The following is a 72,089-nucleotide window of genomic DNA, read 5'->3' as shown; positions in this document are numbered from 1 at the left end:
TGATGGAAAAATGTCTGCAAGCGTGCAGGAGCCCATTTTTAGAGACAATCATTCCTGTGTTATCATGTTCATTGAACTTTATCAGGTCAGACGACCAACAGATGATAAGAAATATAATCTTACTAATTATTGGAGTTGAAAAGTACTTTGCTAAGCAAAATTCAATGAGGTTAGGCTGGAGATTGAGACGTTAACATAAAAGGTTCAATTGGTGATGCATGAAAGAAAATAATTTTCTTCTAAAAATCTATTGGAGAATTCTGATTGTAAGAAATGAAAAATATTCAAAGAGTGAAACTTTTTAAAAAAAATGAAGGTTTTGTGCAGCTGGGTGTTGCAGCCCCTTTAGAGGAAAATGGAAACTTGGTTTCATGAGGTTAAAAACAAACACTGGGATGATCCAGACACATTTATTCTTTCTTTAATCACCACAATAGTTTGAGTTTGTGCAAAAATCTTTAAAAAGCTGTTTTGAGTTATAAGTTAGGCTTTAATGTGTTAAGCTTGCATTAGATAAGACAATGTACCACTGAACACAGGAGGGATTATTGCTGAAAATGGGTCTCTGAACACCTCTGTAGATATTCTATTAAAAATCATTCATGATTTGTGATCAGTGTTAATATTAAGCATTTATATGATTCTTTTGATAAATTGCTGTGATTCAATCTGAAACCAAATTTGAGTCTATTCAGAAAACAAGACATTTCTAATTCACCTCAGACTTTTGAGCTGTAGTCTACATTGCAATGATAGTGTATGGTTATTGATTAGAGCAGATGATATGAGACTATCAGGAGAGACTGTTAAAAAGTTATGAGCTGTCTTGATGCAGAGAAAGTGGAGTTTGTCATCCTGGAGCTGTTGCCAAGATTGAATGATGCTCTGCCTCTGTGCTCAAGTTCAGACATAGGCTTTAAGCAACCATGAGCCACTGATAAGCGTGATAGATTAATAAGCATGTATAAAGTGGGCTTGTTAAACAGCTCTGATAGGAGAAAGTCAATGAGCACGCAATAAAGTGGACTTGTTAGGGACAGTTTACCATCAGCCTTGATAAAGTTTAACTTCATTTGTATTGAAAGACAGACTTTAAAGAAGATTCTTATTTGAAACTGGTGATAAAATCCAGGTCAGATACAGTTACATACAAGCATACAGTACACACTACTGCTCAAAGGTCAGAGGTCAGTTAGGAAAAGTCCCTGATTTTAATAGAAAATTGGCTTTAATGTAACATCACATGAAGTTTATCAGTAATGTTTCACAGCTTTAATCAAATCATTCATCATCCATAAGTTGTGATGGAAAAATGTCTGCAAGCGTGCAGGAGCCCATTTTTAGAGACAATCATTCCTGTGTTATCATGTTCATTGAAGTTTATCAGGTCAGACGACCAACAGATGATAAGAAATATAATCTTACTAATTATTAGAGTTGAAAAGTACTTTGCTAAGCAAAATTCAATGAGGTTAGGCTGGAGATTGAGACGTTAACATAAAAGGTTCAATTGGTGATGCATGAAAGAAAATAATTTTCATCTAAAAATCTATTGGAGAATTCTGATTGTAAGAAATGAAAAATATTCAAAGAGTGAAACTTTTTTAAAAAAAATGAAGGTTTTGTGCAGCTGGGTGTTGCAGCCCCTTTAGAGGAAAATGGAAACTTGGTTTCATGAGGTTAAAAACAAACACTGGGATGATTCAGACACATTTATTCTTTCTTTAATCACCACAATAGTTTGAGTTTGTGCAAAAATCTTTAAAAAGCTGTTTTGAGTTATAAGTTAGGCTTTAATGTGTTAAGCTTGCATTAGATAAGACAATGTACCACTGAACACAGGAGGGATTATTGCTGAAAATGGGTCTCTGAACACCTCTGTAGATATTCTATTAAAAATCATTCATGATTTGTGATCAGTGTTAATATTAAGCATTTATATGATTCTTTTGATAAATTGCTGTGATTCAATCTGAAACCAAATTTGAGTCTATTCAGAAAACAAGACATTTCTAATTCACCTCAGACTTTTGAGCTGTAGTCTACATTGTAATGATAGTGTATGGTTATTGATTAGAGCAGATGATATGAGACTATCAGGAGAGACTGTTAAAAAGTTATGAGCTGTCTTGATGCAGAGAAAGTGGAGTTTGTCATCCTGGAGCTGTTGCCAAGATTGAATGATGCTCTGCCTCTGTGCTCAAGTTCAGACATAGGCTTTAAGCAACCATGAGCCACTGATAAGCGTGATAGATTAATAAGCATGTATAAAGTGGGCTTGTTAAACAGCTCTGATAGGAGAAAGTCAATGAGCACGCAATAAAGTGGACTTGTTAGGGACAGTTTACCATCAGCCTTGATAAAGTTTAACTTCATTTGTATTGAAAGACAGACTTTAAAGAAGATTCTTATTTGAAACTGGTGATAAAATCCAGGTCAGATACAGTTACATACAAGCATACAGTACACACTACTGCTCAAAGGTCAGAGGTCAGTTAGGAAAAGTCCCTGATTTTAATAGAAAATTGGCTTTAATGTAACATCACATGAAGTTTATCAGTAATGTTTCACAGCTTTAATCAAATCATTCATCATCCATAAGTTGTGATGGAAAAATGTCTGCAAGCGTGCAGGAGCCCATTTTTAGAGACAATCATTCCTGTGTTATCATGTTCATTGAAGTTTATCAGGTCAGACGACCAACAGATGATAAGAAATATAATCTTACTAATTATTAGAGTTGAAAAGTACTTTGCTAAGCAAAATTCAATGAGGTTAGGCTGGAGATTGAGACGTTAACATAAAAGGTTCAGTTGGTGATGCATGAAAGAAAATAATTTTCTTCTAAAAATCTATTGGAGAATTCTGATTGTAAGAAATGAAAAATATTCAAAGAGTGAAACTTTTTTAAAAAAAAATGAAGGTTTTGTGCAGCTGGGTGTTGCAGCCCCTTTAGAGGAAAATGGAAACTTGGTTTCATGAGGTTAAAAACAAACACTGGGATGATCCAGACACATTTATTCTTTCTTTAATCACCACAATAGTTTGAGTTTGTGCAAAAATCTTTAAAAAGCTGTTTTGAGTTATAAGTTAGGCTTTAATGTGTTAAGCTTGCATTAGATAAGACAATGTACCACTGAACACAGGAGGGATTATTGCTGAAAATGGGTCTCTGAACACCTCTGTAGATATTCTATTAAAAATCATTCATGATTTGTGATCAGTGTTAATATTAAGCATTTATATGATTCTTTTGATAAATTGCTGTGATTCAATCTGAAACCAAATTTGAGTCTATTCAGAAAACAAGACATTTCTAATTCACCTCAGACTTTTGAGCTGTAGTCTACATTGTAATGATAGTGTATGGTTATTGATTAGAGCAGATGATATGAGACTATCAGGAGAGACTGTTAAAAAGTTATGAGCTGTCTTGATGCAGAGAAAGTGGAGTTTGTCATCCTGGAGCTGTTGCCAAGATTGAATGATGCTCTGCCTCTGTGCTCAAGTTCAGACATAGGCTTTAAGCAACCATGAGCCACTGATAAGCGTGATAGATTAATAAGCATGTATAAAGTGGACTTGTTAAACAGCTCTGATAGGAGAAAGTCACTGAGCACGCAATAAAGTGGACTTGTTAGGGACAGTTTACCATCAGCCTTGATAAAGTTTAACTTCATTTGTATTGAAAGACAGACTTTAAAGAAGATTCTTATTTGAAACTGGTGATAAAATCCAGGTCAGATACAGTTACATACAAGCATACAGTACACACTACTGCTCAAAGGTCAGAGGTCAGTTAGGAAAAGTCCCTGATTTTAATAGAAAATTGGCTTTAATGTAACATCACATGAAGTTTATCAGTAATGTTTCACAGCTTTAATCAAATCATTCATCATCCATAAGTTGTGATGGAAAAATGTCTGCAAGCGTGCAGGAGCCCATTTTTAGAGACAATCATTCCTGTGTTATCATGTTCATTGAAGTTTATCAGGTCAGACGACCAACAGATGATAAGAAATATAATCTTACTAATTATTAGAGTTGAAAAGTACTTTGCTAAGCAAAATTCAATGAGGTTAGGCTGGAGATTGAGACGTTAACATAAAAGGTTCAGTTGGTGATGCATGAAAGAAAATAATTTTCTTCTAAAAATCTATTGGAGAATTCTGATTGTAAGAAATGAAAAATATTCAAAGAGTGAAACTGATTCACACAGTAGAAATTTGTATTCATCGTTCATATTGTTTTTTTTTTTCTGATTTCAGTTTTTATTCGTGAGTGTAGTTTTTATTTGCATGATTTTATTCTGTTTGCATCACATTGTTTCAGTGTGTTATTTTACATTGTTTTAATCCACTGTGGATTGGCTGGCAATGGGACAAATTAGCTGATAGTGATCACATGTTGAGGCATGGGTGTGTCCAGAGGTGTCCTTTCAGCTGTTTAAAGGTCGTATTAAAAGGAAGCAAGCTGAGCACTGGAAGGAGACAGGCCCTAGATTGGAAGAGGAACGCATGAAGGCCAGGTGGAAAAGAGGGAGCCGCTGCGTGATTGTGGGGGGGTGCGACGCCTCGTCTGGAGACCGGTCAGCGTGATGTGGTGACCCAGTCCCGACAGCAGGAATGGCGCGGCGACAGTAGGAGTCAACGTGTGTGATTGACATCAGGGCAGATGTATACCACTGCCTGCATTTGTCAGTAGTGTCTCACTGTTGTTCACTGGGTGCAGCCATGTTGGGAGAGGGTCGCCATGGCTATAAGCCAGGGCAACTTCCGGGATGATGGTTCTGGCTCCTATTTGTTTTTACTTACAGGTGATGACGTGAGGGGAGCCGCGGACCGCGGTGGTATCGAGCGACGGACTCCAATGCAGAATGCGAACTGGGCTGGGATGTGATGGACCCAGTGGTGGGATTTTTGTGCATGAAGAGAATTGTATTTTTTACCAGTTTTAGAATAATCTTATCCAGTCTCAGTGGGAATTTTAGCATATCGAGAATATTTCATTATATACTTTTTTTCTTAGTATCTGGTTTGTTTTATTCCTGCTGTCCACCTCGTGGAATAAACATGAATGAAACAATACTTTCCTGTCAAAAACAATATTTTAGTCAGGGCTAGCGGAAAGTTTCATATATATCATGAACATCTTTCCTCTTTGTCTTCCTGTAGTTTAGTTTCATTTTCTTACCCCAACCGGTGGAGGCAGATGGCCCCTCCCTGATTCTGGTTCTGCCGAAAATGGAGTTTTTCCTTCCCACTGTTGCCAAGTTCTTGCTCATAGGGGGTCATTTGATTGTTGGGGCTTTCTCTGTACTATTGCACAACCTTTATCTTACCATATATTTCAAGTTTATATGTTGTGAACTGGCTTGATTTAAATCAAATTGAACTGCATTCACTTAAAACCAAATATAACTTGTAATCGAATCTATTCAAATCCTTCAAGTCATCTCACTCAATTTGGACTAGCACTGAAAAATACACTGACATCCTCTGTTTCCCAATTAGCAGATCAGAGGTTGCTGTTTTATTCATGACTCAATACTTGAATGGTTTTATCCTGTTTATAAATAAACATTTAAAAAGGACATTGCTTCATTGTCTGATTCATTCTTTGTCTGTGTCAGTCCTTAATACACACACGTATACAATAATTCTAGTTGCCATAGTCTCCGGAGACGTGCTCTGTTTTCTCATACTTTTCTTCACTGTTTACCTCATTCTGCCCAATAAAATGTACTAATTTTTGTAAACAATGACTTGTTTTATGCCATTAAAAAACTGTCTCCATATGAGGACGTACTTGAAAAGAAAAAGTCACCACTTTGCATTTTACAAATCAAGTAAACAAACACGGGGCTATTTATCATATAACTAACTTTTAGGTATGTGGGATAGAAGGATAGGAGCTTTAAATGTTGTGCCTCCATAATTATTCTAGAGTCTTTACAGTGTTCAGCGCCTGATGTGATTTGGTGCTACATACATAAACTTGAAGTGAATTAATCCACCTGTTCACAGGAGATCACAGGAAGATGACACCAAACATCAGAAGATCTTATTGTGTGCCACAGTAAAAGGGTGGTTTCTTGGGACTAAAGCACATAATAAACTACAGCAGAAGCTCACATAAAGCAGGAAATAAGCAGGCACCACTTGATCTGCTAATGCACGTTTCACACTTTTATTGTTGCCTCATTCACTAACAGTTTAATGGTGCAAGATTACCATACACATAATTAGGATATCTGCATGACACATCTGGGGTTAACTGATATTAATTGTCAGAGGAGGAAGGTGGAAAATATCATGGCTAGTTTTGTTTGAAAGGCATCAACAGAAAAACACACACAGAAAAAAGTGATGAGGTGAAGAAAGACACAATAAGTCTGCTGTCGTTTTAGATGTCAGCAGCTACTTTGTATAGTCCTATATCTCTGATATTAGAAATAATTTAAATGAGTTAAAATACACCTTTATTTTGATAGAGTTCAGATGGATGCCTAGCATGACTAATGAGTAGATCCTCCAAAAAAAACAACAGACTTCTAATTCACTCAAACCGCTTTCTAATAAAGAGGAAGCACTAATGTAACTCACCTCCTCAGTCGAGGTGCAGGGGTTACATTTTAACTCTCTCTCTCTCTTACATTCAAACCCTCTCTTAGTTCACACTAGAACAGGCCGCCACACCATCATTTGGTTTAATATGAGTGGAACAACTAAACCGCACAGACTTTATTTGATCAGTTAGGTCAACCTTTTATTAATATCAGGGTTCATACACATCTTTCAGAGTCAAATTCAAGCACTGTTTAAGCACATTCAAGGTCCATTTTCAAGCTTTTCCAGCACATTACCAAAAAAGAAGAAAGCATGTTTCACTTTGCATCACCTCAGTAAGACCATGTAGAAATTTAAACAAATCATCTTAGGTCGACTTAAATGTCTTTTATGTCTGTTTTTTGTTAAAACAGAGAAAAATGCACCTCACAAAATACTGAAAAAGGAAACGGTTGCCTTACATGCATATAGTGTACAAACTCAACAAACACATTCCTCTTAAAAATTAAGATGTGCAAATGTGAACAAATCAACTTGTTAGAGATCTTCATCTCCACTGTAAATAAACAACAACCCAGAAAACAAGAAAACTGCACCAAACACCACAAACACCAACAAATTAATGTCTTCTCATCAGATATTGAAGCTTCTTTCCTGTGTGACATAAAAAATAGGAGACAGATGTTTGTTTGTTTTTGTTCTTTTTAACTAGTTAAGCACCCACGCCCAGAAAAATGGGGACATTTCATTTTCGAGCAGGAAGCTCCCCCTTTTTGTTACCCTTTAGATGAATAGAGTTTTTTAATTAAATGCATATTCTTTAATAAATGTTATCTTTTATAAAAAGTAGGATAATTAAAAAAAACTTGTATTATAGTTCTATTGCGTAGAACAAAAACTGTCTTGTTTTCTGTTGTGTGTTATATAATATTAGGGATGTTTGTGACAATTAATTTCTTAATTAATTAACTCCAACATGTTTCCAAGAAAAAAACAACCAATTCAAAAAGATTACGCCGCCTCTCCTTCCTGGCGTGGCCGGCCAATTTCCCCAAATGGCGTCTCATCCTTCCAAAGGGCATTAGAGGAGAGTAGGAAGGAAAACTACCATCTCCAGAAAAAAATGCAACAAATTGAAGAAGAGAAACTTCAACTGGAGGACAAGTGTAGACGAATGGAAGCCCAAAATAAAGAGCTGGAAGACAGACAACAGCGCCAGCCGGACATAAAAATTATTAATGAGGGCTGGGGAATCAAGTTTGCTCAGACCCGAGAGCAAATTGTGCACCTCATTAAAGAAAACAAGCAAAAGAGTGCAGAACTAAAACAAATGACCAACCAGCTCCAAGACAAGAAAACGATGACTGATAAGATACAATGGGATCTCCAATACATGGACCGAAGGAATCAGCTCCTCCAAAGACAGCTCCATGAAGCTGTGGAAGAAAAGAAAGAAATCCTCCAACAGAAGGAAGAGCATGACAAAAAGCAAAGAGACATGCAGCACGAACTGAAGAGCATGCAGGAAAAATACCGAATGCTGAAAGAAAGCCTGGATGAAACACTGCGCCAAAATAAAGACCTTCTTCAACAGAAAGAGCAACAACAAGAAAGACTGAAAGAAGGAAAACATATTGTCCAGGACTTTGAGTCTAAAAATCTAAAACTGCAAGAGTTTTGTAATCAGCCGGAGGACAAAGCAACTAAAGTGGAAGAAGAAAAGGACAAACTGGAGAAACGGTGCTCACAGATGCTCACAGGGATTTTGGTGGAATTCAATAACTTGAAGCGTGAACACACTCAAATGCAGGCACAAAAACAACAACAAGACAAAATACGTGAAGACCTGCAGCTCACACTCCAAGAAATCCAGAAAAGAAACGAGCAGTTAGAAGACAAGCACAAGGAGGTCCAACAGAGAAATGCAGACATGCACAAGGACAAGCTGATACAGGAGGCAACATCCAAACAACTCAAAGACAAGCTTGAAGAACAACAAGCAACATTAGAAGAGATGGAACAAAGATGTGAGAAACTTGAAAAGCAAAACACAGAAACAATCGATGAGTTGAGAAATCTCATCCTGGAGAAAAAAGCGCTCGTGGAAAAGTGCATGAAAAAAAAGAAAAAATGGTTCCACTTGTTCCGGAGGAGAGACGCTACTGCTTCCTCACCTGATGTAGCCTCGTCTTGCTCCACCTCTGTTAACCCCCCCAACCAGTCCCGGCAGTTGACTGTCCCCTCCTGAGCCTGGTTCTGCCGGAGGTTTCTGCCCGTTTAAAGGCAGTTTTTCCTCCCCACTGTCACCTGGTGCGTGCTCAGAGGGGATTGTTGGGGTTTTCTCTCCTCTGCCTTTTATCTTCATTTACTTGTTTAACTTTTTTCATTATTACTTCGTTTTACCTTGTTTCTTTATTTACTTGCTTGTTTAACTTTTTTTTTTCAACTTATCTAAAAACCAATTGAATTTATCCTTTGAGTATTTTTCATCTCATCTTTACAGAATTTTTCCAAAACATTTTCAAACATTCAGATCTGTCTTTTATTTTCTTCTTGAAACCTCATAAATGGTGAACTAAAAACCCCGGAATATGGTTTGAAACATTGTTTCAGCTGAAACTGGCATAACATGCTTGAGTGTGTGTGTGTGTGTGTGTGTGTGTGTGTGTGAGTGTGTGAGACAGGTGACAGGGTATCACTAGTTAGGTCATCATGTTTAGGCTCATTCACTCCAAAATTATTTAGGCTAAATCTTTAAAACAGTGTCATTGCATACACATTTTCAATTCACTCCAATCGCACAAATGCAGAAATAATTATTTGCAGTATCTTATTTATTATGAGATTATGTCATGACTGATCATTTGCACCCACACCATCAAAAATGGCATGTTTAATCGGTTATAAGAAAAGGTCAGAAATATAAGTGCCAACATGAGCAATGTCCACAGAAACCTCTGAATCTCAGCTCAAAGCTCAAATAAACCATTTCTACAACCACCAAACAAAGCAAAGACACCAAACAGTTAAAAGAGCAGTGACGTCACCATGAATCTGTGGTCAGGTAATATCCATATTTTGATTGATGATTTTCTGGAGTTAAATGTGAACCGAAGCATATTTTCAAAGGTGTTATATGCTATAAAATACTTTTAAATAAAATAATCTCTAGTTAATTAGGTGTGGGAAATTAAAAAAAATCTCATTTTTCTATGTTTGAGTCACAGCAACTTCACTGGGCTCACATTTTACTGATTCCATTCTTTACTTGCATGTTTTAAACGCTTAAAGCACTTTCACGGGTTTTTATATTCTTTTGAAAATTCATGTGAGAATTGTCACTGTCAGAATTGTAATGTAAGCTTTGATAATTGTCCACATTTGTCATTTTGACGATTATCCGTTTATTTTAATGAATACAGCAAACAGAAAAAAACTAACAAATTAACAAACGCGGCTCCTAATAAGACAAAACCTGATGATGCTGCAAAACGCAGTTAAGTGAGAGGAGGCTGTAAAATGGAATAACTGAAAAAGTGGCAGTGTACAGAGGTGGCGTTCCTCACCCTCTGGGTATCCGTAGAGGTTGTCAACAAAGTTGGAGATGGTGTAGTCGAACGCCGCAGCTGAGATGCCGTCGTTGTCCTCACTGTCGTCCACAAACTTCAGCCCCTCTCCCTGGTTCACTCCTATCAGGATGTCATAGTTTAGGAACATGCTGAGTGCTGGAACAGAGCCTGTGTGCATCACAAGTCTACAACAGGAAGTGCAGCTGAAACACAGCTTTGGGAATTGGCAGCATTTCATTTCCCAGTAAACAAAAAAAACATTAGCTGTTGGCTAAAATCCCTACTATAAACTGTAAATACTGCAAATATGTGCAAAGAGCTGCAAACTAATATATATACATTGCAAACAATAAATACACGTTCCAAAATAAAAACACCTCTGCAAATAAAGTGGAAACGTTTGCTCTTGCAGCGCTTCGCATCAACATGTATATGAGGCACTTTTGAGATTTGATCTGTGCATAGGTGCATCTTTGATGTGCAGCTCAGAGATCCACAATCCAGCACGTTTCTGTTTCTCTGACCGTCAGGCTGGCTGATCCGAGGTCACGTCAGAGCTTTATTTTTTATCTATATGTAACAGACAGTTGGTAGCTCTCCTTCCACGCATTTCATACCACACAGCAGGCAGACTGCTGGTTGGTTGACCAGAGTTTTTCAGTGCTTGTCTGCATTAACACTTCTCGAGAGGCGTAGGTGCCAAAAAGTGAATCCGGAGCCGAATGTAGCAGCTGCAGCACGGCACACAGAGCAAATATTTTCATGGGGTAGTATCAGAAATAAGACCTTTGAATATGTAGTCCCTTTAACTTCTTTCCTTCTATTAAACCCTTTGACAAACAGCCATCCAGTGTCCTCTGACATGTGCTCTTATCATTTGTTCCTGATGCTCAGATACAATCCTGGACTCAACATATGTGGCTGTGTCTCTGTCCTTGCTATAGATATGTGTTATTGTGCAAAATAAGGTTAAATAAATTAAGAAATAAATGCCCTCTGTTACATTTCATAGAAACCTTCATTGTGGAATGATTAAAAGCATAAGAAAAAAAATAACAATGTTAAAATAAAAAATTTGAACACAATGAGAGTTAGATGAGGTTTTGATTCAAGAATAAGAATAAAAAAATGAACACATGGTTCCCTGTGATGCTGCTGAACACGAGTACTTCACTTCAGAGATTTCAGCCGACACTGGTGTGACAGCAAAGGGAGTCATGGGACTACATCGTAATCTGTCCTGTGGGCCATTTAAAAGCAGCTTTGCTGGCTAACCACTGCCGTCAAAGCAAAAAAACTAAAGAAACATTGCACCTTCATTCTTTTTTTCTTACGTCCTTCTGACCTTTTCACCGTGTTTTCTTTGAGTCTTTACAACAAGAGTGTAAAGTTAATAGCAGTAAATGTCAAGGCTTTCTGATTCTCAGTGAGATAGAGCGAGCTAGAGGAGCAGAGAGGAATGTGTTAAATGAGGGTTAACTAACACACTGATCCCAGAACAGACTGCATGTACAAATCAAGTTCTCTCCTTAGTTCGTTTTCATCCTCCTAGTCCTCCTCCTCATCTCCTTGTAACCCTGTTTTTATTCCTTGGGATGAAAAAGCAAAAAGGGGCCCAAATCTACTCCTGCAGGAACAATCGGTCATTGTTTGTTTTTTAAACTGCTGAGATATGAAGCGATCCTCACTTGTTTGTCTCTAGTTAGTCTGCAGTTTTTATGTTAACACAAATGCATGAGTATTTTACTGACTCACTAACTGACACTGGCACTATGGGCGGTTTAGAGGCGGCGTATGTACACAGATTGAGGAGGATCTAAGTATGACGTGGATGACAGAGGAAATCGGGCGTGGCCCTCCTGTCAAAGTTCATTCCCACTTTGAGTTTTTGTTTCAGAGACGGTTCAGCCTGATGTAAATTCACTGCTAGAAGAAAAATACCCTATAAATCTATTAGCAGCTATGGTTTAGGTAGCAGAGCGTAAACTAACACGTCACTTGGAGATAACTGTAGATTTTTCCTTCATGGTTTCAAATGTAAGCTGGGTGATTTGGTTTTTGTTTTAAACTGAGCAAACCTGGTCTTCTCCTGAGGACTGCTGCAGGCATAGCTGGACTGGCCATCGGGCATACCGGGCATTTGCCCGGTGGGCCGATGGTAATTTTTCGTTTTAAATGGGCTGACGTTTTGTTGTTGTTGTCTTTTTTTCCATAACCGTGTAAACAGTGAAAGGTGGCGGATTGGACAGATGCTGGCAGACGTGTAAAAATAACTCAATTGTTTGGTAGTGGCTATGGTGGAGCTTTCACAGATTCAGTAAAATTAGCAAGTGGTGGAGGCCAGCAGGTGGATGGGGGAAAGGACTGGAGGTGGAGAGACCCAAGGCGGCCGCCAGTCCGACTGTCAGGTCAAATGAGCTTCAGGTAAGAAGTTATGACCTGCAGTCTATCTGGGTCAAACCAAGTTTAGGTGTAGTTTATTTTCGTTGTGCTAACTTTTTACAGTCAGTTACAATAACTGTGTACTAGCTAGCATGATGGAGTTTCTGTACAGTTGGGTGGGTGCTATGATGTTACTGGTGAACTTTATTTTATTCATATGGTTAGTTAGTAGAGTTGCCTACTGTCCCATAAAAAACGGAATCCTCTGGTATTCAGAGTTAATATTATGCGTTTTGTATTGAGCTGAAAATAAACGCGATTTGTCCCGTACTTCAGCTACAATAAAAAAAAGACAAAAAGCTGGAGTTATTCTGTGTCTTTACGCTGTCAGCTGCCTCTTCTTCTCTCACTCTCCCCCCTCCCTCTCCCGCTGTTACTTCAATCATGAAACTGATCAATGATCAGCTGATCGGCGTTTCTGCCACAAGTCCCGTTTCTCTTGCTTGTTTATCTCCCGCTTTGCGCCAGAAAGAGGAAACTAGCGGAGGTCGCGTTAAACAGCAGAAGCGCCTTTAAACTTGATCAGCTGTTGTTAGAATTTATTTAATATTACTTTCTAGTATCAGCTGATGTTTGTTGGAGCCACGGCCATAAAAGCTGCTGGTCATGATATCGGTTTGGTTATCTGGTGAGAGGGAAACATGAAGATGAAACCAGGAGATGTCCTTACTGAATCATCAGAGCTGAACAGGTGATGGAGAAACAGGTTTACCTTTTAGGTGACATGAATGGGTTGAAGGAAAGCTATGAACTGTTTCTGAGAGACAACTTACACCAGGATCCTTTTCTATGTAGCTGACAGCTGGTAACTGTGCAGGGGCGGGTCTAGCAAAGTTTTGCCATGAGGCCAGGTAGAGCATTAACAGGGAAAGGGGGGCACAAAGAAATACTTTTCTTTCTTATTCTCATTTAAAATTTCTAGCTTTTAACAAATAATTATCCGAATCTTACAACCAAAGTTTTCATCTGATGTCAAATTTATAGAAATCCATTATTGTACATAGTAAGTTTTTTTCAGGGTCCCAACATAATTTCTTCAGAAGAAAGTACTGTACATGATGCCAGTATTTTCCCACATTTTCTAGATACTGTACTAGTACTTTGTGTAAAATGCCATCAAAAAGTCAGTTAAGTTTTATTCTTTCTCACCTGTCTTTCTGTCTCCTTTCACTTTTAAAAGGTTGCCATGTTAGAAAAAATATTTTGCCCTGCCATGCTGTTTATTGATGTGGTAAATAAATAGTTGATGAAAATATCACTAAATCTGTCATTTATTATTTTTAATATTCAGTAATGGTCATGTCTCACCTCTAGTCTTCTCTGTCTTAATTTCAGGTTTCCACCATATGTTGTAGATAGTTCAGGAAGTTAACTCAACCAAGCAGTCTTTGGGTTTCGGCTAAGTACTGTTTAGAATAGCAGAATAGGGAGGATGGTGTAGGTTTAAGTTTATTAGATTGATATATATGTACCAACAAGACAGTGTACATCACTGTCACAACGACGTTTGTTTTCATTCAAAGGCTTTATGGTTTTTCCTATAATACCTGGTGGGCCGGTCTCTAGTCAAAATGCCCGGGCTGATTTTTTGTCCCAGTCCAGCTCTGGCTGCAGGTATCATGCAAGCATGTTCATTTAATAAAAAAACAACAACAACAACAACAACAACAACAACAAAAAAATGAAACTCATTTTAGGAGACAAATAACACTGATAGAGACATTTTTTTGTACAGATGATTGGCAAACGGAAAGTTTCTAAAGAGTCGTGCACACACAAGTAGACTACTACAACATGCTACTTAGTTAGGGGAGTTTGGGAATGACAACCAAGCGGAACAAAATTAGACGCAAACATTGTCATCGAAACGAAAACACAAAAAGCTGAGGGGAGGGAATAGAGAGGGGGAAAGCTAAGCTGGCAGCGGGGTTGCTGGAGGAAGGCGGGGAGGCAAAAGTTCTGAGGAACTTAAACGTTTTAGTCGCATGAAAAGAGACTTAAGCCCCAAGTCTACTTACAAGAGAAAACTGTCAAGAATCACAATGATTAATAAGTTTTAACACTTGATATTTTTGGTATTTTCAAAGGCTTTTCAGAAAGGATGGAAGCGGTGGTTCTCCCGCGTACCGCTCCGCACGCTCAGTTCTTTGTCAGTCCGCTGCGCCGCCTCGCCAGCTTAGATCTATGGGGAGAGTTTTACGTCTATCCTGCCTCAAACCTTAAGCATGGCCTGCTGGTCTTCACTGTATTCCACCTGTGCTGTGGAGAAGTTGAGGACGCCTCGCTCCACGGGGTCCTGGTCGCTGTTGCTCTATGAAGCTCAGAAAACCCTTCTTGGACACAACAGATCTGAAAAGAAGAGATTTTATTCATTTATTTATTTTTTAAGAGAGCGCTTGTTTTTCTAAGGAAGAAGCAGAGTTGGTTTGTTTCCAGCTGAAATCATCCAGGCTCAGGAATTTGAATCGATCCACATCATTTCTGCTTGAACTAGAGAACATGAGTGTCGACTTACATTTGGTCTGTGAGACACATGTCATAGTGACAGTATTTGGGTTAATATGGCATTACTCACCCTGGTCGCATTTCTTCAATATCAGGCACCAAGTTCAGGAACTCGTTCTTTGCAGCCCGCGCAAGGTAGGAGGTCTCCAGAGTGGGAACCATCAGGAAGTTTTCATAGTCTGAGCAGGAGGGACTGGAGGCACGTGAGCTGTTCTCAGGGGTCCTTTAACACAAATCACACCAAGTTAGAATCAAATAGATAACCTGTCAATAACCGTTTGCAGATCGAGGTCAATGTTCCTAAAAATATGTTTACTTCTGGCCCATGGAGCCTCAGCGGGAGTCCGAGAGAGGGGCAGGTAGAGGAAGGGGTGAGGGTGGCACTGCTGAAGCTCGTCACGGATGGATCACGTCCGGTCGGTGAGATGTCAGAAAGCTGAAGTGAAACAACAGCAGGATGAGGTAGACGTCAATATATGAACTCCCTGATGTGACACAGAAAGGCTATTTTTTTATTTATTTGTATTATTTCTCACCTTGCAGTCACTGATGCTGTTCACCAGCTGGTTGTATTCACTATTGAAGGTGTGTGTCAGAAGGCGCAGGCACTACAACACAACAGGAACAAGACCGATCAGCTCCAAGCAGAGAAGGAAGAAGGCAGCAACAAGAACGCCCACTAAGCCGACGTTTTTCTCACCTTGGTGGCCAGCTCCTTCTCACGCTTTCAAAGGTGGTGCTGGAGATCTGCGAGGAGATGGAGGTGGACGTGGACAGAGTGCCGGAGCTCACGCTGGGGGACTGAGACTCACTCAGGGACTTGGTGGTGGGAGCTGTTCCCACGGGAGCCGCCTCTCCCAGAAGGTGACGGATCTTTTCCACCTGGACGAAAGATGGGGGCGAATGTGAGGTGGGGAGAAGAGGGGGGGGTTAGTCATGTAAAGTCTGTACTCTAAGAAAAAACTTTTTAGAATAGCACTTTGGTCTTTGAGTTGAAAAGTCATTTTTCCCTCTACGATATTAAACAGATTTATTTCTTTATGAATCTTTTAAGGCCCCACCTCCTGCAGCTGCTCCATCTTCTCTAGCTCCCACTGGTGCTCTAGGATGAGGATATCTCCTCTGGGCCTCCGGCCGGCCAGGTTCTCCTCTCCACGCACGTAAGCCACTGATGTGTCCAGGACCTTCCTCCTCCTCCTCTGCATCCCTGCTCAGGACATGAGCCCTCATTAGGATGAAGCTCTCCACAGAATTATGATAAAACAGCTGCCGTTCTTTAAACATGTTTCATGTCCACTCACCTGGGCTTCCAGTGTCAGACATCTTACACAAGCTCAGCTCGTAGATCCCAGTCACTCGGTTGCTATAATGAAGCAGAAGTTATGAAGAAGGAAACTTTGTAACAGGGCAGATATCTTTGATTGTGAAGCAGAGATGGCCACAGTACAGCAGCCCAGATTTACCAGTCAGGAGTTTTGGAGTATCCAGTCCCAAAGAGGTTCTTGAGAGAACGGGGTGGGGAAATCTTGGCGTCTCGGGAGTAAAAGACCGTGCAGATGTCTTTGGTGATAATGGCAGGCTGGATGCAATGGTCCAGCTGCAGAAAGGAGATACAGGGTGTGTGTTAGACACGATGATATCAAGAGACTTAAAAACACATACAAACAGGTACAACACGGCGGAGCAGCGACTGACCTCCAGATACGCAGATAAGGTCATGTAGATCTTCTCTCCATAGGGAGTGACGCGGTTGAGCAGGAGGGAGTTGTGCAGGGAGCTGTCCCACACTGCCTCAAAGTCCTGAAAAAGACAGAAAGAGGAAAAGTTAGCTTGACAGCATTATTTTTTATGAAGTCCTACTTGGTGCTAACATTACAGGGTCTCTGTTTACAGCAGTGTGTCATGTTGTTAAAAAAAGTGAGTGACGTGAGCGCAGTTCTGACATATCAGGAAGTGAACACAGTGACTGAAGCGGTGTTCACATTCATCCTTTAATCATGACAAAACGTGAGGAATCGCACTGAGGTGAGACCTTGACAACAGACAAATCAGGAGCCACAGAGTGTCAAGTGTCAGCCGACACCAATCGGGACAATGATAAGAAAGAAATTCATTTACAGACACGTGAAAAAGCAGTTTAAGGTTCTAGATCTGGATTATTACAACACATCATTATTTATTTAAAGCAACCCAAAATGCACAAATGACTATAACCAAGTACATCCTGTGATTCAGCAGCTGATAGAACCAACTTTAGCAGCAAAAACTTGAGGTAATCATTTTTTATTAGTGTTTCACAGCAGTGTGGACGGATTTCTGGCCCATTTGTCTTTACAATGTTTCTTCGGTTCATTGAAGTTTGCAGATATTTATTCATTCACAGCTTTCGTAACGTTCAATCATGTTGAAGTCTCAACTTTGAGCCATGCAGCACCACTCTGTTGTTGCTTTGCTGCTGCGCTCTGGGGTCACTGACCCAACGATGATCTCTTTGACTCTTGAATACTTCAGTGACCTGGACACTTTGCAGATTCTTTGGCAGCAAAAAAGCTCAAATAATCATCACCCGAGCAAAACCGTTGGTATGAGGTGTTTGTGCTGATATGCCGTGTTTGGTTTTCACCAATGTTGAAGCTGTGCATTAGGGCTTAGGTTTTCAACTTTGCAAACCTAACCCATGCTGCCATGTTGTATTTAGAGGGAAAATGGTTTCTCCTGGAAGCCTTTCCAAACAGGCCATATTTGTTGAGTCTTTTTCTAATTGCACTGTCATGAACTCCAACATTTAGCATGCTAACTGTGGCCTGTAGAGCCTCAGATGTGTGGGGTGAATTTTCTGGGACGTCCACTCCTGGTAAGATTGGAAACAGTCTTTGATTTTTTTTAACTTGAGAATAATCTTTCTTGCTGTAAAATGATCGACTTCAAAGTCTTCCCAGATTCATGGGTATCAACAACTGCTTCTCTTCTCCTCAGTATGTTACCACTTACCTGAATACACCACACCAGCAAACTGACAGTAGTGGTTACACTTACTGATGATCTATTGCATTTGATTAGCACTTGGCTGATACTGACCCTCTTAACTAATTATGGAAATAGTCTTGGATGTACTTAGTTTTTTAAACATCTGAATTTCGGCTCAGTGTTTGTTAAATAAATAATGACCTGGTATAATGTGTTCTGTGTTGTTCATCTGAGGTTGCATTTACCCCATATTAAGACCTACTAAGGACCTGATTTTTTTAAAATTTATGTCCTGATACATAAAACCTGAGAGCTCACATAACTGCATATGCTCAGAATAGACAGCACACATGGATACAAATTACTGCCTTGCAGCAGCAATCTTAAGACCATCACTATGAGCTCCATATAAGATTACACTGTTCCTGTTACTAACAGCAGGGGGCACTATCAGCCACAGACTCAGAGCCAGATATGCTCTGCTGGTGCCTCATTGTTACTGAGGTAAGACTTTATAGTGAGAAACAGCTGAGGGGAAAACACTGATCTGGAAACATCTGAGTGTTACAGAGGATATACATAGCACTGTGGTTCAGTGTCACACAATCACAAACAAATACAGCAAAGTACTAAAAAGGGTGTTGCCTCCAAAGATTGCTTTTACTGGTTTGGAGCTTAGGAGGCTTAATATCGACAGGCATGAATGAAGACAGATCAGAACAGCTGTTTTATCACAGCATCCAGTACCAACACAATCATCCACACTCAAGAGCCTGTTGGCTTCAGAGTCAGCAGCTGAATGTCTAAAATATCAAATGTCATTTTTTGGTCCATCAGCTACAGCATGAACTGCTTAAAGTGAGAAGCAGCCTAAAGCCCGACAGATTCATCTTTCCAGACTGAAAATATCTCAGAGTGAACCGAGTGGTGCGTTTTCAGTGTGATCTCACAAAGTCAAATCCCTTTAATGATGTTCTGTCCTGTCTTCCTCTATCAAAAGCACACAAACACTATAAAACATTGTTTCTGTGCTTTGGGGTTTTTGTTTTCTACAGAGAGGTATAGTACGACTAGACCCTAAAGGTAGGCTGCTCACCTACAACCAGCTCACGAACATCTTTCCAATGGAGCTCGCTGCCCTTCTCGTGGATGAGGGTCACTGTGATCCTCCGCTGGACCCCCTGCAGCAAACATAACAGGAGCTCAGGATCACAGTGAGCACAGCTAGAGCAACATTACGCTTTAAAAGAAGATATTCAACTGTGTACAAAGGAAGCAGTTACCACTGTGTGAGTAATAAGAAAACAACATGTGCACCAATCCTGTACCTGGTGCAGCAGGTAGGTACCATGACAGGGCAGGCCTCCACTGTGATCCACGATGGCTGGGATGTACCTGTGCATGGAGGGAGGAGGTGACACAACATCCCAACGTATAATATTCTTCCTGGAGATAATTTTTATGGTTCCTTTAAAGCTTGTGCGTGAATATAACACTCCAGGTGGATACTCACTCTCCAGTGGGCTCCAGCTCACTGATCTCAAACCAGACCAGCAGGTCGTACTTGCTGACACACTGACCCAGGTTGGATTTGGTGATGGTGTTCAACTTGGTGGCTGCAAGTGCCACACACACACACACACACACACACACACACACAAGCTCAACGTTAACAAGTGGGAATTTGTCTGAATTTAAGAGAAGATGAATAAAAGTGAGGAGTATTTACTACATGCTTTGGGTGACTAAATGGAGGATGGATAGGTGACGTGAAAACACTACTGACCCTTTATACTGAGCCAATAGCTCACACACTTCTATTAAATCTGTCTAAAGAGCCAGTAATCACAGAGGATAGATACTGGAAGCAAACTGAAATGTTAGGAGGAACTAAATCACACATTACAACACCAGTGGCAGCACCCTGCTGTCTCACACATCTGGATCACGGTCCTGTTGAAACGGGCTAAACGCTAAAGCTCACAGTTGCATTCGTCTATACTCAATATGATCGAAAGGAATGTTATTACACTTGAAAACTGCTCTATTCACGTCTTCTTTTGGTGTGAATGATATGTCAGCAAGGTGCAGCACTCATAACCACAGCAGAGCTTTACCATGCTACCGCCTACAGCCACAGAGCACTATAAGAGCACAGCACGACTCTAATTACTACAGCAACCAGCATCAAATGTCTGGCTCATTAGCTACAACAGAGTCCACTGTACCAACCATGATGCTTGGGGACAGTTAGCACAGGGTCACTGGGAGGAAGGGGAAGTGAGAGAGCTGGTCAGCCTCGTCCTCTAGACTGGCCACAGCAGAGGACGCCAGGAAGTTGGCGTGCTCGGACAGCGTGTCCAGCACTTTGCCGTTCACATAGCCGCTCACAAGGTAGCGGATCAACTCTATCTTACGGGTATAGTCTGGATGTGCGATATTGATGAACGGTGAGAGAGATTGAAGGGGAAAAGAAGAGGAAGGAGGACAGAGTTGGGTAAGAGGATTATATAAATAAGAGATACATACATACATACATATCCAAAGGAGGTGAGAAATGACAAGGGAAAAAAAGTGGAAGGTCACATGAGGCATGCTTATGTAACAAAAAATCAACATAAAATTATTGATGGCAAAGAACACATTGAAGTGACATGGAAACACTCGCCTGGTTTGGACAGAGACATGGGAATAGGATAGTACTTCCTGGATGCTGTTGGAGGACTGTTGACATAATACAAATACCTTTTATTTATATATGCATATAAAATTAGCCAATGTGATTAGAATACAATCGTTTACACATTTCTAACAAAATCTGCTGCATTAAATATGAATTATCACTGCATGACTGGATCTGCTGTTTGACCCCCACCAACCTGGTCCCGTCCTGATATTCTAACTCTGTAATATGCAACTTCTGTCAGTGTTCTGATACTGGAAACTGAATTTCCTGGAGGAACCACCCGAGGGATTAATAAAGTTCTATCTAATCTACATCGACAACAGAAAAAGAAAATCTGCTGCTTGCAACAGCATTGTGTTAGAAGCATTTGTACTGGAGTGAATGCATTTAACTGCACTTGCATCATCTGTTAAAAGTACTTATATATTGCAATAAGACTGCAAAAAGCAAAGGGGACTGAATTCTATAGTATGTGGTATGTGTATAAGGTGACACATGTATGCAGTTTCCTGCCATTAGTGTAATGTAAACTTGGAATCATCACATATCTACAGGTATTTGTACTGAATGAAATGAGCTGTGGTGATTAAAAGCATCAGCAAAAGCATACTTACTAGTGGCCTTTTCTTCTTAGGTCTGGATCTTGATGCCTCTGGGACTGAAGATCACAGCCAAGTCACCAGTTTCATAAACAATAAACAAACAAAAAGCAAATAAACAAAACACTTTCAGAGATCGCACAACTTTTGTTTTCATCTTCATATGATAATGTTCCTTGAATCAAATCTACCATATACACTCTACTACAGTGTATCAAACTAGTCTAAATACTTCCACAAACAATGACATACCCATCTTTGTCTTTTTGTGGCTTTCACCAAAAACTCTACCCCTGGTGGATCCTGTGTTGACGTACGTGATTTTGGGAGAAACAAAAACAAAATCATTTTAAATGGTTACATTAAATGTAATATTATCAACATTCAATAGATTTGACTGTACATGTATCAACTGGTGTAAAATACATGTTCCTTGATCCTTGGTCAGGGAACATAAATTACTGTCATTTCAGCCATCAGGTACTCCTCTAAAATTCCGCCTGGACTCCAAATATAAAGCATACAATACATACAAACATACAAATTACCTTTGCTGGTCTTGTCTGTGAAGGTTCTGAGTCATCCAGGTCATCGTAGTCAAAGGAGCTTGCAAAGAAAAGCGTCTGGACTTCTTTAAGTTTACTTGAAGACGTTTCACCTCTCATCCGAGAAGCTTCTTCAGTTCTAAGGTCAAATGGTGGAGAGTCCCAGATATAAACCTAGTGGGAGTATCCCCCCACAGAGGGACAAAAGGACCCCCTGATGATCTTCTAATCGCCTGAGCCAAGGTGTGAAACTGGGTGTGGGTCCCAATCAGCCAGAGTTTCGGGTGTGTTCATTGTGAAACCTGGCCCCACCTTATCATGCGAATTCCTGAGGTCAGATGGCCCAGGATGTGAGTGGGCGTTAAGGCGTCTGGACCTGCGTGGTCCTCACCTCCCGTGCCTCCATAATCGTTGCCTCCTCCTGGTTGTTGATCATTCAAGTTAGTTTACACAATGGGTCAAACTTTTAACTTTATCCTGCTTTACGCCTCCTGGTCTGTAGCAGACTAAGTATATATGATGTATGAAAGGGAACAGAGTGGAGTTAAAGTGTGAGGGTGAAGGAGAAGATGTTGTGACTCAGTGATGATGATGATGATGACCAAACGTCAGTCTACTGGAAGTGCAAAATGCTACAGACCCCTGACTCCACCAAAACATCGAGCTTAAGACTACATACCTTTTCTTCAAGGCCCGTGTACAATGTGCTCTTTAACCTCTATAAACTTCAAATCCAAGTGTATACACAGATGCCACACTGACAGACTGAAAAGAATTACAAAAGCTTTTGGTAAAACATCTTGTGATGACTATCTACATTGCATGTGACTTCACTGTGTTGGAACAGATGTACTATAAATGCCAGTTCATCTCACAACAGCTACTGAACGTGTTAATTTAAATCTGTCTAAAGAGCCAGTAATCACAGAGGATAGATACTGGAAGCATACTGAAATGTTAGGAGGAACTAAATCACACATTACAACACCAGTGGCAGCCAGTGTTGCCAACTTAGCGACTTTGTCGCTATATTTAGCGAGTTTTCAGACCCCCTTAGTGACTTTTTTTCTAAAAAGCGACTAGCGACAAATCTGGCGACTTTTTCTGGTATTATTGGAGACTTATTTATGACGACTTTTTGACGTGAAAACGCGTATGGCTCTTACTCTCAACAAGCAGCGGTGCTGCGGTGGGCACCTCACCCGTGCCAAAGCGCTCCCAGGCGGAGGATAGTCCTCCCCCCGCTGCTATCAGGGCAGGAGACGTTCACGCCTGTGCGTCCAAACGGCAAATGAATCGCGCATGAGCGAAGCCGCTGCTCCCGCACTGACTGTAATGCAGTCAGTTCTTCCTTTACTGTTATGCTGTTTTGTGGATCACAAGGTTTAAAACTACTTATAAACACGCACTCTCACACACAAAGTAACTCCACCAGAGTGCCAGTTTCGGGTCACTTTTGCCGGTCCAGGCCTGGATAAAGGAGCAGGGTTGGAATTGTGACATTAAAAAAACAATAATTGCTAAAAGAAATTTAATTTGTAGTTCTAAATAAATTCTAACTGCATTTAGGACGTTTTTTACTCACTTTATGTCTCTTCCATGATGTTATTTCTCTCCCCAACAACGTAGGTTACAATTATATTAGCATGACTAATTATGCAAATTAGGCGATGATGTCATTTGGCGACTTCTAGCGACTTTTAGGACAGCCAATAGCGATTTTCCTTACTGAGGAGTTGGCAACACCCTGCTGTCTCACACATCGGGATCATGGTCCTGTTGAAACGGGATAATCGCTAAAGCTCACAGTTGCATTCCTCTATACTCAATATGATCGAAAAAACTATTTTAACAAACAATTAAAAAATGAACAAGTAAAAGATCTACTATAGCCAAAAGAAGACCATTTACAGACTATAGCCCTGTGAACAAGTATTTGCCTCCTTTCTGATTTCGTATCTTATTCCATATTTGTCACACTTACACCTTTCACATCAATACATTTATAACATTAGACAACAATGTCTAATATTAAACGGCAGTTTTCAAGGGAAAAATGCTATCCAAACATACTTGGTCCTATATGAAAAAGTAATCCCACCGAAAACCATACCTTGTGTGTCACCTCTGACACCAAGAACTGCAGCAAGCCTTTGGTGCTAGAGGTCACATTTGGACTCTGGACCTCTGTGGAGTGTGCAGATGATCTCATTACTGTCTAAAAATCCAAGGAGTGCTGAATCATTGAAAAATACACAGTAACAGGTGTGTAGCATCGCTAACTAGGTAGCAACAAGCCTCTAACACAGTGTGTGTATGCTAGCGGCTAATCTAGCAAACAAATGAACAGAGTGCTTTTAGGTGTTGCACAAGGATAAGATGATAAGCTGTGTGTCTTTTTTATAATGACCTGCTTGAATGTGTCATTTGTGTGGAACAATACTGCACAAGAAGCTAAATAGATTTAGAAAAACGAAAAAAAAAATTGTTGAAGAACACAAGATAAATGTCCTTTTTTTATACCATGAACTGGCCTGCTGTGTGGTGCACAGCGTTAACAGGCCAGCATTCAGACCCCAGAGTTTAACGGCCAAGTTCGAGTCTCTGACGGTCCGTCTGCTATAGCGGGGTAGGCCGAGCGAAAGACGAAGCTCCGGGCTCCTCCTTTTTCTCGCTTTTTTTTTTTCATTCACATTTATTTACATTTATTTAGATATCAAGCTGCAAGTAAAAGCTCAGGGAAACACTTTTAAGGCGCCCTTTAAGGTACCCTATATATGTCCTTTCACATCTTATCACTTCATACAGTGCTATGGGCCAGTCTACACCTGCTACTTTCTGCACAAGCTTTTATCACACTCGACCCACTGTTTACAGGTAAGAAATACAGTGTCAGTAATGTTAAAGTGGCTGTGTGGAGTAGCACAACCACTGCTAATATAACACTTTTCACATGCATTTCTACATATTACAGTGTCTTTTACCGTCTTTATATGGTGCTAGCTTAAAGTCATGCTGTAAATGTTAGCTTGTAGTGAAACATATTCAAACCATGTTAGGACAGAAATATTGGCTTCTATCATGACTAGTTAATAGAGATAGTAACTGCCCACGCGTTACTGTAATCCGATTACTTTTTTCAAGTAATGTGACACACTGTTTACAGCAGTGTGTCATGTTCAGGAAGTGAACACACTGACTGAAGCGGTGTTCACATTCATCCTTTAATCATGACAAAATGTGAGGAATCGCACTGAGCTGAGACCTTGACAACAGACAAATCAGAAGCCACAGAGTGTCAAGTGTCAGCCGACACCAATCGGGACAATGATAAGAAAGAAATTCATTTACAGACACGTGAAAAAGCAGTTTAAGGTTCTAGATCTGGATGATTACAACACATCATTATTTATTTAAAGCAACCCAAAATGCACAAATGACTATAACCAAGTACATCCTGTGATTCAGCAGCTGATAGAACCAACTTTAGCAGCAAAAACTTGAGTTAATCATTTTTTATTAGTGTTTCACAGCCAGAGATGGGCAGTAACGCGGGGTAAAGCGTTACTGTAATCCGATTACTTTTTTCAAGTAACGAGTAATGTAAGGGATTACTATTGCAAAAAAGGTAATTAGATTACTGTTACTTTCCCGTAAGCAGGCTGCCTTATTGCGTTACTAAAACCATAATTTCTTTGCCAGAGTGTCTCATGACAATAACAGCTGTGTGCAGATCAACAATGGATAATCTATCAAGGAGTGCAGAGAGAGTATGACCGTGCAGCGTTTAAAGCGTTGAAGTACTGACCTTACTTTGAGTTTGATTCCGTAAAAAGTAACAAAAACTTTTAGAAACTTCTTTTTACAGCGAAAAAAACCCTTAACTTCCGAGCAAGCACCGAGTAGCTACTACGGGATTGGAAATTCACAGAGAGACTCGCGGATTCTTCCACTGACCGCTGCAGCACACCTTCACCAGGTCCAGGGCAAACATCCGCCTGCTATACAGGTGAAAATAGAGCAACAGGACCGCTGAGTCTTTGATTTTATTTATTTTCTGCTGTGTTTCACTTGCATTTATTTGAAAGACTGAGTGTAAACACAAAAAATATATATTTTATGTGCTGGAATGTGCAGATAATAGGTTTAAATGTTAAACAAATTTCTTCTAGTCAGAATGTTGCATATAATTAAATTTTTGCTTGATGCATAAAGTTAAAAGATTCAAACTAATAAAACAAGTTTTAAAAACAGACTTTTCCATTTGATTACATTTTGTATGATGGATTATGCAGAAAAAGTAGAATTGGGCTGAAAGATCTATCGCTTTATTACCTATTCAGGTTGTAAATCATGTTTTTAAAAAGTAACTAAGTAATTAATTACTTTTGAAAATAAGTAATCAGTAAATTAATGGGATTACTTTTTGGGGGAAGTAATTAGTTACTGATTTACTTTTTTCAAGTAACTTGACCAACACTGCTAGTTAAGTTGCTACCATAGTTAATACAGTTACGGGTAACATGATAGTGCTAACCCATAACCCCGAACTCTGTAATACTGTAAATGATGAGTGATTTAAGTTAACACTAAACATTAAACAGTGTCTCCTGAACATTTATAATCAGGTGTGAGTCTGGCTGCATTGACTTTTGAAGATGCAAATTTAGCATGATGGCTGATGGTGCTGTGTAAGCTTCTACTTACCTTCTACACTGTGTTTAACACACATTTCAGAATAGCAAAGAGGAGCACTGTTGCTTCATCCTTAATACTTTAGAGGAGAACTGGACTGCAGATCAAAAGGTCCTTAATAGCTTTTTGTCCTCCCCGACCCTCAAAGCCAAACCAGCCATGAGAGCTGATGGGACACGATTTGTAAAAGTGACATTATCAGAAACAAAGGGGAGCAACAATACTTCATATTTGGATTCTTTAGAGAAAAGTATTTGAAAAGGCTGTCTGCTGTTTTGGATTGATGTCGTTCTCCTGAGGCTCAAAGAAGTAGGGCAGTGTCACGGTCCTTTTGGCAGCAGAAAGCTGCTGAGTGCTGGAAAGAAGCACGGCCACACCAGCTGAAAGGTCTCACTGACACAGAAGCTGTTGGCCATCCTCTGTGTTGCCACTGTCTTCACCCTGCTGTTATTAAGTCTCAATAACATACATTTCTATATAGCTAAGCTTGATGAGCGATGCCTTGTTGGCTGACATTTATGTCTTTGAGCGTGTGAGAACTTTAATAATTATAAAACCACATGAATTTGACAAATGTCCTTTTAACCGTCAGCTCATAGTGAAGTACACTGAGCCACCCGGAGCTATAATATCAAAATAGAAGCTGCTACCTTTGTCAAGAGTGGCTGGATCTGAGTGCATACTACTTTCAGTTGTTCAAAATTTGCTTAATTTGTTAAAAGTCCTGTCTATGTGCAGAGAGTGTCTTCCAGAGGAATGGTTCTGTGGGGATTGTGATGTTCTACATCACAAACATCAGCCACTCCACAACAGAGAAAGTGTTATTGATGTTTTTTAAAGCCACGGTCAAAATTGCACCAATATACAAAATATTTCCTCATGAGATTCACTCAATTTTGGTTTTCATATGTGTCTACAGCCAGTTAGAAAGAATCTATTTAAGTGGTTTTCTCTTTCTTGGTAGCTCGCATTCTGCCAACAGTAAAGCTTTGAAACTGCTCCTGTGGGTTGCGTAAACTTCACAGTGTCAGCAGGAAAAATCGTGATTTTAATCAACATTAATAGTAAACAGCAACCTGCTATTTAGGTTTCTGTGATGGATTTGAACATAGTGTGATGGAGCATGTTTTCTGCCCTTGCTGTACAATCAGAACATGGTATTGCTTTAACAGAAGTCACCCGTGAAGGCAGTGGTGTATTATTCATGTTGCTTCTTTTTCTTTTTGGTCCAAGGACGTTATGATGTGCACCAGGCGATACACAGATGTCAAACATGCCAGCAGCAGTGCAGCCCTGATTTAAAGGACCTGATTAGGAGTGGATATTGGCCAGCATCTGTCAACATGTCTACTCTTTACACTTTAGACCTCTTGAGCTCCTTCCTGGAACTAAAAGTATTTTCTCCATGATTCTCCAGGGAAGCTTTTGCAAAACTGTTGGAGCGTCGTACTACAGTGGCTTGCAAAAGTATTCGGCCCCCTTGAACTTTTCCACATTTTGTCACATTACAGCCACAAACATGAATCAATTTTATTGGAATTCTGCGTGAAAGACCAACACAAAGTGGTGTACACGTGAGAAGTGGAAGGAAAATCATACATGATTCCAAACATTTTTTACATTTAAATAACTGAAAAGTGGGGTGTGCGTAATTATTCAGCCCCCTGAGTCAATACTTTGTAGAACCACCTTTTGCTGCAGTTACAGCTGCCAGTCTTTTAGGGTCTGTCTCTACCAGCTTTGCACATCTAGAGACTGAAATCTTTGCCCATTCTTCTTTGCAAAACAGCTCCAGCTCAGTCAGATTAGATGGACAGCGTTTGTGAACAGCAGTTTTCAGATCTTGCCACAGATCTGAGGGGGGCGAATACTTTTGCAAGCAGCTGCAAGTGTGGGGGAAGGGTGAGTGAAGTATTTCTTTGATATTGTTTTTCAATAAGCAGATGCAAATATTTATTCCTCTGTTATATTTCTGTACATACAGACTGGGCGTGCCAAAAGCGATGCACTGCAGCACAGCTTTCTTGATGAGGAAGACCAGCTGTGCTGTGATGTCAGCTTCAGCTGCCCAGCATGCACACCTGAAATGTTGGCGGTTTCAGTTGATGGTAACAGAAAGCTATATCACTTTAAGCAAAAAGAAAGGTGCTCATTGTTGATGTTCTTTGTGCTTGTGTTTTTATGCACATATTTATAAAAACCTTCCATGGTTAGACTTTATTGTTTCTCTGATGTTGCTCTGATGACCGTGACTTTTTTGATGCCGTTTTTTTTTTTTAAAGTATGTTTATTGAGATTTTTTGATATAAGAAAAAAAAAGAAAAAAAAGACACAACACCCCCCCCACCCCCAAAAAAAACCAAACAAACAAACAAACAAACAAAAAAACTAATAAAACAAAGCAGACAACACAACAGCAAGGGCAAAAACACACAAATAAGGCAAAATATTACGCTGCAACAACAAAAATACTACTTCAGCACCGGCAATAAACAGAAATAAAACGCTGAGGTGGTACGCTGAATTATTTGCGATCGATCAAAGAGAACTTTGTTTTAATACATGATCTAAAAATGGCTGCCACACATCAAAGAAATGACTAAGTTTGTCCGCTGATGTGTACCTAATCCTCTCCACGTGCAACAGAGCAGTCAGTTCTGTTAGCCACATTTTGAATTGAGCTACAATATCCGACTTCCAGAGAGTCAAGATCATTTTCTTAGCAATTACCATCCCGAACAAAAATGTAGTTTGTGCAGCAGAGCTGAGGTGTAAAAGGGAAGAGGAAGATCCAAACAATGCAGTTATTGGGTCCGGCTCTGATGTGCAATTGTAGATATCAGAAAAACATTTAAAAATGTCCAACCAATAGTTATGCAATTTGGGGCAAGTCCAACATAAATAAGTAAGAGAGCCTTCTCAAAGTTTACAACGATCACATGTGGGACTAATAGAAGGAAAAATGATGGCGTTTTTGTTGCTGAAGACAGCAAAATGTCTGCATTTGTTGACACTTTACAGAAGGCAGTGAAAAATGCAAGTTTAGGTGATTTTGTTTTTCATTTTGGTTAATTTGACATAATAGTTTTTACTATAGTAACCAAATGACTGTCTTCTGCAAAATGACTACTGTTAAATTAGAGTAAATGGAAAATCTTGTCATTTACTTTATAATTTCTTGCTATTTTATTATATTTGTTACATGTCGTAGACACGGGGAAGAGGCACATGTGGGGATTCCCAGTGGACAGCAGCACGAGAGACTTCAAGGAAGGCCTCCAAACTGGATGAAGAGGAGATGGAGGTCGCTGTGTGTCGACATAGATTGTGTCTTTTGTGTCACTTTCACTTCAGGGACGGCAAACTGTGGTGTGTTTCAGGAACGGTTACATGCCTGACAACTACACTTCTGAACAGGTCCAACTTTTGATTTGCACTCAGAATGATTACATCAAAGAGTTTAGTTAAAAACACTAAATGAAACCTGCAGACTTGCTTAAAGTGATTCGTATTCATGAGAAACTGGAGCGTCATTATCATTGAGTTTATTTCTTTCCCTGCAAAGCAAAACCAAGTCTTGCCCTGATTGGATGATGTAAGTGACAACAGACCTGTCGCCGTCTCAGTTTGAATGGGTGATTAGAGACCAACACATGTTTGTTGCTGCTCCATGTTTTCTGCAACATTGTGTGTAGTTACTGCAGCTGTGTGTGCATTCTGCTGGCAGGAACAGGAAACAAGTGAAAGAAAACTGGCGAGCATCCTGGAAGGAAAACTTAATCGGACATAACAAGTTAAAACAGTTTGCAAGTTTCAAGCCAAACTGCTGAATCTACCGTCCAGGTTCTCCTTGATAGCGTGACTCTGTGTTGTTCTCCTTCATTCTTCTGTCTCTGTCTGTCAAATCTCAGCGTATTATAAACCAACTGTTGTCACCCTCTGCTGGTCAGTGTGCTGGCTGTTTTCTCGGGAATCTCAACCACAAGAAAGTTTATACGAACGAAGCTAAAAAACCTGTGACAGTTTGTGAAACGTCATTAGCAGCAGTGAAATAAGATTCCAAAAGTTAGTGAAATGATAGAGGCTATATTATGCTGGATAAATTCTTCTAGCACAAAGTGGCCCAATAAACTGAATTTTTTAATACAGAAATACATCTAATGATAAAAAGACAAGCAGAGAATTCATTGTCTGTTTTCAATTGCAGAGCTGGGATGCTCGTCTCCTCATGGAGCGCTCTCGAGCTGTGAAGTGTCCAGATATCAGCGCTCACCTGGCTGATACCAAGAAGGTTCAGCAAGTGCTCCCCAGACCTGGAGTCCTGGACAGATTCTTCCCAGACCAGCCTCAAGCTGTGCAGCAGATCCGAGCGACATTGGCTGACCTCTACACTCTAGACATGGTGAGAAAAAGGGCACGGTTTTTTCATTGTTTGGAAAATTTGGCATTAGATAATCTTCACGTGGGTGTTGCTGTTCAGTGTAAGCAATATCATTTGCATTTTATTCCTCTGATTTATTTCTCTGTGGTTGCGCTCGTCTACAGGGTCCAGAGGGACAAAACAGTATCAGTGGCCTTGTCAGCAGCAGAACCGTTTGTCTTGAAGTCTCAGCGAGAAGGAGGAGGTACAGCGGGGGGATAGAAGCATCTTTAAAAATGTTGAAAACTTCTGTTTATTGCTCACCATTTGTTAAACTAGGGAAGTTTAAGCAGTGCATGTGTGGATCTGCACACACATGCAGCATTTTCTTGCATTCCATGTATGAGCTAGCCTCAGTCAAAACAGTGACGACACATACATGACTGCCTGCTGTTTTGCGTTACTGTATATCTACTGTGATTCATGCATGCTGTACTGTGACTGAGATAATAGTGTATATGAGACACACTTGACAACAACATTGATCAGGATGTGAAAAAGCTACCAGATACAAGTTGTCAGCAGGTTATGTCTGACTAACCACCCTGCCTTACATCACTCTGGGCTAATACTGTAAAAAGCAATCATTAGTTTTCTTTGTAATATCAGATCATTTGTTTTGATAAATACATAGTCCAGTATCAGGGTTCATATGAGCTATTTTAGCAGTAATTTTACACCTCCACTATGATAGTATTTAGCTGTTAATCATGTTAGCAAGGAAGCTCGGGTTTGTAGTTCATTCTTAATTTAGCCACGCTGCATGAATTTGGATGATACGATTTTTGAAAATGGCAGTTTCATTTATCGGGCGTTTATAAAATCGTATTTCTTAGGCTGGCTTTTAAGGAAGGAGAAAAGGTATGTATCAGTTGGCTGGGAAGAAAGATGGAGGTGGAAAGGATGTGCGAGCTATGGGACAAAGTTGCTGAGACTAAGTTAAAAAGAGGTGAGGATCAGTGAGCAGGAGTGTGGCTTTGTGCTGAAAAGAGCACAACAGATTGTCTGGAGAGAAGGTGAAGGAAAGTCAGCTGAAGCAAGACAGTTTGTGGAGTTTGTGTTGGACTGTATGTTATGCTGGGAGCCTGGGGATTAGTGGACTTTGATTCCAAGTTAATACTAGCTAGTGTTTCTCACTGGTTTTCGGGTGGTGGAGTAAAAGGGATTGGTGGCTGTTTCTAATGTTAGCCTTTTCTTGGTTTTCTTACAGGCAGGGTAAAGACATGGTGATGAATGAGTGGGCCGTCTGCTGAGGACCAAGAGCTCAGGACAGTCAGACGGGGGCGTCGCAGCGGGAGTCACCGTGCTCGACAATCCTCTGCTGTTCTGAGATGTCACACTCCTGCCTGCACATACAAACCACAGTGAAGTCAAAGTTCCACCTGCACCTCCACCTGTTCTTGCAACAGCATGAAAACTGACAGAGGTGAGACAGCAGAAAAGTTTTTGTCTATTTTGTTTTTTTTACTAAGTTAAGGAATTAAGTTAAGAAGAGTGATGAAATAAATTGTTTCTTGCATTTTTGATTTAATGATTGTGTTTAGGATTATTTCAGAAACATGTTTAGAGGATCTTTGTAAGCCTGTATTTACTTTAAAAGAAGGGAAGCACTTCTTCATTCTACAGAAAAGGAGACACATTACAGATGAGTTCATAAAAAGTGTCACTGTCACTCTTTCAGGGCTCTGTCACTTTTTCTTTTTCACTTGAACAGCATGGTAAAGTAGGCCTAGGCTGCCATCTTGTGGCAGTGTTTTGTTACTACAACATATGAAACTGTGTTTCTATTGGAAATATAATTCAGCACCACCGAGCCGCTCCCTCAGTTACAAACTGAACCTGTTTTTTAGACATATAAATTACTAAGTACAGTGAAGCTTTTGGTTTTGTAAAAGTGTTTCTTATTCAAAATGCATGTTGATTTTTATAAGGGTGAAGAGCAGTTAGCAGTGCATTCATGGACATCTTTAAACTATTAATTGAAGAATCTTTGGTTATGATGGCATGAACTAGAAACGTGAGCTCCAGGTGAGACTGCACAGAAGAACAAGTGTCCTTAAACTGCATCAACTGATGACGTCTTACAATTTTACTCTACTGTGTGTTTTTATCATTGAACGTTTCTGTCTTCAGGTGTCTCTCAGATCAAGATTGAATGTGATGACAAGGGTGATGGATGGTGTGACATGTGCTGCTGGCCCACAGAACCAGGTGAGTATGCTGTCCATGTGCTCTGCAACAATGAGGACATCCAACACTCTCAGTTAAGATTAGTTTTCATGATTGTTGCCTCAAGACCTGAGATCATGGTGGTGGACTTGTGATGGACACACTTTTCATGGCTGAAACCTCTCCTGTAGAGGCTAAGCCAAGGCTTGAAGCCACTGGGGTGTTCGTTGGCGACGGTGACGCGATGTCACTGGTATGCATGAAGTTATTAAACTTGATACAGTCCAATAACTCCAGCCTTACTCATCTTGTCCTTCAGATTCTTTATTTCCAGGATTTAACAGCAGCGCAGAGGTCGCAAACTGTTTGCTTCCTCCCAATCAACAACACAGCTGCCGCTAATTACGTGTGTCTACCTTAAATATCTTCACAAACTCAAAATGTGACCTCTAGCACCAAACGCTTGCTGCAGATCTTGGTGTCAGAGGTGACACACAAGGTATCGGGTTTTCGGTGCGATTACTTTTTCATATAGGACCAAGTATGTTTGGATAGCTTTTTGCCCTTGAAAACTGCCGTTTCATATTAGGCATTCTTGTCTAATGCTATAAATGTATTGCTCTGTCAGAATCCTGCCTAGACGCAGTGATACCGTAGCGCTGTGGATCTTCGGTTGGTCTCGGATAGCCGGCCCGCCGGTGAAGGAGAGCCATTCGTGACTGGGCTGGGGGACGGCCCGACGACGGTCGCCCCTCTCCAATCACGCACTCATGTTTGTGGAGAACCTGGTGCTAAATAGCTTGTAAACGACCTGATTCTGGGTCAGGGTCTTGTGCGTAGCAGAGCAGCTAATCGCTGCGATCTATTGAAAGTCAGCCCTCGATCCAAGCTTTTGTAAGAAAAAAAAAACAATTAAAACTGCTGGCTAAGGGTAAACGTAAATTCAGTAAAATCATAATTCACGTCGGCAGTAATGACACCTGGTTACGCCAATCGGAGGTCACTAAAATCAATATTGAATCGGTGTGTAACTTTGCCAAAACAATGTCGGACTCTGTAGTTTTCTCTGGTCCCCTCCCCAATCAGACCAGGAGCGACATGTTTAGCCGCATGTTCTCCTTAAATTGCTGGCTGTCTGAGTGGTGTCCCAGAAACGATGTGGGCTTCATAGATAATTGGCAAACCTTCTGGAGGAAACCTGGTCTTGTTAGGAGAGACGGCATCCATCCCACTTTGGATGGAGCAGCTCTCATTTCTAGAAATATGGACAAATTTATTAAACCCCCAAAAATATGACTATCCAGAGTTGGGACCAGGAAGCAGAGTTGCAGTCTTACACGCCTCTCTGCAGCTTCTCTCCTCCTGCTACCCCCCCAAAAACCCATCTCCATAGAGACTGTGTCAGCTTCCAAAAAGACAAAAAACAAACTAAAAACCAGCAACAAACAACTTAAACATAAACAATTACAAAGAAAGAACAGTACAGTATCCACATCTGAACCAAAGAGTAAAACAGTGAAATGTGGATTATTAAATATTAGGTCTCTCTCCTCCAAGTCTCTGTTAGTACATGACTTAATAATTGATCAACAAATTGATTTACTCTGCCTTACAGAAACCTGGTTGCAGCAGGATGATTATGTTAGTTTAAATGAATCAACACCCCCGAGTCATTCTAACTACCAGAAACCTCGAAGCACAGGCCGAGGGGGCGGTGTGGCAGCAATTTTTCACACCAGCCTATTAATTAATGAAAGACCAAGACAGACTTTTAATTCATTTGAAAGCCTGATGCTTAACATTGTCCACCCCAGCTGTGAAACTCAGAAACCAGTCTTACTTGTTATCATCTATCGTCCACCTGGGCCTTACACAGAGTTTCTGTCTGATTTCTCAGACTTTATATCTAATTTAGTTCTGAGCTCAAATAAAATAATTATTGTGGGTGATTTTAACATCCATGTAGATGCTAAAAATGACAGCCTCAACATGGCATTTAGTCTGTTATTAGACTCAATTGGCTTCTCTCAAAATGTAAAAGAACCCACCCACCACTTTAATCACACTCTAGATCTTGTTTTAACATATGGCATAGAAACTGAACATTTAACAGTGTTTCCTGAAAACCCTCTCCTGTCTGATCATTTCCTGATAACATTTACATTTACAATAATTGATTACACAGCGGTGGAGAGTAGATTTTATCAAAGTAGATGTCTTTCTGAAAGCGCTGTAACTAAGTTTAAGAATATAATCCACCCACTGTTATCATCTTCAATGCCCTGTACCAACACAGAGCAGAGCAGCTATCTGAACGCTACCCCAACAGAGGTCGATTATCTTGTTAATAATTTCACCTCCTCACTACGTACGACTCTGGATACTGTAGCTCCAGTGAAAACTAAGGTCTCTAATCAGAAGTACCTGACTCCGTGGTATAATTCTCAAACACGTACCCTAAAGCAGATGACTCGTAATCTGGAGAGGAAATGGCGTGTCACAAATTTAGAGGATCATCATTTAGCCTGGAGAAATAGTTTGCTGCTTTATAAGAAAGCCCTCCGCAAAGCCAGAACATCTTACTATTCATCACTGATTGAAGAAAATAAGAACAACCCCAGGTTTCTCTTCAGCACTGTAGCCAGGCTGACAAAGAGTCAGAGCTCTGTTGAGCCAACCATCCCTTTAACGTTAACTAGTAATGACTTCATGAACTTCTTCACAAATAAAATTTTTATCATTAGAGAAAAAAATTACCAGTAATCATCCCACAGATGTAATATTATCTACAGCTACTCTTAGTACCATTGATGTTAAGTTAGACTCTTTTTCTCCAATTGATCTTTCTGAGTTAACTTCAATAATTACTTCCTCCAAACCATCAACGTGTCTTTTAGACCCCATTCCTACAAAACCGCTCAAAGACGTCCTGCCATTAATTAATTCTTCGATCTTAAATATGATCAACCTATCTCTAATGGTCGGCTATGTACCACAGGCCTTCAAGCTGGCTGTAATTAAACCTTTACTCAAAAAGCCATCTCTAGACCCAGCAGTCTTAGCTAATTATAGGCCAATCTCCAACCTTCCTTTCATATCAAAAATCCTTGAAAGAGTAGTTGTCAAACAGCTAACAGATCATCTGCAGAGGAATGGTTTATTTGAAGAGTTTCAGTCAGGTTTCAGAGCTCATCACAGCACAGAAACAGCTTTAGTGAAGGTTACAAATGATCTTCTTATGGCCTCTGACAGTGGACTCATCTCTGTGCTTGTCCTGCTAGACCTCAGTGCAGCGTTCGATACTGTCGACCATAATATCCTATTAGAGCGATTAGAACATGCTGTAGGTATTACAGGTACTGTGCTGCAGTGGTTTGTATCATATCTATCTAATAGACTCCAATTTGTGCATGTAAATGGAGAGTCCTCTTCACACACTGAGGTTAATTATGGAGTTCCACAGGGTTCAGTGCTAGGACCAATTCTGTTTACATTATACATGCTTCCCTTAGGCAGCATCATTAGAAGACATAGCATACATTTTCACTGCTATGCAGATGACACCCAGCTCTATCTGTCCATGAAGCCAGATAACACACACCAATTAGTTAAACTGCAGGAATGTCTTAAAGACATAAAGACCTGGATGGCCGCTAACTTTCTGCTTCTTAATTCAGATAAAACTGAGGTTATTGTACTCGGCCCTGAAAACCTTAGAAATATGGTATCTAACCAGATTCATACTCTGGATGGCATTACCTTGGCCTCCAGTAACGCTGTGAGGAACCTTGGAGTCATTTTTGACCAGGACATGTCCTTCAACGCACATATTAAACAAATATGTAAGACTGCTTTCTTCCATTTGCGCAACATCTCTAAAATTAGAAATATCCTGTCTCAGAGTGACGCTGAAAAACTAGTTCATGCATTTATTACTTCCAGGCTGGACTACTGTAATTCATTATTATCAGGATGTCCAAAAAACTCACTGAAAAGCCTTCAGCTAATCCAAAATGCTGCAGCAAGAGTACTGACAGGGACTAGAAGGAGAGAGCATATTTCTCCTGTTTTGGCTTCCCTTCATTGGCTTCCTGTTAAATCCAGAATTGAATTCAAAATCCTGCTCCTCACATACGAGGTCTTAAATAATCAGGCCCCATCTTATCTTAATGACCTTGTAGTACCATATCACCCTATTAGAGCACTTCGCTCTCGCTCTGCAGGCCTACTTGTTGTTCCTAGAGTATTTAAAAGTAGAATGGGAGGCAGAGCCTTCAGTTTTCAGGCCCCTCTTCTGTGGAACCAGCTTCCAGTTTGGATTCGGGAGACAGAAACTATCTCTACTTTTAAGATTAGGCTTAAAACTTTCCTTTTTGCTAAAGCATATAGTTAGGGCTGGACCAGGTGACCCTGAATCCTCCCTTAGTTATGCTGCAATAGACGTAGGCTGCCGGGGGATTCCCATGATGCATTGAGTTTTTCCTTTCCAGTCACCTTTCTCACTCACTATGTATTAATAGACCTCTCTGCATTGAATCATATCTGTTATTAACCTCTGTCTCTCTTCCACAGCATGTCTTTTATCCTGTCTTCCTTCTCTCACCCCAACCGGTCGCAGCAGATGGCCGCCCCTCCCTGAGCCTGGTTCTGCCGGAGGTTTCTTCCTGTTAAAAGGGAGTTTTTCCTTCCCACTGTCGCCAAAGTGCTTGCTCATAGGGGGTCATATGATTGTTGGGTTTTTCTCTGTATCTATGAAGCGCCTTGAGGCGACTTTTGTTGTGATTTGGCGCTATATAAATAAAATTGAATTGAATTGAATTGAATAAACAACCAAAGGAGTCTGCTCAGCGACAGGTTGGTCTAGGACCAACAGACTTAAAAACTCCTTTGTCCCACACGCCATCAAACTGGTTAATTCCTCGCTGGAGGGGAGAGGGAGGGGAAACAGGAGGACAAAGGAGGGCAGGAACAACTAAGCTGTAGTGTTGTCTCACTGTGCAACAGACTTTAGCTGTCTTCATCTCATTAATGAGTACATTTCACTATTATTCCTATTATATATTCTGTATTTATAAATGTGTATATGTGCTATATTTTTCTGCTTATGCTCATACTCTCATTCCCCTTTACTTGATATTCTAACTCTGTAATATGCAACTTCTGTCAGTGTTCTGATACTGGAAACTGAATTTCCCGGAGGAACCACCCGAGGGATTAATAACGTTCTATCTAATCTACATCGACAACAGAAAAAGAAAATCTGCTGCTTGCAACAGCATTGTGTTAGAAGCATTTTTACTGGAGTGAATGCATTTAACTGTACTTGCATCATCTGTTAAAAGTACTTATATATTGCAATAAGACTGCAAAAAGCAAAGGGGACTGAATTCTATAGTATGTGGTATGTGTATAAGGTGACACATGTATGCAGTTTCCTGCCATTAGTGTAATGTAAACTTGGAATCATCACATATCTACAGGTATTTGTACTGAATGAAATGAGCTGTGGTGATTAAAAGCATCAGCAAAAGCATACTTACTAGTGGCCTTTTCTTCTTAGGTCTGGATCTTGATGCTTCTGGGACTGAAGATCACAGCCAAGTCACCAGTTTCATAAACAATAATCAAACAAAAAGCAAATAAACAAAACACTTTCAGAGATCGCACAACTTTTGTTTTCATCTTCATATGATAATGTTCCTTGAATCGAATCTACCATACACTACCATACACACTCTACTACAGTGTATCAAACTATTCTAAATACTTCCACAAACAATGACATACCCATCTTTGTCTTTTTGTGGCTTTCACCAAAAACTCTCCCCCTGGTGGATCCTGTGTTGACGTATGTGATTTTAGGAGAAAAACAAAAACAAAATCATTTTAAATGGTTACATTAAATGTAATAATATCAACATTCAATAGATTTGACTGTACATGTATCAACTGGTGTAAAATACATGTTCCTTGATCCTTGGTCAGGCAACATAAATTACTGTTGTTTCAGCCATCAGGTACTCCTCTAAAATTCAGCCTGGACTCCAAATATAAAGCATACAATACATACAAACATACAAATCACCTTTGCTGGTCTTGTTGCCTGCGTGCTCCACTTGCCCCTCTGAAGTGCTCAGTGGGTCATCCTGTCCCTTGTTGAGCTCAATCTTCTCCATCACATTCCTCACTTCCTCCACCTGCGTGGTCCTCACCTCCCGTGGCTCCATAATCGTTGACTCCTCCTGGTTGTTGATCATTCGAGTTAGTTTACACAATGGGTCAAACTTTGAACTTTATCCTGCTTTACGCCTCCTGGTTTGTAGCAGACTAAGTATATATGACGTATGAAAGGGAACAGAGTAGAGTTAAAGTGTGAGGGTGAAGGAGAAGATGTTGTGACTCAGTGATGATGATGATGATGATGACCAAACGTCAGTCTACTGGAAGTGCAAAATGCTACAGACCCCTGACTCCACCAAAACATCGTGCTTAAGACTACATACCTTTTCTTCAAGGCCCGTGTACAATGTGCTCTTTAAACAAACTAAAGTAAAATGTGATCATTTCTGCCCAGATAACTAACATTTAAATATCCACAAAGGTTCCGATGCAACGTTATCTATACCCATCACTATTTTATTAAGCTACACCATCACTTGATTTTATGCCATTTACAGTGTGTAAGTACTTTAATACTACTTTAATTAACATAGATTCTCATTCACACATCACATGTATCAGTTACACATCACATGTATCATTTACACATCACATGTATCAGTTACACATATATCAATGAAGGAAGAAAACAGGCACAAACAGATTGTCAGTTGTCTAAGTAGCTGCAATCTGCAGATCAGTCTTTTGATAACTTTGCTTTCTTTCTATCTTTAAGCGTGACAGCAGCAAAAGTGGCTGTCACTCAAGATTTGGAAAGGAAAAATAAGCCACCATATGTTGTTAACTACTGCTGAGGAAGAAACCAACACTTATAAATGATGTGCTGCTTATGTGAAAATGGGAGAAGGATTGATGATTGAATTTCTGTTTTTACAGTAAAATGGTCTTCTAACAGGTAAACATAAGAAAATATTTTTAGACACTAAACATAAATCATAACTTTAAAACTGCAGGATCTGAATCTTACCTTTACAAAGGTACTCATAACATCAGCCCATCCTCTGAAGGGATTCCTGAACATAGGCTGTTAGTCTGCAGCCAGGGGTTAATATTTCATATCCGAGTTCTCCTTTTTTGCTCTTCTTCCCAAGAAGCAGTGCTGGTTTGTAGCCAAGGGCATGGAGTTTTTCAAGCTGCAATAAAGCATGATATTTATATTTATTGGACAGCCTGAGGCGTTCTTCAGTAAACTGGACTACCCCACAGCAGAGCTGGACTGGGACAAAAAATCAGCCCGGGCATTTTGACTAGAGACCGGCCCACCAGGTATTATAGGAAAAACCATAAAGCCTTTGAATGAAAACAAACGTCGTTGTGACAGTGATGTACACTGTCTTGTTGGTACATATGTATCAATCTAATAAACTTAAACCTACACCATCCTCCCTATTCTGCTATTCTAAACAGTACTTAGCCGAAACCCAAAGACTGCTTGGTTGAGTTAACTTCCTGAACTATCTACAACATATGGTGGAAACCTGAAATTAAGACAGAGAAGACTAGAGGTGAGACATGACCATTACTGAATATTAAAAATAATAAATGACAGATTTAGTGATATTTTCATCAACTATTTATTTACCACAAACCTGTTTCTCCATCACCTGTTCAGCTCTGATGATTCAGTAAGGACATCTCCTGGTTTCATCTTCATGTTTCCCTCTCACCAGATAACCAAACCGATATCATGACCAGCAGCTTTTACAGCTGTGGCTCCAACAAACATCAGCTGATACTAGAAAGTAATATTAAATAAATTCTAACAACAGCTTATCAAGTTTAAAGGCGCTTCTGCTGTTTAACGCGACCTCCGCTAGTTTCCTCTTTCTGGCGCAAAGATAAACAAGCAAGAGAGACGGGACTTGTGGCAGAAACGCCGATCAGCTGATCATTGATCAGTTTCATGATTGAAGTAGCAGCAGGAGAGGGAGGGGGGAGAGTGAGAGAAGAAGAGGCAGCTGACAGCGTAAAGACACAGAATAACTCCAGCTTTGTGTCTTTTTTTATTGTAGCTGAAGTACGGGACAAATCGCGTTTATTTTCAGCTCAATACAAACCGCATAATATTAACTCTGAATACCAGAGGATTCCGTTTTTTATGGCACGGTTGGCAACTCTACTAACTAACCTTATGAATAAAATAAAGTTCACCAGTAACATCATAGCACCCACCCAACTGTACAGAAACTCCATCATGCTAGCTAGTACACAGTACCAGTTATTGTAACTGACTGTAGCACAACGTTAGCACAAGTTAGCACAACGAAAATAAACTACACCTAAACTTGGTTTGACCCAGATAGACTGCAGGTCATAACTTCTTACCTGAAGCTCATTTCACCTGACAGTCGGACTGGTGGCCGCCTTGGGTCTCTCCACCTCCAGTCCTTTCCCCCATCCACCTGCTGGCCTCCACCACTTGCTAATTTTACTGAATCCGTGTAAGCTCCACCATAGCCACTACCAAACAATTGAGTTATTTTTACACGTCTGCCAGCATCTGTCCGATCCGCCACCTTTCACTGTTTACACGGTTATGGAAAAAAAGACAACAACAACAAAACGTCGGCCCATTTAAAACGAAAAATTGACCACCGGGCAAATGCCTGGTATGCCCGATGGCCAGTCCAGCTATGCCCCACTGAGGCCCCGCTGCTATTTTTCGTTAAGTTAAATGTGTTTGTGTCCACTGTCCTTAGCTAGGTCCTGAAATCTAGGCAGCTAAGATGAGAAGTGTGCTCTTCGGGGAAACTTGTTTTGTAAAGTTGGTTTAGCTCATCCGTAGAGGCGGATGAATTGAGCATGACTAAAGAAATGATGAGAAAAGCACTGTGTTGCTCTTTTGTCCAGTCATTGATGCTAGCTAAGAGGATGTAATAAAGGCAAGGTAACAGAGATGAAAAAGGAGTGGTTGTTGAGAAATAAGTGGAGAAAGAGGTGTGCAGGCAAAAAAAACAAAACAGGTGTGAGTGTGTAAAATTTGGTGAGTATTTGAGTGCAAAAATGTGTGGTCTCCAGCTAATGGAAAAGGCTGATCGCGCCATGTGCACGTAGTGCTCTTTAAATAGAAGAATTTTCCCTGCTCTCTTAGCCCCTCATGTGGCCACATGTGGCGGGCTAGCAACATACAGGCCCGGGTTCGAGCCCTCGGCTCACCTGCCTCTGTATGTTCACCTGCTAGGGGGAGGTGCAGGAGGGCGATCTTGGAGTGAAAATCCCAAGGGATGACCCCTGTTCAGCCTGGGCTTCCCCTGACTTTTTTCTTTTCTTTGCTTTTTTTTCTTTTACCTGCCAGCAACAAACAGACCTCCTTGTTGTCATGGCTACCAAGGACCACTCTTCTTGTGCCAACAAGTCATTGCCTGACAAAACATTATTTCCCATGTTTCCCTGTGTTTTGTTTTTTAATTTTTTATCTCTTGTGTTTTAGACAAAAATAAAAGAAAAAGATCTACAGATTCAGCCTTTTCTTTACCTGTGGTAGTCACGTAGAATGACGTCACTGACACTGGTTTAATATGAAAACAAACTTTCTCAAACAAAAAAAAAACAAAAAAAGAAGTGGGTCGGTGTGTCATCTTTACCGAGCACCATACATGTTTTGCCTCACATTAAAATTATTATTTTTCCTTTTCAAAAAGAATTCAGAGAGAGAAAAACAGAGAAGTCAAATATATCAAATTTGCACCAACTCCACTGCCGGCAGGTGGCGCAGAGCACTTGCCGGCCCCTGGCAGGTTGAAGCACAGACAGGCGCCAGTTCGATTCTCACTCAGTCACTCACACACTCACTCACTCCCAATCCTCTCTGTAGCTTCGGTCTGCTAGGGGGATTCCTGGTCTGCGCAGGGAATCCCAGTGTTTTTTTTCTTTTTTGGGCTGTTGGGGCCTTTATTTATAAAGCTGGGACTATCTCCGTTGTCATGGCTACCAAGAACAACGCCTGCTTGGGGGAGAGCGGAAAGCCGATAAGCACAGACTCATTCATCCTTTCGCCACTTTCTTTTCACAGCTGCTGCTGCTGCTGCGGTGGCAAACGCTGGGACTTGTGTGGCTATGCAGTTTTTGCGTTGTTGGGAGCTTTTAAGGACCAGCCTTGAATTTTACACATTTGATAAGTGAAGACTGGATGTTTAGTGATGAGAGCTGGGATCATCTGGACAGAATCTGCAGCCTGCATCTCCAAATCAGAAATGGCTTTAGATCTGACGCTAGCAGACAGGCATGCATGTCTCAGGGTGATTACACACTAACACATTGTGAATAATCACACACATTTGTATACATTTTATTCACAAGATAAAAAAAAAAAAAAAAAACACTATACAAAATGTGTTTTTGTGACAGGCTGCTAGTAACAAAGTGCTTAAAGATTTAAAATTGGTTCTTTCCCAAGTTTTCTGTTATGTGCACACACATTCCTCGACTTAGGTGCTTTTTAATTCTCCAATAATGGTCAGTGCAAAGTGTTTACACAAACAAAAAACAAACAAACAAAAAACATTACTCAGAAAATGGTCAGGTACAAGAACTGGACTAAAAAGGAGTGGAAAAACCAGATAATGTCCAAAGAAATACTTCAGCGTGTGGCTCACGACTTTTGCACAGTACTGTAAATGTTATTAATAATGAAAGATGTCAAAATGTAGCTTTCTCATTTTTAAAAAATTCCCATACACATTATTCTTTTCTTCTAGCGAAGGTGCCTCCTCCTTCTGACCTTAGGGTAACTAATTTGTCAGACAGTGACATCACGGTGCGTTGGGAAGTTGCAGCTGATGATGATGTTTCTTACCTCACTAAGTGGAGGCGACCTGAGACAGGTGGGGAAGAACTATTGGATTGTTGGAGTACATATTATGAAGTAAAAAAATACAATATCTCAATAAACTGTTGTCCTGTGTCTTAAGGAGTATGAGATATCACTGTCTGCACTCTATGGAGATGGAGCTCAGAGTGAAGCTGTGGCCATACGCTACAGCACCTGTGAGTCACACATTTTCTGATCCTGAACCTTTCTCAAAGTCAGGAGGGGAGAGCCTGAAACCATTTACCTAAGTCACATTAGCAGCAGTGTTCAGCCTAAAAAATAGACAAGTTAAAAGTCATGCATTTGAGTCATGCATCCATATTATTTGTTTATTTATGAAATTATTTTCAAGACACTGTTAGTTGTTAGAAGCCAGTGTTTTAATGATAGGACATATATGACAGTAATGAGACAAGCTAAGATATCCAAGATTGCCACAAAAACACAAATAGAATCACAGAAAGCTTGTTTGTCTCCAGTTAGTCTTTAGGCCCAGTTACCTTTTACTTTTCTATGGTCAGTAGCCCTTCATGTCATATTCTGTCTCTATGTACAGTATAGCATTACTAATACAATAACATGTACGTAAATGAACTTCAAAAGACAAAAAGCTGAGGGGAGGGAATAGAGAGGAGGAAAGCTGAGCTGGCAGCGGGGTTGCTGGAGGGAAGCGGGGAGGCAAAAGTTCTGTGGAACTTAAAGGTTTGAGTCGCATGAAAAGAGACTTAAGCCACAAGTCTACTTACAAGAGAAAACCATCAAGAATCACAATGATGAATAAGTTTTAACACTTGGTATTTTCTGTATTTTCAAAGGCTTTTCAGAAAGGATGGAAGCGGTGGTTTTCCCGCGTACCGCTCCGCCCGATCAGTTCGTCGTCAGGCCGCCGCGCCGCCTCGCCAGCTTAGATCTGCAGGGAGAGTTTTACGTCTATCCTGCCTCCGACGTTTTTCTCACCTTGGTGGCCAGCTCCTTCTCACGATCCACCAGCTCTCCATGTCAGCGGAATCGTAGCCGCTGCTCTCGCTCGGCCTGATGGCGCTTTCAAAGGTGGTGCTTGAGATCTGCAAGGAGATGGAGGTGGACGTGGACAGAGTGCCCCAGCTCACGCTGGGGGACAGAGACTCGCTCAGGGACTTGGTGGTGGGAGCTGTTCCCACGGGAGCCGCCTCTCCCAGCTTCTCTCTCAGCGCCAGAAGGTGACGGGTCTTTTCATCCACCTGGACGAAAGATGGGGACGAATGTGAGGTGGGGAGAAGAGGGGAGGGTTAGTCATGTAAAGTCTGTACTCTAAAAAACCCTTTTTAGAATAGCACTTTGGTCTTTGAGTTGAAAAGTCTTTTTTCCCTCTACGACATTAAACAGAGATTCATTTCTTTATAAATCTTTTAAGGCCCCACCTCCTGCAGCTGCTCCATCTTCTCTAGCTCCCACTGGTGCTCTAGGATGAGGCTATCTAAGGAAAGAAGGAAACTTTGTAACAGGGCAGATATCTTTGATTGTGAAACAGAGATGGCCACAGTGCAGCAGCCCAGATTTACCAGTCAGGAGTTTTGGAGTATTCAGTCCCAAAGAGGTTCTTGAGAGAACGGGGTGGGGACAACTTGGCATCTCGGGAGTAAAAGACCATGCAGATGTCTTTGGTGATAATGGCAGGCTGGATGCAATGGTCCAGCTGTAAAGAGGAGATAAAGGGTGTGTGTTAGACACGATGACATCAAGAGACTTAAAAACACGTAAAAAAACAGGTACAACACGGCGGAGCAGCGGCTGACCTCCAGATACGCAGATAAGGTCATGTAGATCTTCTCTCCATAGGGAGTTACGCAGTTGAGCAGGAGGGAGTTGTGCAGGGAGCTGTCCCACACTGCCTCAAAGCGATAGAAAGTGCTGAAAAAGACAGAAAGAGGAAAAGTTAGCTTGACAGCATTATTTTTTATGAAGTCCTACTTGGTGCTAACATTACAGGGTCTCTGTTTACAGCAGTGTGTCATGTTGTTAAAAAAAGTGAGTGACGTGAGCACAGTTCTGACATATCAAGAAGTGAACGCAGTGACTGAAGCGGTGTTCACATTCATCCTTTAATCATGACAAAACGTGAGGAATTGCACTGAGGTGAGACCTTGACAACAGACAAATCAGGAGCCACAGAGTGTCAAGTGTCAGCCGACACCAATCGGGACAATGATAAGAAAGAAATTCATTTACAGACACGTGAAAAAGCAGTTTAAGGATCTGGATCTAGATTATTACACCACATCATCATTATACCTGTGATTCAGCAGCTGATGGAACCAACTTTAGCAGCAAAAACTTGAGGTAATCATTTTTTATTAGTGTTTCACAGCAGTGTGGACGGTTTTCTGGCCCATTTGTCTTTACAATGTTTCTTCGGTTCATTAAAGTTTGCAGATATTTATTCATTCACAGCTTTCTTAACGTTCAATCATGTTGAAGTCTCAACTTTGAGCCACTGCAGCACCACTCTGTTGTTGCTTTGCTGCTGCGCTCTGGAGTCACTGACCCAACGATGATCTCTTTGACTCTAGAGTACTTCATGGCTCACTCAGTGACCTGGACACTTTGCAGGTTCTTTGGCAGCAAAAAAGCTCAAATAATCATCACCCGAGCAAAACCGTTGGTATGACCTGTTTGTCTGATATGCCGTGTTTGGTTTTCACCAATGTTGAAGCTGTGCATTAGGGCTTAGGTTTTCAACTTTGCAAACCTAACCCATGCTGCCATGTTGTATTTAGAGGGAAAATGGTTTCTCCTGGAAGCCTTTCCAAACAGGCCATATTTGTTGAGTCTTTTTCTAATTGCACTGCCATGAACTCCAACATTTAGCATGCTAACTGTGGCCTGTAGAGCCTCAGATGTGTGGGGTGAATTTTCTGGGACGTCCACTCCTGGTAAGATTGGAAACAGTCTTTGAATTTTTTAACTTGCGAATAATCTTTCTTGCTGTAAAATGATGGACTTCAAAGCCTTCCCACATTCGTGGGTATCAACAACTGCTTCTCTAATCCTCACTATGTTACCACTTACCTGAATACGCCACACCAGCAAACTGACAGTAGTGGTTACACTTACTGATGATCTATTGCGTTTTGATTAGCACTTGGCTGATACTGACCCTCTTAACTAATTATGGAAATAGTCTTGGATGTACTTAGTTTTTTAAACACCACATCTGAATTTGGGATCAGTGTTTGTTAAATAAATAATGAACTGGTATAATGTGTTATGTGTTGTTCATCTGAGGTTGCATTTACCTCATATTAAGACCTACTAAGGACCTGATTGTTTTTTTTTAATTATGTCCTGATACATAAAACCTGAGAGCTCACATAACTGCATATGCTCAGAATATACAGCACACATGGATACAAATGACTGCCTTGCAGCAGCAATCGTAAGACCATCACTATGAGCTCTATACAAGGTTGCACTGTTCCTGTTATTAACAGCAGGGGGCACTATCAGCCACAGACTGAGAGCCAGATATGCTCTGCTGGTGCCTCATTGGCCTCATTGTTACTGAGGTAAGACTTTATAGTGAGAAACAGCTGAGGGGGAAAACATTGATCTGGAAACATCTGAGTGTTACAGAGGATATACATAGCACTATGGTTCAGTGTCACACAATCACAAACAAATACAGAAAAGTACTAAAAAGGGTGTTGCCTCCAAAGATCGCTTTTACTGGTTTGGAGCTTAGGAGGCTTAATATCGACAGGCATGAATGAAGACAGATCAGAACAGCTGTTTTATCACAGCATCCAGTACCAACACAACCATCCACACTCAAGAGCCTGTTGGCTTCAGAGTCAGCAGCTGAATGTCTAAAATATGAAATGTAATTTTTTGGTCCATCAGCTACAGCTACAGCATGAACTGCTTACAGAGGACGGGCCGCTCATCCAAGGCGCAGAACAAAGAAGCGCCGGGGGAACCGCGCTGGCATTAGGAACAGACTGAGACAGCAGGCGCATCGCGCACCACTGCCCAGTGTCCTACTGGCCAACGTACAATCCATGGAGAACAAGCTCGATGACCTAAGAGCAAGGGTCACCTTCCAACGTGACATGTCGGATTCATTCTTTGTGCTCCGCGCGGACAGAACGGCAGAGTCGAACAAAACCAAAGGTGGAGGAGTGTGTTTCATGGTAAACAGAAAGTGGTGTGATGCCAGGAGCATTTCTACTCTCTCCAGCGGCTGCTCGCCACATCTGGAGTTCCTGAGCATTAAGTGCCGCCCTTTCTATCTGCCCCGTGAATTCACCTCGGTCATCGCCACGGTGGTCTACATCCCACCCCAAGCGGACACAGGTATGGCTTTGTCCGAATTACATGATGTGCTGAGCTCGCTTCAAAACAAGGACCCGGGCGCAGCCCTCATTGTAGCAGGAGACTTTAATAAAGCGAACCTCAGACAAGTCATGCCAAACTTTTACCAGCATGTCTCGTGTCCAACGAGAGGGGATCGAATTTTGGATCACTGCTACACACCATACAAGCAGGGCTACAAAGCTGTCTCACACCCGGCTTTTGGAAAGTCTGACCACAACGCCATCTTCCTCATTCCCCAGTATAAACAAAACATACGGAGGGAAGACGTAACCACGAGGGAGGTAAAACGGTGGACTGCCCAATCAGAAGCTACGCTACAGGACGCACTCAACGACGTCGACTGGGACATGTTCAGAGCATGCGCAGTCGACATCAACGAGTTTACGGAAGTAGCAGTATGCTTCGTCAATATGCTAGCGGAGGAGATTATCCCCACTGCGAGGGTCACCACATTCCCAAACCAGAAACCGTGGATGGACAGATCGATCCGCACTGCAGTAAACGCCAGGACCGCCTCCTACAACGCGGGTCTCGCCACTGGCGATATGAGCGCCTACAAAGCGGCCTCATACGGCGTGCGGCGCGCGGTGAGAGATGCCAAACGCCGGTACCGGGAGCGTGTGGAATCCCGCTTCCACCAGGGCGACACACGGAGTATGTGGCACGGACTACGCACCATTACGGACTACAAAGCCAGGGACACTGCGCCGATCAACGCCGACTCTGCATTCACCAACGAGCTGAATCAGTTCTACGCCCGTTTCGAGGTTAGCCAGGCGGCTAACGCTATCTACCACCTGAATACCGAGGACAGTGACGTCATCAGCGAGAGACCGGTGACCAGCATCGCGGAGCATGACGTCCGAGCGGCATTGAGGAGAGTGAACACAAGGAAAGCGGCGGGGCCAGACGGCAAACGGAATCGCCGTGTTGCTCCAACTTGCCGTCTGCCCGACTATAAGTTAATCATCCGGTCCATTAATATGTACGCCAGCCGATTCCCATAACCGGCATGCATATGGCCGCTGTCCACGCCGACGTCCACTTTAAAAAGCTGGCAGCAGCAGGAAAAGAAACCTCACAACGGGGACAGACGGTAAAAGCAAGGCAAAGCAAAGCAGCAGCACTTCTGTTAGCGTGGCGTTGCGTAAAACTAAGGCCCACACTTCCTGCAAAGCATAATAAGTAATTACTATAAACGAACAGTAAAAGGCAGCGATCGTAACAAAATTGAATTACGTACCGAGTAGAGCGCGTCATGAAACATGAGCAGAGTGGCTCAAAGGAGGCTTCTACAGCTATGACCTAAAAACAATATCTGTTTACCACCAAGTAAGGTAATGTACACACTACAATGAGTAAACACCTACCAGCCGCGATGGAGGCTTCAGAATGATCTCTGCAACACCAAAGGAAGTCAGGTGACCAAAAAGGAGATCATAGGTAAGAGATACAGGGATGCTCAAATGGCCACTATTTATACTAGCGCCCCCCCAATGCGCCAGGCTGAAAGTGGGCTGAACCAAGGAATAACATTCATCCTGCCACAATCTACCCCTCCTTTTTGCATCGTCGCCCCGACGATGGATTACAAGGACACCCAGGTTAATCCCAAGGCCTAAAAAATGCAGAGACAGCATGCACCCTAAGCTCAGAAATAGAGTTTGCAGCCCCTGGTGCCACCTCCCCTGTTGGTCTTGGGAGATGATGGATGTTTGAATGCTGGCCAGCCGTGGACCGTGTTGTTCTTCGCACCACCATATTTCTTGTATCAGAGCTCATAGTGGGAACAGGAAGAGAGCAAGATGGAACTGGTGCTGCCCTCGGGGTCGCTGTACAAGTGGCTGGAACGGCGGAAAGCCGGTCTTCTGGTGAGAGCAACAACTCAGAGCTACTTGGAATCACTGCCACTGGGCTATAAGATGGTAAAACATTTACTTGAGGAGCTCCTACGCTCAGGAATAGCAGGTCACTGTCACTTGATGAGTCATGTTCTGAGGATGGCATTTCTGGGCCATGTGGACTACTGCTCGGAGCAGGCCCTTCTGATGGTGTAGCTGCTATTACCACAGCCTTCAACAATGTACGATGAACATGCTTCACACTGCTAGGATCATCTGCAGGTGCAATGGTATATACTGCCCCACCTCCTTTAGGTGCCTTCAGGATCCTATATACCGCTGGTTTCCATCGATCTTGGATTTTACATCTCCCTCTTCCACTCAAATCACGCAGGAACACCAACTGCCCGTCATTCAATGGTGCCTCTTTCACCTTTTTATCATGGTGCCTCTTCCTGCGGTCGGCAGCCAGTTGCAGTCGTTCCTTGGCTCCTTCATGTACAACCTGTAGCCGAGCTTTATGCTCCTGAATCCACTCGTGCACATCTCCACTGATGGGATCCGGTACTCTGCCCAACAGAAAGTCCACTGGCAACCTGGGTTCTTGCCCAAACATCAATAAAAATGGAGTTTCCCCAGTAGCCTGATGGGGAGTGGTGTTGTAGCAATAGAGTAACTGGGGCAAACATACATTCCAGTCCCTTTTCCTGGATACTGGCAGGGTCCGCAACAAATTGTGCAAAGTCCTATTAAAGCGTTCGCACTGACCATTTCCAGCCGGATGATAAGGAGTAGTATGGGACTTCTCAATACCATAAAACTTGCAGAGCTGCTGGATCAGGGAGCTTTCAAAGTTACGACCCTGATCAGAATGAATACGCGCAGGTACACCAAACTTCGAGAACCACTCTGTTACGAGAACCTGGGCCACTGTAGCAGCACATTGGTCACGAGTGGGGACAGCCAATGTATACTTGCTGAAAACATCAGTCATTACCAAGACGTTCTCCAGCCCATTCCGGGAAGGTTCAAGCAGGGTGTAATCAATAGCCAAGATTTCATTTGGTCGAGAAGCCAACAAATGTCCCATGAAACTTTGAGCTGCTGGTTGGGTGTCTTTTGCAACTTGGCAACGTTCACATCTCTGACACCAGCGAGCTACCTCAGCAGACATACCTGGCCAGTAGCACCGTGAGCGGAGAAGCGCTAGGGTCCTTTCCACACCTTGATGGCCGTGCTCCTGATGAACATGAGTCAGCACCTGCTCCATTAGTGCACTAGGCAGCAAAAGCTGAAGTACCACCTCGGCACCGTCAGGGCGATGAACCTGACGTAGGAACAGGGAACCTGAAAATGAACCTTGTCGTAGCAGCACCAGAACAGGTGGGGCAAGTTGCTGCCGCTCCTCGAAGCTAGGTCGCTGCTTCCGTCTCCAGAACACCAGGATCTCTTTTATCACTGGATCGACCTGTTGGAGGGCATGAAGATCAGGAGTAGTGAGATGGGGCAAAACTGTAATGGCAGCTTGGGATACCTCAGCTGGTCCCAGCTGCAAGGCTTGTTGAAGAGGTTCAGGCAAGGCTGTACCAGGAACCATGGCTTTAATTTCCTGAGGATCGGGTGGATGCTGGCGAGATAAAGCGTCTGCATTCTTATTACTCCTTCCTGACCTGTACTTTAAGTCGAAGTCAAACGAAGCAAGCTGAGCTGCCCAGCGCTGTTCAGTAGCCCCAAGTTTAGCAGAAGACAAATGACTAAGAGGATTGTTGTCAGTGTAAACAATACACTTGTGGCCCAACAAGTACTCTCTAAACTTCTCAGTCATGGCCCACTTAAGTGCCAAAAACTCCAGCTTCATTGAGCTATAATTTAGCATATTGCGCTCAGTAGGCCTCAAACCCCGACTGGCATAGGCTATTGGCCTCACCTTACCTCCCTGCTCCTGGGAGAGCACTGCTCCTAGGCCGCCATGACTGGCATCCACTTCTAAAATAAAAGGCAAAGAGAAATCTGCATAAGCGAGCACTGGTGCTGTGGTCAGTTTAGTCTTTAATGCCTCAAAACTTTGAGCACATTCTGTAGTCCAGTTCTCCATTACACCATGCTCTGACCTCTTCTTTGATTTTCTGCCTCCCCACTCTGCCACCAGTCTATGCAGAGGTGCCGCCAACTTGGCAAAACCCTCTACAAAACGGCGATAATAGCTGGCAAACCCAAGAAAGGACCGCAGTTCTGAAACAGTCTTAGGAGGCTGCCAGTTAGCCACCACTTCAACCTTGCTAGGGTCCGTGGAGACACCCTGATCGGAGATGACGTGGCCCAAGTAGCGAACCTCCCGCTGGAAAAAGGCACATTTGGCAAGCTTTGCTTTCAAACCCTCCTGCTGAAGCCGACCTAGCACCACATCCAGCCGCTCAAGATGTTGCTGTACTGTTGATGAGAAGATTACAATGTCATCAAGATAGAGAAGCAGAGACTGGCACTGTTGATCACCGAAAAGGCGTTGCATTAGTCTCTGGAAGGTGCTAGGGGCATTACAGAGCCCAAATGGCATTCGGTTCCACTCAAATAGGCCAAAAGGAGTACAGAAGGCAGTCTTGGGCCTATCCTCTTCCGTAACTGGGACCTGATTGTAGCCACTGGCTAAATCCATGGTGGAAAACCAACGGGCACCAGTCAGCGCATCTAGGGATTCCTCAATGCGCGGCAGGGGGAAGGCATCTTTCCTTGTCTTGTTGTTCAATTGCCGATAATCAACACACATGCGTGGGCTGCCATCCTTTTTCTTAACGAGCACAATGGGAGAAGCATAGGGGCTGCTACTCTCTCTAATCACCTTAGCCCCTAGTAACTGGTTAATATGCTCTTTCACAACCTCATACTCTGAAGGGGGGATGCGCCTATAACGCTGCCGCACGGGGATATCATCTAAGAGCGGAATGTCATGGGAGATCAAGTTAGTGCAACCCAAATCAGTGTCATGAGCAGAAAAGACCGCGCTGTATTTCTTAAGGAGAGACCTCACCTGTCCCTGTTCCTCGGCTGACAGTTTAGACAAATCAATTCCTTCCATCTGATCCTGCACAGTAGGCGTGGCGGTGTGAGATGCCATTGTTGCTATGTTATGGGGTATTTCTGTCACACCAGCAGGCAAACTGACAACGTGAACATCCTCCAGGGTCCCCATAATGGTCCTGGGATGAAGCAAAACCGCTGTGGTCCCTACATTAACAACTGGTATGTATGCAGTACCTCTAACCACTCGAACCAATGCAGGGGACGCTAAGAGTCCAGCAGGCAAATTAACATCATTGGGTTCAAATAACACGGTGGCACCTGAATATTGCTCAGAACAGGTGGCGGCCACTATTTTCATTACACCACCCGGAATGCAACATGCTCGCTTACCTCTCACTCTCACATGGCCAGACAAATCCGGTGGGGCTCTTGTACTAACATCATGACACTTTTGCAGCGCATGCACAAGGGGTTTAGGGGCCTCTGTGACAGAGCCTAAACTAAACAATGCTTCACCATGTTGCCCAAAAAGCTCGTGGTAACACTTCCGAATCACATTCATCCCCAATACACCTGGAACCGTAGAAGGTCCTGCACCTGGCGGATCATTAACGATCAACACGCCACACTGTGGAATAAACTTACCAAAGAGCTCTACACCTAGCTCTATATAGCCAAGGTAGGGAATAGACAAACCATTAGCCGCTTTAAGCTGCAACCAATGACAAGCTTGGAGATGTTCTTGACCCCAGGACTCAAAATGCTGGCGGAAAAAGCTTTCAGTAATGGTAGACACCATGGACCCTGTATCAACCAAACAAGGTACTTTTATACCGCCCATGTCCACATCTATATGTGGACAGGATGAAACTAATTTGGAGACTGCCTCTGGACCATTGGAAACAACCCTTGAGCCAATAGACACCCCACCCGAACTGTGGCTCGGCAGTACGGAGGGTGCTAGTTTTCCGAGGCCGTATTTAAAGGAGAGTGCCTGCGATTATGCGGAGGGGCCCGAGAAGGAGGCCGGGAACGAAGAACACGTTCCCCATCACATTCCCGAGCAAAATGTCCAGGTTGCTGACAACGCCTGCATATAATGGAATCGCTCTGTCCTGAGCGAGACATTCGATGGGGGCCCTGCAATCGAGCAATGCTCTGAGTGAGCTGATTAAGTTGCTCCTGCTGGCGCTTTAACAAGTCCTTCATCTCACTCATCTCAGACAGATGGGTGGACTGGGCTATTCCTGAAGGACCGCTATGGACCCCATACTGAATGCCATAGACAGAAGGGACAGAACTACTTCTATGTCTAACGCCACTAGGCAACCCTTCACGTTCCCACCTAATAGCTTCCCCTCTAATTTCTAGCAATGTCAGGGTTGGCTGCCTCCTTACTAGCTTCTTTAACTCCCGCCGCAACGTACTGTCCAAGACCTGTTCAACAAATTGATCTCTTAGTAAAACATCAGCATTGGGCATGCCATTAGGGGCACTCGATTTAACTTTTTCCATAAGACCCAAGAGGGCAAGGGAAAACTCTTGCAGTGTCTCACCTTCCTGCTGTTTTCTAGAGAAGAAAGCTTCCTGCAATGCTACATAGGAGTCTGAACAGCCATAAAGTTCTTGCAATATAGTGATGATCTTAGCGGGATCAGTCCTCTCTACACTAGAGCGATATTTGATCTCCTCACGTGCTTCCCCTTCCAGGTGGTCAAACAGGAAAAATGCTTTATCAGCCAAAGACAAATGACGTGCCCTAGCACAAACTTCTATTTCCTCCAACCATTCATTCAACCCTATACCTGATTTTCCTCTAAACATAGGGCATTTTCTGTCACGGGGCACAAAAACTAGTCTCTCTGCTACAGGGACACTAGCAGTTGGGGGGTTAACAGATGATGCAGTTGAAGTAGAAGGTGTAGCACTTGTACCTGACCCAACAGCCCTCTCCTGACGCAGCCTCTCATTGTCTGCTTTTAGCTGCGCAATCAAGTCCCTGAGTTCCTGTAACTCTTCCTCCATCTCTGTAACACAGATGTGGAATCCAACACCAAAGTAGCTGCTGCTTTGCTTTTATCCTGTACAAAATGAATTAAAAAAAAACAAAAAAAACACTTTACGTTACACCAGATAATAAAAAAAAATAAAAAAGGAACACACGTCTTTGTTTTTAAAGAGTATATCCTGTCGACAAACGCCAAGTTTGTGGCAGCACGAGGTGAGAATAAAGTAAATACTCTTCACAGTTTAAGACAACGCCACTCTGGGAATTTCACCCAGAGAATACTGGAAGTAACACTAATCACCAAGGAGGCAGTTAGGTTTGTTATACTCAGTACAGAGATGAGGTTCAATGATAAAACAAGTTGACAATTTATTAAAAATTATTTAAAACACCGTATAAAAGCACAATCATAAATATCCATGTACAAATATGCTTAAAAAGGTATTCAGAGCTGAGGCTTACCAGTGGAGGGGCAGGGATGCCACGCACAAACTCCAAAAAAAGAAAACACACCAAGACACAAGTGCAACACAAAATCACACACACTAATAAACTAAACAAGGCAGGTGTGTACACTCAAGGATCCCACCACCAAGGCACCCTAGTCTCCTCCACGTCGGCACTCCGCATCTGAATAAAAGAACAAAGAAAATTTTAATATATTACAACAAAACTAATGTAGCGCTGGGGGATAACCCAACTGCAGGACCACACTGGTGATCTGCAGCTAGAAAAAGGGCCTCCCACCAGTGGCGTAACAAAAATCAAAACTACAAATCAAAACAACAGAAAACATACAACGGGATAAAACTTTAAAATCTGGAGCAAACGGAATCGCCGTGTTGCTCCAACTTGCCGTCTGCCCGACTATAAGTTAATCATCCGGTCCATTAATATGTACGCCAGCCGATTCCCATAACCGGCATGCATATGGCCGCTGTCCACGCCGACGTCCACTTTAAAAAGCTGGCAGCAGCAGGAAAAGAAACCTCACAACGGGGACAGACGGTAAAAGCAAGGCAACCTTTTATTAATATGTGCAAAGAGCTGCAAACTAATATTTAAACATTGCAAACAATAAATACACAATCCAAAATAAAAACACCTCTGCAAATGAAGTGGAAACGTTTGCTCTGGCAGCGCTTCGCATCAACATGTATATGAGGTACATTGCACTTTTGAGACTTGATCTGTGCATAGGTGCATCTTTGATGTGCAGCTCAGAGATCCACAATCCAGCACGTTTCTGTTTCTCTGACCGTCAGGTTGGCTGACCCGAGGTCACGTCAGAGCTTTATTTTTCATCTATATGTAACAGACAGTTGGTACCTCTCCTTCCACGCATTTCATACGACACAGCAGGCAGACTGCTGGTTGGTTGACCAGAGTTTTTCAATACCTTTCTGCATTAACACATCTCGAGAGGCGTAGGCGCCAAAAAGTGAATCCGAAGCCGAATGTAGCAGCTGCAGCACGGCACACAGAGCAAATATTTTCATGGGGTAGTATCAGAAATAAGACCTTTGAATATGTAGTCCCTTTAACTTCTTTCCTTCTATTAAACCATTCATTCATTCTTTTTCCTTACGTCCTTCTAACCTTTTCACTGTGTTTTCTTTGCGTCTTTACAACAAGAGTGTAAAGTTAATAGCAGTAAATGTCAAGGCTTTCTGATTCTCAGTGAGATAGAGCGAGCTAGAGGAGCAGAGAGGGATGTGTTAAATGAGGGTTAACTACCACACTCATCCCAGAACAGACTGCATGTACAAATCAAGTTCTCTCCTTAGTTCGTTTTCATCCTCCTAGTCCTCCTCCTCATCTCCTTGTAACCCTGTTAGTGAGTCAGTATTTTACTGACTCACTAACTGACACTGGCACTATCGGGGGTTTAGAGGCGGCGTATGTACACAGATTGAGGAGGATCTAAGTATGACGTGGATGACAGAGGAAATCGGGCGAGGCTCTCCTGTCAAAGTTCATTCCCACTTTGAGTTTTTGTTTCAGAGACGGTTCAGCCTGATGCAAATTCACTGCGAGAAGAAGAATACCCTATAAATCTATTAGCAGCTATAGTTTAGGTAGCAGAGCGTAAACTAACACGTCACTTGGAGATATCTGTAGATTTTTTCGTCATGGTTTCAAATGTAAGCTGGCTGATTTGGTTCATTTTTGTTTTTTGTTCTAAACTGAGCAAACCTGGTCTTCTCCTGAGGACTGCTGCAGGTGTCACGCGAGCATGTTAATTTAATAAAAAACCAACAGCAAAAAAACCCAAAATAGAATGAAACTCATTTCAGGAGACAAATAAAACCGATAGAGACATTTTCTTTTGTACAGATGATTGGCAAACGGAAAGTTTCTAAAGAGTTGTGCACACACAAGTAGACAACTACAACATGCTACTTAGTTAGGGGAGTTTGGGAATGACAACCAAGCGGAACAAAATTAGACCCAAACATTGTCATCAAAACGAAGACACAAAAAGCTGAGGGGAGGGAATAGAGATGAGGAAAGCTGAGCTGGCAGCGGGGTTGCTGGAGGGAAGCGGGGAGGCAAAAGTTCTGTGGAACTTAAAGGTTTGAGTCGCATGAAAAGAGACTTAAGCCACAAGTCTACTTACAAGAGAAAACCATCAAGAATCACAATGATGAATAAGTTTTAACACTTGGTATTTTCTGTATTTTCAAAGGCTTTTCAGAAAGGATGGAAGCGGTGGTTTTCCCGCGTACCGCTCCGCCCGATCAGTTCTTCGTCAGGCCGCTGCGCCGCCGCGCCAGCTTAGATCTGCAGGGAGAGTTTTACGTCTATCCTGCCTCCGACGTTTTGCTCACCTTGGTGGCCAGCTCCTTCTCACGATCCACCAGCTCTCCATGTCAGCGGAATCGTAGCCGCTGCTCTCGCTCGGCCTGATGGCGCTTTCAAAGGTGGTGCTTGAGATCTGCAAGGAGATGGAGGTGGACGTGGACAGAGTGCCCCAGCTCACGCTGGGGGACAGAGACTCGCTCAGGGACTTGGTGGTGGGAGCTGTTCCCACGGGAGCCGCCTCTCCCAGCTTCTCTCTCAGCGCCAGAAGGTGACGGGTCTTTTCATCCACCTGGACGAAAGATGGGGACGAATGTGAGGTGGGGAGAAGAGGGGAGGGTTAGTCATGTAAAGTCTGTACTCTAAAAAACCCTTTTTAGAATAGCACTTTGGTCTTTGAGTTGAAAAGTCTTTTTTCCCTCTACGACATTAAACAGAGATTCATTTCTTTATAAATCTTTTAAGGCCCCACCTCCTGCAGCTGCTCCATCTTCTCTAGCTCCCACTGGTGCTCTAGGATGAGGCTATCTAAGGAAAGAAGGAAACTTTGTAACAGGGCAGATATCTTTGATTGTGAAACAGAGATGGCCACAGTGCAGCAGCCCAGATTTACCAGTCAGGAGTTTTGGAGTATTCAGTCCCAAAGAGGTTCTTGAGAGAACGGGGTGGGGACAACTTGGCGTCTCGGGAGTAAAAGACCATGCAGATGTCTTTGGTGATAATGGCAGGCTGGATGCAATGGTCCAGCTGTAAAGAGGAGATAAAGGGTGTGTGTTAGACACGATGACATCAAGAGACTTAAAAACACGTAAAAAAACAGGTACAACACGGCGGAGCAGCGGCTGACCTCCAGATACGCAGATAAGGTCATGTAGATCTTCTCTCCATAGGGAGTTACGCAGTTGAGCAGGAGGGAGTTGTGCAGGGAGCTGTCCCACACTGCCTCAAAGCGATAGAAAGTGCTGAAAAAGACAGAAAGAGGAAAAGTTAGTGTGGCAGCACGAGGTGAGAATAAAGTAAATACTCTTCACAGTTTAAGACAACGCCACTCTGGGAATTTCACCCAGAGAATACTGGAAGTAACACTAATCACCAAGGAGGCAGTTAGGTTTGTTATACTCAGTACAGAGATGAGGTTCAATGATAAAACAAGTTGACAATTTATTAAAAATTATTTAAAACACCGTATAAAAGCACAATCATAAATATCCATGTACAAATATGCTTAAAAAGGTATTCAGAGCTGAGGCTTACCAGTGGAGGGGCAGGGATGCCACGCACAAACTCCAAAAAAAGAAAACACACCAAGACACAAGTGCAACACAAAATCACACACACTAATAAACTAAACAAGGCAGGTGTGTACACTCAAGGATCCCACCACCAAGGCACCCTAGTCTCCTCCACGTCGGCACTCCGCATCTGAATAAAAGAACAAAGAAAATTTTAATATATTACAACAAAACTAATGTAGCGCTGGGGGATAACCCAACTGCAGGACCACACTGGTGATCTGCAGCTAGAAAAAGGGCCTCCCACCAGTGGCGTAACAAAAATCAAAACTACAAATCAAAACAACAGAAAACATACAATCGGGATAAAACTTTAAAATCTGGAGCAAACGGAATCGCCGTGTTGCTCCAACTTGCCGTCTGCCCGACTATAAGTTAATCATCCGGTCCATTAATATGTACGCCAGCCGATTCCCATAACCGGCATGCATATGGCCGCTGTCCACGCCGACGTCCACTTTAAAAAGCTGGCAGCAGCAGGAAAAGAAACCTCACAACGGGGACAGACGGTAAAAGCAAGGCAACCTTTTATTAATATGTGCAAAGAGCTGCAAACTAATATTTAAACATTGCAAACAATAAATACACAATCCAAAATAAAAACACCTCTGCAAATGAAGTGGAAACGTTTGCTCTGGCAGCGCTTCGCATCAACATGTATATGAGGTACATTGCACTTTTGAGACTTGATCTGTGCATAGGTGCATCTTTGATGTGCAGCTCAGAGATCCACAATCCAGCACGTTTCTGTTTCTCTGACCGTCAGGTTGGCTGACCCGAGGTCACGTCAGAGCTTTGTTTTTCATCTATATGTAACAGACAGTTGGTACCTCTCCTTCCACGCATTTCATACGACACAGCAGGCAGACTGCTGGTTGGTTGACCAGAGTTTTTCAATACCTTTCTGCATTAACACATCTCGAGAGGCGTAGGCGCCAAAAAGTGAATCCGAAGCCGAATGTAGCAGCTGCAGCACGGCACACAGAGCAAATATTTTCATGGGGTAGTATCAGAAATAAGACCTTTGAATATGTAGTCCCTTTAACTTCTTTCCTTCTATTAAACCATTCATTCATTCTTTTTCCTTACGTCCTTCTAACCTTTTCACTGTGTTTTCTTTGCGTCTTTACAACAAGAGTGTAAAGTTAATAGCAGTAAATGTCAAGGCTTTCTGATTCTCAGTGAGATAGAGCGAGCTAGAGGAGCAGAGAGGGATGTGTTAAATGAGGGTTAACTACCACACTCATCCCAGAACAGACTGCATGTACAAATCAAGTTCTCTCCTTAGTTCGTTTTCATCCTCCTAGTCCTCCTCCTCATCTCCTTGTAACCCTGTTAGTGAGTCAGTATTTTACTGACTCACTAACTGACACTGGCACTATCGGGGGTTTAGAGGCGGCGTATGTACACAGATTGAGGAGGATCTAAGTATGACGTGGATGACAGAGGAAATCGGGCGAGGCTCTCCTGTCAAAGTTCATTCCCACTTTGAGTTTTTGTTTCAGAGACGGTTCAGCCTGATGCAAATTCACTGCGAGAAGAAGAATACCCTATAAATCTATTAGCAGCTATAGTTTAGGTAGCAGAGCGTAAACTAACACGTCACTTGGAGATATCTGTAGATTTTTTCGTCATGGTTTCAAATGTAAGCTGGCTGATTTGGTTCATTTTTGTTTTTTGTTCTAAACTGAGCAAACCTGGTCTTCTCCTGAGGACTGCTGCAGGTGTCACGCGAGCATGTTAATTTAATAAAAAACCAACAGCAAAAAAACCCAAAATAGAATGAAACTCATTTCAGGAGACAAATAAAACCGATAGAGACATTTTCTTTTGTACAGATGATTGGCAAACGGAAAGTTTCTAAAGAGTTGTGCACACACAAGTAGACAACTACAACATGCTACTTAGTTAGGGGAGTTTGGGAATGACAACCAAGCGGAACAAAATTAGACCCAAACATTGTCATCGAAACGAAAACACAAAAAGCTGAGGGGAGGGAATAGAGAGGAGGAAAGCTGAGCTGGCAGCGGGGTTGCTGGAGGGAAGCGGGGAGGCAAAAGTTCTGTGGAACTTAAAGGTTTGAGTCGCATGAAAAGAGACTTAAGCCACAAGTCTACTTACAAGAGAAAACCATCAAGAATCACAATGATGAATAAGTTTTAACACTTGGTATTTTCTGTATTTTCAAAGGCTTTTCAGAAAGGATGGAAGCGGTGGTTTTCCCGCGTACCGCTCCGCCCGATCAGTTCTTCGTCAGGCCGCCGCGCCGCCTCGCCAGCTTAGATCTGCAGGGAGAGTTTTACGTCTATCCTGCCTCCGACGTTTTGCTCACCTTGGTGGCCAGCTCCTTCTCACGATCCACCAGCTCTCCATGTCAGCGGAATCGTAGCCGCTGCTCTCGCTCGGCCTGATGGCGCTTTCAAAGGTGGTGCTTGAGATCTGCAAGGAGATGGAGGTGGACGTGGACAGAGTGCCCCAGCTCACGCTGGGGGACAGAGACTCGCTCAGGGACTTGGTGGTGGGAGCTGTTCCCACGGGAGCCGCCTCTCCCAGCTTCTCTCTCAGCGCCAGAAGGTGACGGGTCTTTTCATCCACCTGGACGAAAGATGGGGACGAATGTGAGGTGGGGAGAAGAGGGGAGGGTTAGTCATGTAAAGTCTGTACTCTAAAAAACCCTTTTTAGAATAGCACTTTGGTCTTTGAGTTGCAGCTGCTCCATCTTCTCTAGCTCCCACTGGTGCTCTAGGATGAGGCTATCTAAGGAAAGAAGGAAACTTTGTAACAGGGCAGATATCTTTGATTGTGAAACAGAGATGGCCACAGTGCAGCAGCCCAGATTTACCAGTCAGGAGTTTTGGAGTATTCAGTCCCAAAGAGGTTCTTGAGAGAACGGGGTGGGGACAACTTGGCGTCTCGGGAGTAAAAGACCATGCAGATGTCTTTGGTGATAATGGCAGGCTGGATGCAATGGTCCAGCTGTAAAGAGGAGATAAAGGGTGTGTGTTAGACACGATGACATCAAGAGACTTAAAAACACGTAAAAAAACAGGTACAACACGGCGGAGCAGCGGCTGACCTCCAGATACGCAGATAAGGTCATGTAGATCTTCTCTCCATAGGGAGTTACGCAGTTGAGCAGGAGGGAGTTGTGCAGGGAGCTGTCCCACACTGCCTCAAAGCGATAGAAAGTGCTGAAAAAGACAGAAAGAGGAAAAGTTAGCTTGACAGCATTATTTTTTATGAAGTCCTACTTGGTGCTAACATTACAGGGTCTCTGTTTACAGCAGTGTGTCATGTTGTTAAAAAAAGGGAGTGACGTGAGCACAGTTCTGACATATCAAGAAGTGAACGCAGTGACTGAAGCGGTGTTCACATTCATCCTTTAATCATGACAAAACGTGAGGAATTGCACTGAGGTTAGACCTTGACAACAGACAAATCAGGAGCCACAGAGTGTCAAGTGTCAGCCGACACCAATCGGGACAATGATAAGAAAGAAATTCATTTACAGACACGTGAAAAAGCAGTTTAAGGATCTGGATCTAGATTATTACACCACATCATCATTATACCTGTGATTCAGCAGCTGATGGAACCAACTTTAGCAGCAAAAACTTGAGGTAATCATTTTTTATTAGTGTTTCACAGCAGTGTGGACGGATTTCTGGCCCATTTGTCTTTACAATGTTTCTTCGGTTCATTAAAGTTTGCAGATATTTATTCATTCACAGCTTTCTTAACGTTCAATCATGTTGAAGTCTCAACTTTGAGCCACTGCAGCACCACTCTGTTGTTGCTTTGCTGCTGCGCTCTGGAGTCACTGACCCAACGATGATCTCTTTGACTCTAGAGTACTTCATGGCTCACTCAGTGACCTGGACACTTTGCAGGTTCTTTGGCAGCAAAAAAGCTCAAATAATCATCACCCGAGCAAAACCGTTGGTATGACCTGTTTGTCTGATATGCCGTGTTTGGTTTTCACCAATGTTGAAGCTGTGCATTAGGGCTTAGGTTTTCAACTTTGCAAACCTAACCCATGCTGCCATGTTGTATTTAGAGGGAAAATGGTTTCTCCTGGAAGCCTTTCCAAACAGGCCATATTTGTTGAGTCTTTTTCTAATTGCACTGCCATGAACTCCAACATTTAGCATGCTAACTGTGGCCTGTAGAGCCTCAGATGTGTGGGGTGAATTTTCTGGGACGTCCACTCCTGGTAAGATTGGAAACAGTCTTTGAATTTTTTAACTTGCGAATAATCTTTCTTGCTGTAAAATGATGGACTTCAAAGCCTTCCCACATTCGTGGGTATCAACAACTGCTTCTCTAATCCTCACTATGTTACCACTTACCTGAATACGCCACACCAGCAAACTGACAGTAGTGGTTACACTTACTGATGATCTATTGCGTTTTGATTAGCACTTGGCTGATACTGACCCTCTTAACTAATTATGGAAATAGTCTTGGATGTACTTAGTTTTTTAAACACCACATCTGAATTTCGGCTCAGTGTTTGTTAAATAAATAATGACCTGGTATAATGTGTTATGTGTTGTTCATCTGAGGTTGCATTTACCTCATATTAAGACCTACTAAGGACCTGTTTTTTTTTTTTTAATTATGTCCTGATACATAAAACCTGAGAGCTCACATAACTGCATATGCTCAGAATATACAGCACACATGGATACAAATGACTGCCTTGCAGCAGCAATCGTAAGACCATCACTATGAGCTCTATACAAGGTTGCACTGTTCCTGTTATTAACAGCAGGGGGCACTATCAGCCACAGACTGAGAGCCAGATATGCTCTGCTGGTGCCTCATTGGCCTCATTGTTACTGAGGTAAGACTTTATAGTGAGAAACAGCTGAGGGGGGAAACATTGATCTGGAAACATCTGAGTGTTACAGAGGATATACATAGCACTATGGTTCAGTGTCACACAATCACAAACAAATACAGAAAAGTACTAAAAAGGGTGTTGCCTCCAAAGATCGCTTTTACTGGTTTGGAGCTTAGGAGGCTTAATATCGACAGGCATGAATGAAGACAGATCAGAACAGCTGTTTTATCACAGCATCCAGTACCAACACAACCATCCACACTCAAGAGCCTGTTGGCTTCAGAGTCAGCAGCTGAATGTCTAAAATATGAAATGTAATTTTTTGGTCCATCAGCTACAGCTACAGCATGAACTGCTTAAAGTGAGAAGCAGCCTAAAGCCCGACAGATTCATCTTTCCAGACTGAAAATATCTCAGAGTGAACCGAGTGGTGCGTTTTCAGTGTGATCTCACAAAGTCAAATCCCTTTAATGATGTTCTGTCCTGTCTTCCTCTATCAAAAGCACACAAACACTATAAAACATTGTTTCTGTGCTTTGGGTTTGTTGTTTTCTACACAGAGGTATAGTACGACTAAACCCTAAAGGTAGGCTGCTCACTTACAACCAGCTCACGAATATCTTTCCAATGGAGCTCGCTGCCCTTCTCGTGGATGAGGGTCACTGTGATCCTCTGCTGGATCCCCTGCAGCAAACATAACAGGAGTTCAGGATCACAGTGAGCACAGCTAGAGCAACATTACGCTTTAAAAGAAGAGATTCAACTGTGTACAAAGGAAGCAGTTACCACTGTGTGAGTAATAAGAAAACAACATTGTTGGGTCTGTGTTTCCACAAGCCCCGCTAATTCTAGAGACTTATTCATCATGAAGAAAACAAGACAGTCGATCGATCAATCACTTGCACAAGGGAGGCCTGTGTCCACCACGAAAATGACCTCGACGACGACCTCCCTTGCTGCCCTTTTTATTGAGACACAGTTCACACAAAACACGTCAGAACAAAGCCACGCCCAGACAAGGCATTGTATGTATATGTGTGAACTTCTGTATTTAAGTAAGAATGTGTGTGTGTGTGTGTGTGTGTGTGTGTGTGTGTGTGTGTGTGTGTGTGTGTGTGTGTGTGTGTTCTCCTGCTGATCAAAGGGTCATATAGCATAAAAGCAGGAGGAACATCCTTGGTCATAAAGAGGGTAGTCTCCCCCACACCCTAGATGGTTCACCCTAGATAACACAGTGAAGCCATACAAAGGGGAGGAAGTTTACCAACATCAAACAGAGCTTCACAAGGATGTTCCTGTGATTAAAAACACTACTGCCCCCCATCCAGATTCTCGAGAATCTGGGGAGGGGAGGACAGAAAGAATTCCTTAAAACAATCTACAAATGGTAAACATAAAAATGACAAACATTTAACAATTCACTCTAACAAACATGTGCACCAATCCTGTACCTGGTGCAGCAGGTAGGTACCATGGCAGAGCAGGCCTCCACTGTGATCCACGATGGCTGGGATGTTACTGTGCATGGAGGGAGGAGGTGACACAACATCCCAAATGATAATATTCTTCGTGGAGATAATTTTTATGGTTCCTTTAAAGCTTGTGCGTGAATATAACACTCCAGGTGGATACTCACTCTCCAGTGGGCTCCAGCTCGCTGATCTCAAACCAGACCAGCAGGTCGTACTTGCTGACACACTGACCCAGGTTGGATTTGGTGATGGTGTTCAACTTGGAGGCTGCAACTGGCACACACACACACACACACACACACACACACACACACACACACACACACACACACACACACACACACACGCACACACACACACAGAAGCTCAACGTTATCAAGCTGGAATTTGTCTGCATTTAAGAGAAGATGAATAAAAGTGAGGAGTATTTACTACATTCTTTGGGTGACTAAATGGAGGATGGATAGGTGACGTGAAAACACTACCAGTGGCAGCACCCTGCTGTCTCACACATCGGGATCACGGTCCTGTTGAAACGGGCTAATCGCTAAAGCTCACAGTTGCATTCGTCTATACTCAATATGATAGAGAGGAATGTTATTACACTTGAAAACTGCTCTATTCACGTCTTCTTTGGTGTGAATGATATGTCATTGACCCTGAAGTTGTCTCCTCAGGACAGTTTCTAAGCAACGGATGGGAATAGGATAGTACTTCCTGGATGCTGTTGGAGGACTGTTGACATAATAAAAATACATTTTATTTATATATGCATATAAAATTAGCCAATGTGATTAGAATACAATCGTCTACACATTTCTAACAAAATCTGCTGCATTAAATATGAATTATCACTGCATGACTGGATCTGCTGTTTGACCCCCACCAACCTGTTCACGTCCTGGCCATGGAGGTGCAGCGAGTGCTGCTGGTAGTGGCCGAACACTTCAAACACGACGGGCTTGCTCTTGATGTGCTCAATAAAAGACTTTGTAACTTTGACAGAAATCTGTTCCAACAGATAAAAAAAAAGGGTTTGACAAACTGAGTTGGAATAAAATCGTTGAAGCACAGTTAGTGTGTGTAGGTGCAGATGTGTGTGTGCACCCACATTCTGGACGTGGTAAAAGCCCGGAGGAGCTCCTTTGCCAGTGTTTTTCAGAGGCTTGGTGGAAAAAGCCTCATTGTGACGGTGCAAGAAACTGAGGGGTTCATTCTGGTTCATCACATTGGTGATCACAGCACCACAGGGAACTGTGCTGTCCCCTCTTCTCTTCACCCTGTACACCTCTGACGTCTGCTACAACTCTGAATCTCAGACGTTTGTGGACGACACAGCCATCATGGGGTGTATCTAGGATGACCAGGAAGAGGAGTACAGGAGTCTGGTGAGAAACGTCATTACATGAAGTCACACAAACCACCTGCAACTCAACACTTCAAAGACCAAGCAACTGGTTGTGGACTTCGGGAGGTCCAGACCGGGTCCACTGACAGTTCAGATAGAGAGAGAGGAGGTGGAGGTGGAGGTGGTCAACAAGTACAAGTACCTCGGGCTGTGGGTGGACAACAAACTGGACTGGTCATGCAACACACAGCACCTGTATAAAAAAGGCCAAAGCAGACTGTACTTCCTCAGCAGACTGAGGTCTTTCAACATCTGCAGGAAACTCCTGAGGTTGCCGGAGGACTATTCTATGCTGTGGTGTGCTGGGGAAGCAGCACTGTGGTTGGCATGAAGCTGGACACTCTGGTGACAGTGGCAGAGAAGAGGGCATTAAAGAAAATGCGGGACATTATGGACAATGCTGGGCATCCTCTGCATATGTTCATAACTCCTTGGTGGCGCTGTCACTTGGTGTTCGCTCGCTCTGCGGTAGAGTATCACTTCCTGTTCCTGCTCAAACACAGTGGTGTTTCTGAGTAGCTTATTTGCTTAGCAATTTAATTAACAACTTTTAAATACATTCTTCTTTCATAGTATAATCTTCACGTGCTTCATCCGAAGCACACTTTCTGTGTACTCACTACCTAATTTATAGCCAAAGTATTCACTCACTGTCTCTGTACTGTTTCGCTAGCTTAGCTTAGCTCGTAGCCGACTCGTTAGCACCATGGCTACTTCACCTGTCCCTCCTGCACTTTCTTGCTCATTGTGTCAGATGTTTAGTTACTCCTCGGCCTCCTTTAGCAGTAATGATATCTGTAACAAATGTAGCATATTTGCAGCTCTGGAGGCCAGGATTACTGAATTGGAGACTCGGCTTCGCACCCTTCATTCACCCGTAGCTAGCCAGGCCCCTGTAGCTGGTGCAGCCGAAGATAGCGTAGGCCCCGCTAGCTGTTCCCCGGCAGACCCCAAGCAGCTGGGGAAAGAGGGCGGCTGGGTCACGGTGAGGAGGAAGCATAGTCCTAAACAGAAGCCCCAGGTACACCACCAACCCGTTCATGTGTCTAACCGTTTTTCCCCACTCGGTGACACACCCGCCGGGGGTCAAACTCTGGTAATTGGTGATTCTGTTCTCAGATATGTGAAGCTAGAGACACCGGCAACCATAGTCAATTGTCTTCCAGGGGCCAGAGCAGGCGACATTGAAGGAAATTTAAAACTGCTGGCTAAGGGTAAACGTAAATTCAGTAAAATCATAATTCACGTAGGCAGTAATGACACCCGGTTACGCCAATCGGAGGTCACTAAAATCAATATTGAATCGGTGTGCAACTTTGCTAAAACAATGTCGGACTCTGTAGTTTTCTCTGGTCCCCTCCCCAATCAGACCAGGAGTGACATGTTTAGCCGCATGTTCTCCTTAAATTGCTGGCTGTCTGAGTAGTGTCCCAGAAACGATGTGGGCTTCATAGATAATTGGCAAACCTTCTGGAGGAAACCTGGTCTTGTTAGGAGAGACGGCATCCATCCCACTTTGGATGGAGCAGCTCTCATTTCTAGAAATATGGACAAATTTATTAAACCCCCCAAAATATGACTATCCAGAGTTGGGACCAGGAAGCAGAGTTGCAGTCTTACACGCCTCTCTGCAGCTTCTCTCCTCCTGCTACCCCCCCAAAAACCCATCTCCATAGAGACTGTGTCAGCTTCCAAAAAGACAAAAAACAAACTAAAAACCAGCAACAAACAACTTAAACATAAACAATCAAAAAGAAAGAACAATACAGTATCCACATCTGAACCAAAGAGTAAAACAGTGAAATGTGGATTATTAAATATTAGGTCTCTCTCCTCCAAGTCTCTGTTAGTACATGACTTAATAATTGATCAACAAATTGATTTACTCTGCCTTACAGAAACCTGGTTGCAGCAGGATGATTATGTTAGTTTAAATGAATCAACACCCCCGAGTCATTCTAACTACCAGAAACCTCGAAGCACAGGCCGAGGGGGCGGTGTGGCAGCAATTTTTCACACCAGCCTATTAATTAATGAAAGACCAAGACAGACTTTTAATTCATTTGAAAGCCTGATGCTTAACATTGTCCACCCCAGCTGTGAAACTCAGAAACCAGTCTTACTTGTTATCATCTATCGTCCACCTGGGCCTTACACAGAGTTTCTGTCTGATTTCTCAGACTTTATATCTAATTTAGTTCTGAGCTCAAATAAAATAATTATTGTGGGTGATTTTAACATCCATGTAGATGCTAAAAATGACAGCCTCAACATGGCATTTAGTCTGTTATTAGACTCAATTGGCTTCTCTCAAAATGTAAAAGAACCCACCCACCACTTTAATCACACTCTAGATCTTGTTTTAACATATGGCATAGAAACTGAACATTTAACAGTGTTTCCTGAAAACCCTCTCCTGTCTGATCATTTCCTGATAACATTTACATTTACAATAATTGATTACACAGCGGTGGAGAGTAGATTTTATCAAAGTAGATGTCTTTCTGAAAGCGCTGTAACTAAGTTTAAGAATATAATCCACCCACTGTTATCATCTTCAATGCCCTGTACCAACACAGAGCAGAGCAGCTATCTGAACGCTACCCCAACAGAGGTCGATTATCTTGTTAATAATTTCACCTCCTCACTACGTACGACTCTGGATACTGTAGCTCCAGTGAAAACTAAGGTCTCTAATCAGAAGTACCTGACTCCGTGGTATAATTCTCAAACACGTACCCTAAAGCAGATGACTCGTAATCTGGAGAGGAAATGGCGTGTCACAAATTTAGAGGATCATCATTTAGCCTGGAGAAATAGTTTGCTGCTTTATAAGAAAGCCCTCCGCAAAGCCAGAACATCTTACTATTCATCACTGATTGAAGAAAATAAGAACAACCCCAGGTTTCTCTTCAGCACTGTAGCCAGGCTGACAAAGAGTCAGAGCTCTGTTGAGCCAACCATCCCTTTAACGTTAACTAGTAATGACTTCATGAACTTCTTCACAAATAAAATTTTTATCATTAGAGAAAAAATTACCAGTAATCATCCCACAGATGTAATATTATCTACAGCTACTCTTAGTACCATTGATGTTAAGTTAGACTCTTTTTCTCCAATTGATCTTTCTGAGTTAACTTCAATAATTACTTCCTCCAAACCATCAACGTGTCTTTTAGACCCCATTCCTACAAAACTGCTCAAAGAAGTCCTGCCATTGATTAATTCTTCGATCTTAAATATGATCAACCTATCTCTAATAATCGGCTATGTACCACAGGCCTTCAAGCTGGCTGTAATTAAACCTTTACTCAAAAAGCCATCTCTAGACCCAGCAGTCTTAGCTAATTATAGGCCAATCTCCAACCTTCCTTTCATATCAAAAATCCTTGAAAGAGTAGTTGTCAAACAGCTAACAGATCATCTGCAGAGGAATGGTTTATTTGAAGAGTTTCAGTCAGGTTTCAGAGCTCATCACAGCACAGAAACAGCTTTAGTGAAGGTTACAAATGATCTTCTTATGGCCTCTGACAGTGGACTCATCTCTGTGCTTGTCCTGCTAGACCTCAGTGCAGCGTTCGATACTGTCGACCATAATATCCTATTAGAGCGATTAGAACATGCTGTAGGTATTACAGGTACTGTGCTGCAGTGGTTTGTATCATATCTATCTAATAGACTCCAATTTGTGCATGTAAATGGAGAGTCCTCTTCACACACTGAGGTTAATTATGGAGTTCCACAGGGTTCAGTGCTAGGACCAATTCTGTTTACATTATACATGCTTCCCTTAGGCAGCATCATTAGAAGACATAGCATACATTTTCACTGCTATGCAGATGACACCCAGCTCTATCTGTCCATGAAGCCAGATAACACACACCAATTAGTTAAACTGCAGGAATGTCTTAAAGACATAAAGACCTGGATGGCCGCTAACTTTCTGCTTCTTAATTCAGATAAAACTGAGGTTATTGTACTCGGCCCTGAAAACCTTAGAAATATGGTATCTAACCAGATTCATACTCTGGATGGCATTACCTTGGCCTCCAGTAACGCTGTGAGGAACCTTGGAGTCATTTTTGACCAGGACATGTCCTTCAACGCACATATTAAACAAATATGTAAGACTGCTTTCTTCCATTTGCGCAACATCTCTAAAATTAGAAATATCCTGTCTCAGAGTGACGCTGAAAAACTAGTTCATGCATTTATTACTTCCAGGCTGGACTACTGTAATTCATTATTATCAGGATGTCCAAAAAACTCACTGAAAAGCCTTCAGCTAATCCAAAATGCTGCAGCAAGAGTACTGACAGGGACTAGAAGGAGAGAGCATATTTCTCCTGTTTTGGCTTCCCTTCATTGGCTTCCTGTTAAATCCAGAATTGAATTCAAAATCCTGCTCCTCACATACGAGGTCTTAAATAATCAGGCCCCATCTTATCTTAATGACCTTGTAGTACCATATCACCCTATTAGAGCACTTCGCTCTCGCTCTGCAGGCCTACTTGTTGTTCCTAGAGTATTTAAAAGTAGAATGGGAGGCAGAGCCTTCAGTTTTCAGGCCCCTCTTCTGTGGAACCAGCTTCCAGTTTGGATTCGGGAGACAGAAACTATCTCTACTTTTAAGATTAGGCTTAAAACTTTCCTTTTTGCTAAAGCATATAGTTAGGGCTGGACCAGGTGACCCTGAATCCTCCCTTAGTTATGCTGCAATAGACGTAGGCTGCCGGGGGATTCCCATGATGCATTGAGTTTTTCCTTTCCAGTCACCTTTCTCACTCACTATGTATTAATAGACCTCTCTGCATTGAATCATATCTGTTATTAACCTCTGTCTCTCTTCCACAGCATGTCTTTTATCCTGTCTTCCTTCTCTCACCCCAACCG

General features: G+C 42.2%; 3 protein-coding genes and 2 long non-coding RNA genes across 5 annotated transcripts; 2 read left to right on the top strand and 3 right to left on the bottom strand.

Annotated features, from left to right (window-relative positions):
* Positions 1 to 7,545: 7,545 nt before the first annotated feature.
* LOC146360492 (uncharacterized) lies at positions 7,546 to 8,916 on the top strand. The gene has a single exon (XM_084922818.1). It carries the CDS (start codon positions 7,546 to 7,548, stop codon positions 8,815 to 8,817), a length of 1,272 nt encoding a protein of 423 aa, XP_084778944.1. The 3' UTR covers positions 8,818 to 8,916.
* Positions 8,917 to 14,910: 5,994 nt separating this feature from the next.
* LOC146360491 (kinesin-like protein KIF1B) lies at positions 14,911 to 17,073 on the bottom strand. The gene is made up of 10 exons (XM_084922820.1): positions 17,068 to 17,073; positions 16,781 to 16,885; positions 16,549 to 16,682; positions 16,387 to 16,448; positions 16,147 to 16,292; positions 15,786 to 15,967; positions 15,622 to 15,693; positions 15,402 to 15,521; positions 15,156 to 15,308; positions 14,911 to 14,929 (listed from the first exon to the last, which is right to left on the bottom strand). The coding sequence occupies exons 1-7, from the start codon at positions 17,071 to 17,073 to the stop codon at positions 15,678 to 15,680; spliced, it is 651 nt and encodes a 216-aa protein (XP_084778946.1). The 3' UTR covers positions 14,911 to 14,929; positions 15,156 to 15,308; positions 15,402 to 15,521; positions 15,622 to 15,677.
* Positions 17,074 to 19,122: 2,049 nt separating this feature from the next.
* LOC146360490 (kinesin-like protein KIF1B) lies at positions 19,123 to 21,593 on the bottom strand. Its single transcript, XM_084922819.1, has 5 exons — positions 21,590 to 21,593; positions 20,318 to 20,478; positions 19,566 to 19,714; positions 19,381 to 19,447; positions 19,123 to 19,233 (listed from the first exon to the last, which is right to left on the bottom strand). The coding sequence occupies exons 1-5, from the start codon at positions 21,591 to 21,593 to the stop codon at positions 19,123 to 19,125; spliced, it is 492 nt and encodes a 163-aa protein (XP_084778945.1).
* Positions 21,594 to 31,111: 9,518 nt separating this feature from the next.
* LOC146360489 (uncharacterized) lies at positions 31,112 to 33,515 on the top strand. Its single transcript, XR_014799673.1, has 4 exons — positions 31,112 to 31,202; positions 32,208 to 32,423; positions 32,929 to 33,025; positions 33,131 to 33,515. It is a non-coding gene; the product is annotated as an uncharacterized LOC146360489 (long non-coding RNA).
* Positions 33,516 to 37,996: 4,481 nt separating this feature from the next.
* Positions 37,997 to 39,395, bottom strand: LOC146360488 (uncharacterized). The gene is made up of 3 exons (XR_014799674.1): positions 39,252 to 39,395; positions 38,954 to 39,004; positions 37,997 to 38,750 (listed from the first exon to the last, which is right to left on the bottom strand). It is a non-coding gene; the product is annotated as an uncharacterized LOC146360488 (long non-coding RNA).
* Positions 39,396 to 72,089: the final 32,694 nt, after the last annotated feature.

Source organism: Perissodus microlepis, unplaced genomic scaffold (genome assembly GCF_051167445.1).
Source record: "Perissodus microlepis isolate ML-2025 ecotype Zambia unplaced genomic scaffold, ASM5116744v1 scaffold_47, whole genome shotgun sequence".
Classification (NCBI taxonomy): Eukaryota; Metazoa; Chordata; class Actinopteri; order Cichliformes; family Cichlidae; genus Perissodus; species Perissodus microlepis.
Note: the sequence above shows the minus strand (reverse complement) of the source record. Positions and strands in the feature narration are given on the sequence as shown.

Bases quoted from the DNA above. Each gene is read 5' to 3' on its own strand.
- LOC146360490 (XM_084922819.1), bottom strand. The intron at 19,715-20,317 runs GTGACCCTGTGC...GTTAACGTTGAG, and splicing joins CTCACTTCCCCTTCCTCCCA to CTTGTGTGTGTGTGTGTGTG. The intron at 19,234-19,380 runs GTACAGGATTGG...TGTTTGCTGCAG, and splicing joins GTACCTACCTGCTGCACCAG to GGGGTCCAGCGGAGGATCAC.
- LOC146360491 (XM_084922820.1), bottom strand. The intron at 16,683-16,780 runs GTCAGTCGCTGC...TCCTTTCTGCAG, and splicing joins CCTTATCTGCGTATCTGGAG to CTGGACCATTGCATCCAGCC. The intron at 16,449-16,548 runs GTAAATCTGGGC...GCTTCATTATAG, and splicing joins TACTCCAAAACTCCTGACTG to CAACCGAGTGACTGGGATCT.
- LOC146360492 (XM_084922818.1), top strand. From the start codon at position 7,546: ATGTTTCCAAGAAAAAAACAACCAATTCAAAAAGATTACGCCGCCTCT.